Genomic DNA, 67,387 nt, shown 5'->3' on the forward strand with positions numbered 1-67,387 from the left:
ACCAACTTGGGAGGTAGGAGGAAATCAGCAAAGCATAGTGTCATAGGAACCACGAGAAAAGCCAATGGAAAAGGAGAAGTGGAATCTGGCTCTACAACTTACTTGGGGCCAAAATAAGTGCATTGGGAATAAGAATCTGTACCATTGGAAATGGAGGGTTTTAGCTGATTGTTCAGATATGATCCCTGCGTTGAAACTGTTCTTTCATCTGCTTGTTTCAAAGAAAATTACAAGCCCGAATTAACCCTCCAACATCTCCTGCAGGTTGGACAAGTTTAATGATTTCCCCTCTTGCTACCTAAGAAAGGAGGCCATAAAGGTGAAGCATCACCGCTGTGACCTCATGTGACTGGTCAGGACACCCTTCCCTGTGCATACAGCCAGCTTACTCAGCAGAGGCCCTGGCCCTACATTCACATAAGGTGACCAAGAAAGGCACGATCTGAGCAACTTGTCTCCTCCAATGGCCAGAGGGCCTGCCTCTGGCACCTTCTGTGACTACAATGTCCAGAAGACCCCTGCATCAGTTTCCCCACACAGAGCTCTGGAAACAATGGTCTTTCCTTCCCACAGTGCTCTGCTCTCATTTCTTTCCATGTTGCCCAAAAGCATTGGATTCTCTCCATAAAACCTCCCAGATTACTGTCTGCTCTTTGGACCTAATTTTAATCCATTGCCACGTGGCCTGATTCCATCAGGAAAAAAGCCTTCATCAGACAATCAGATGCCTCTATTCTTTTATTAAGCCCTTACTAACCTCCATGTTAGTGAAGATAGAGGTACTGTAGCCCCCATCTGTATTACCTGCAGGTGGGACATGAGAAGAGCAATGGAATTACCATTCGAGGGAGCAGGAGCAGGGGAGAAGGAGGCTTTTTTTTTTCTTTTATAGTTTTATTGTCCAGTTGGTTTCCATATAACAGCCAGTGCTCATCCCAACAAGTGGCCTCCTCCATGCCCATCACCTCACTTCCCCTTTCCCCCACCCCCATCAGCCCTCAGTTTCTTCTCAGTATTGAAGAGTCTCTCATGGTTTGCCTCCCGCCCTCTCCCCAACTATTTTCCCCTTCCCTCCCACGTTGTCCTCTGTTAAGTTTCTCCTGTTCCACTTATAAGTGAAAACATATGGTATCTGTCCTTCTCTGCCTGACTTATTTCACTTAGCATAACACCCTCAAGTTCCATCCACATTACTACAAATGGCCAGATTTCATTCCTTCTCGTTGCTGTGTAGTATTCCGTTGTATATATAAACCACATCTCCTTGATCTATTCATCAGTTGATGAATAGGCCGACTTTTTAATCAAGAGCACAGAGCTTTCGGAATCTTGAATTTGAGATGGCAGGGGTTTCCTAAGCACACTCGGGGGGCTGGGTGGGGAGGTCCCTCACCTCTTCCCCCTCCGAGGCTGGCATACCCGGACTGCCCTGTCCACCACATCTGGCTGGCCCTGTGGTCCCCTCGGGGTCATGCAATGGCCACAGGAGGGAGCTTCAGACCTGGGGCCTCATCCTTCCACCTCACCACCCCCAGAGGAGAATGGAGAGGTGGCTGGGCCACAGAGCCTCCTGGCTAGGCAGTGACACTCAGCTTCCCATCCCAAAGCAAGTCTGCAGCCCTGGCACAAGATTCCGTTCCCTCCAGTTACCTGCACAGGATGCAGCCTCGACTTGGTGCTTCCTATTCCTTCCACAGTTGTCACGGCAACATGATGCAAAGAGCAGATGGGGGCCAGGCAGGCATTGGCAGAAAAGTGGCTGGAGCCCAGATTAAGGTCATTCCATTGTCCACACAGGCCATCAGAGACTTCGAGACGCTTTATGTCATTACTCTTCACTCTGCGTTACATTCTGGCCTCTTCCACAGCTGTCCTCACCTCTCCACCCAGGACTCTGGGCCAGCAACAAGGGAAACTCCCCCCACCCCAGGGGGAGGGGCACGAGCCCCTGCCGAGGCTTGTGTAACAGGCGTCAGTGCGTCCTAAGCCTCTGAGCTGGAGCATGGGCCCCAGGGTCACCCGCAGTCACCTCTTAGTCCAACCCTGGAGGCTAGGTCAAGAGGAAGTTTCTGGCAGATTCCAGGCCCAGTACATGCTCCTCTCTCTGTAGGGCCCTTCCATAGCCTCTCCACTCACTTTTGCTCCCTGGCTTTTACCCACCTCCTTTTCTCCCATCCTCTGTGGAGTAAAGGGAGGGACAATTCCCAGGAAACATCAGACACCATCCCCTTAAACAGAGCTTCCTGATGTCCATTTTTCTTGTAACCACTCATTCATTTACTCAACATCAGCAAATGCCAGGCATTCTGCTGAGGGCTGAGGAAATGGAGGTGGGTAAGATTTTCTTTGATAGTCTGCAGTCCACCCAGGAAAACAGAAGCCAACATAAAGATGCAATCTAAACAGCTTACTGTAAGCATTTCAGGAGAGCTGAGGATAGGGAACTGTGGGACCAGCACAGCCAGTGGGTACCCTATACAACCTTAGCAGGTCAAGGAGGGTTCCTGGAGGAGATAATATTTTGCCCTGTCCTAAGGAACTAGCAAGAGTTAGCCAAGTACAGAAGTCCTAGAAAAAGGACACTCAAGACTTGGTAACAATTTATTCAAAGACCAGGAAATCAGTGGGCAGAGAGTGTTAGGAGTCCACAGTTGTCCCAAGGATGGAGTGCTGGGTGTCTGAAGGGAGAAAACTGAGGAGCACAGATGGGGCACACCTTCCTGTGTGGGCCTTTAGTGCTAAGCACAGAAATTGGATGTTATCCCACAGACAGTGGAGACCATCTGAAGGATTTCATGGGATAGAAAATGAGTTTGTGTCTTAGAAAGGTCTCATGGGCATGCACACACACACACACACACACACACTCACAACCTGACCCCTACATCACAGTCCTTGCATGGACACTCAAACCATCAGGCAAAGGATACATGATCTTGTTTTGGAAACGATCATACTTGGAAAGCATCACCGTGCAAGCCCCGCAGCCCCCTTCTCCACAGCCCAGCTTGGTCCCGCTCAGCCCCACTGGATGGTGGAGGGTTAAGGAACATGAACTCACAGAAGAGTCTTTGCTGGGCCGCTGGCAAGTGTCTGTGCAGAGCCATCCGTTGCCACACCCAGGCTCAGGCCCCTCAACCCAGGGAGGCAGCAGACCCACACAGCCTCCTCTTCCAGAAAAGGCTGCACTGTGCCTTGGAAGGCAGAGAATGGGACCATCCCCACTGCACAGAAGAGGAAAGGCATCAAGGTCCCATCAGACAGCACCCAAGTATTCCCTGGGACTGGAGTCCCACTGCTGTCCAATCCTGGAGATTCTTCTTCATATTGAGATCTTTTTGGCATGGTCTTCTAGGCTCCCAAGCCGTGGTCTCACTGGGCAAGTGAACCAGGCATGTGGGGCGGCCCTCACATCACCCCGGCTGGGTATGCAATGAAGCCAAAAGAGACATTGATTTGTTCTGGGACCTACTGAGTCCCAACTTTTCACCTTGAACCTTTTGGGTTGATTAAGTCCAGGAACCAAAAGTAGGGTTGGATGAGGGGCTTCTGAATATCCACCCATAAGCTATGTGTACATAAATTAAAATGAAGATTCTTCGAGGTTGGGGACCAATATTGGAGCCATTACTTACATGATAACTTTGAGTTTGCTTACATGCCTAAGTAATAGGCTATTCTAGAGAACAACTCTTAAAGGAGCCCCTTTGCCTGAGGCACAGTCTCTGCTACTGCTTTCCCTGCAGGCTCCAGACCTCTAAGCCATCCAGTTATCTACCAAAGATGGAGGTCATTATCACTGGTCATTTCCCACATTTGCAAGATAAAATTAATAACTAATGATGACATAGCATCTTACACTTGAAAAATGCTTAACATCCATGGAACCATTTAATCTTCGCAATAATTTAGTGAGCAAGTGGGGTAGGAGTTACCATTTCCCCACAGATAAAACAAAACAAAACTGAGGAGGTAATGTGAGCCCTGCAAGAAAGACAGTCACTCATGTTACCATGTGTAAGGGCCCAAACAAAATCATCTGACTCCAGATCTGGGGGCTCCCCCTTCACCATGCAGCTGCCTCTTTCAAAACACATCCGGGAAGAGCTCTTGATGTCCTAAGTTATTCTTCTCACTCATCAGAATATATGTCGTTAGCAGCAATTCAGACAATATAGAGTCATGGGGAAATAAATGGTAGCAGCCCAAAGTCCAGCAGAATCTTGTGACCTGGGATCTTTTTGCAAGCCAGTGTAGAAATTAAGACTGGGCTCTTTCTTTTTCCCCTCTTCTTATTCTTTCTTTTCAAGAACTCCCAGAAATTAACTCTCACCACAAACAGCAAAAAGCCACCTGGCCTTCATTTATGTGAAGACTTTCAGTTTGGGATTTCATTTGAGATTCAACCTTTAAATTAGCAATTGCTATGATCAGGAACCTCTCAGACTTTGGGGCCTTCAACACTGTATTAGAAAATGATTAGGAATGTCTGAGATTTTGGGGCTTTCAACACAGTATTAGAAAACTAAAACTGATGTCAACATCTCTGAGAATGTGCTTCTCATCTCAGACCTCCCAGGTAAAGAGACTGGAAATAGAGTTCTGTGTATTCTCCTGTTCCTACCGAGGGATTCCATCTCTGCTAAAGAGCCACCAAGTTCAGGGACCGTGAAACTCCAGACTGCACTCTCCAGATGGAAACTCCAGGACAAAGTACACCAGAGCCAGACACCATCTGATAACAGATGAGTGAACTAGAGGTAAGGCCATGGACTTCAGACTTGTTTCTGTGGGAACTGAAAAAAATCCTTTGTTGTCCTAAAATATGTCACCTGAATGAGCCACTGGACATCCCTGCCTCTGAGGGTGAGAGAGGTTTGTTGATGGAAGTCAGGATGAGCATCATCCCAACAACCAACCCTGAAGGGTTTCCATTATGGGTGGGAGGTTAAGAGCATGGCTCTGGGTTTTAGCCTGGGCTCTCCCAGCATTTGCCCAGAACACATGAACAACAGCAAGTCCCTCCCATGTGTTGGCCTCACTTCCTCCTCTGTCCAAAGTTGTGTCAAAAGAACTGCTATGGAGATCAGTGAGATCATGTACAAAAATCAGCTTGAACTCTATCTACATCTAGTAAGTGCTCATTAAATGCCAGCTCCGATTATATTTTCACTGTTGTTTCTGTTCTAGGGTCTCAGAATACCTTCCTACTTTGAAAGAACACAAGGTCTTAGATGTTACAGAACCCTGCCTGCGCTGAAGGAAGAGTAACATCCCAGGTGCCCCTCAGGACTCCCCTGTCCTTGCCTCCTTGTACCCACCATCTCCACAGTGGATGGTACCTCCACACAGTTCCCTAGCCCAGGAACCCTTTCCCAAAAAACACTCCTTCCTCTGACCTTCCTTCCACCTTCACAGAACTAGGAAGATTGCCCAGGAAGACTGCTGATCCCTTTGTGGATCAGCAGAGATCTGAGGAAGGCCCTCTCCTCAAGGGGAATGGCTGTGCAGCTTACCAGGGCTAATGAGAGCCACTCACAGCTATTCATTTTACACACCCTGGATTAAATCTTGGCACCACTTGAGATCTTGAGAAACATCAAGAAGAATCCTTTCATTTGACAGCTGATAATTTTACACCTGGAGAGTTCAGATGACTTCCCAGAGTCACACAGCTCCTGAGTCACACAGCTATAATGCAGGTGTCCAGAGCCTGGCTCTAGGGCTCTGTCCTCGACACTTCATGGCTTCCCACCATCACTGGAAAATGACATAAGGCCTAGAGAATGACTTCTCATACCCCCCTCCTCCTCCGAAGTCAGGATACATTTTCTTCTCAGGTAGGCCAAAAGGGTTGTTTCTGGATCTGCATTCTTCTCCACCACCTATAAGAATAAAACCAGAAGAAAAATATATCCTAGGTAGACTTAGCCATTATCTTGCCCAAGAGTCTGTGGAGCTAACAGGGATGTGCTAAATATATCATGAAAACCAAGGTCTTTTTCTTGATAATTCCATAAGAATGAACATATGAACCACAAGCCATCCTTTATACATGCCGATATTCTCCAATTCTAAAATTCTACCTTAGTGCTTCTCTCTGGACCTACCACAGAGGGCTCAGGTATTGCACCTGCCATTCTGAGGTGGCCAAGGCAGAGCCCCCCTTCAAATCAAACATGTCATCTCATTTCCAGCTGTTGGATCACACCTGTGAATGTGAGGGGCAGCTAAGAATGGCGGCATGTAGATCTCTGGCTATGCCCCCCAGCACATACATTCTCAGGCAGTAGAGAGTGTGTCTCTTCCCCTGTGCACACAGGGACTATTGTATGCATTGGGCTATCACAGCCAACACCATTAACACATGTCAGACGTGGAGAAGAACTCTCAACCCAAAGGTCCACAAATGATACACTCAATAAGATGAAAATGTTGCCTACAAAATGAGGTGCCAGTTTTTTCAATGCAAATAGTCAAAGGAAATCCATGACAACCTGTTTCACTACTCATATTCATCATACATTGTCAAGGGTAATAGGGTTGGGGTGACTGGGATGATTAAAGACAGAGAATTTATGACAAGAATTTCTTTAGAGAGAATGGTATTGTGAGTCTTACGTCTTCCTAAGGTTGAGGAGAGAAGGTATGTACCTCACACCTCAAACTCTGTGAGGGGGCTCCCATAACCCTACATGTGAAGCTAACAGACAGCCCTTGTAGAATGGGGGATAGAATGGTCTGTGTATCTAAAAGCTAGAGATAGGCTTACCAGGCGAGCTGAAGAAGAAAGGGCAGTATTGGCATTGGGGTGCACTCTCAGAGTTTGGGAGAGCAAAGGTTTGCTAGGTGTTGCCTGTGGACCTAGTGTAGCCCATGCAAAAGAGAGAATGTTGGTGTTCTATCTTGAATTGAGACTGTGAATGGAAACTTAGAAATGACCCTAGGACTTCGTTAGTGATTCGGAGCCACCCAAAAAGTCATAACACTGCCAGCATTTGCCTCTTGAAGAATGTTTCAAGGAAAGTTGAGAATCAGATTCGTTTTCTTTTATTACACCCCACGGATCCAGTTTGTTCAAAGTCCTAGTTACAAAGTGCACAGGAGGAACTATTTCTTTTCTCTCAGAGAAGTCATAAACACAAAAACAAAGATCCCTATCGCCTTTCTTGCAAGTGGCAGGAAGAGCCTCTTAGCTGACTACCTTCCCCTCAAATTGTAGCTTCCTCTTCCAGCTCGGCTTTCGTCACATCTGTCCCCTGCTCCGTGCTTTCCGTGACTTCCCACATGTTCAAGATAACATCCAAGGTCCTTACACTGTCTTCCGAGGCCTTTTTCCATTATGTCCCCAGTCTTAATTTTCAGCTTTTTCTTCTCCTCCTTTCCTGACAACCTAGTCTTTTACTCCAGTGAAACTTCCCTGGCAAAGATTTTGTATATCACCCCAGTCACGAGTGGTCCAACCTTCCTTGAATTCCTACACAGAATGACTGCACCACTGTCATAGCACGGCTGCAGCGCTGCTCCAGCAATTTCCACAGAACCCTCTCTCAACAGGATGCCAGTGGGCATTCCAAAGGACAAACACTTCGTGGGGATATGAGCTTAGAGAATGCTAGGTTCATAAATGGAAACCAACTTGACAATAAACTATTCAAAACATAAAAAATTTTAAAAAAAGAATAACATTCTTGTAAGAATACAGTATATAATACATGTAATTTACAAAATAAAAAAAAAGAAAATGCTAGGTTCAGCAAATTGCTCTGATATAATTTAAGCAGCAAAATGAATAATAGCTCTAATGGATTATAACTCATTAAATGAAATTAAAACTTGTGAGTCCAAAAAAAACCCTTATGAGTCCAAAGTGATAACTAATAAATAAACAGATCAGAGAGAAAGAAAGTTCTTTCTGACAGAAGAATGCCAACTGATGAATACAATTAGCCTAATATTGCAATCAGCACAATAACTGACCAAGTCAAGAATCATCAATGGGAGCTGAAACTACTGGGTGAAAGGTTGATCATCAAGATAGTTTCACAGACTTAAAGTATCTTCTCATGGATTATTGATTAACTATAAAAGGTAAAAAAGTAATCTTACAGTGGAGAAAACTGGCAGATACCACCATAACCAAGTGATCACAGTTCACATCCCAAATAATGGAAGAGGCTGATATCATGGGCCTCCCAACTGTAACGCACCGAGAAACACTTATCACTTCTCTGGAATTCCTGCCCAAAGTGCAGACTCTGAATCTAATCATAAGAAAGCAGGACATAAACTCAAAATGAGAGACATTTTAAGAAATAATGGTCTATTCTCTTCGTAAACATCGGTGTCACAAAAGACAAGGAAAGCTAACAAACCATTCCAGCTCGACGGAAGCTAAGAGACATGGAAACTGACTGCACCATATGACCCTGGGTCCCAGGCTTGGAGGAGAAGCTAAAAATGAGATTACTGGGGAAATTGGAATATGTTGCAGAGGGGTTACAGATTAAACAATAGTATTATATCAACACCACATTCCCTGATTTTTAGAGAGACTGGTTCTGAAAGAATATTCCTACTCTTGGTTTATGAGGTAAAAGGGCATTATATCAGAAATTTACCCTCAAATGTTTCAAGAAGAAAATTGTATGTACTTTATGTATTTATTCCTATTAATTATATAAATAAATATATACAATTAATTAGGTATGTATATACATCTATATATTGACATGTATATCCATAAATATATACATAAAATCTAATATATTTGTGTATCATATAAATATCTATACGTGTGTGTGTACGTGCAGAGAGAGAGAATTAGAGAGAGAATGATAAAGCAAAATGTGGCAAAATGTTAAGTTGGTGAATGTGAGTAGTCTATAATACCTCTTTGTATTCTTCTTACAACTTTTTTTGGCAAATTTAAAATAATTTCAAAATGCAAAGTTTAAAAACTAAATTTCTTCAGTAGAGGATTTCTCAGGGCTTTTAATACTTATGCACTCATTCTTTCCTCATTAATTGGGCACCTGCTAAGTGCCAACACTGTGCTAAGTGGTTTAAGAGGGTGGGGAGGAGGGGAAACCATGTGATGGACACTGAGGAGGGCACCTGTTAGGATGAGTACTGGGTGTTGTATGGAAGCAATGAATCATGAGAATTGACCCCCCAAACCAAGAGTACACTGTATATACTCGACTGTATGTTAGCTAATGTGACAATAAATTACATTTTAAAAATAATAATAAAATAAAATTCTGGACAAGCATTAAAAAATAAATATGTAAATATATCCTCTTATTTTTAGAAAAGAGTATCTGCAAAATGTATCTCATGGAGAGAGTTTTCTGTGAAATACATTTTGCAATACATTACTTTGCCTAATTATAATCCACCTCTTTAACTGGTTCTCAAACTCCTGAATGGCAAACACCTGGTCTTAGAGATCACATTTCTCCAGTGCATTCATACCCCACAGGCTTGGTCCATGGAGAGGCTTGTAAATGTGAGAGTGAGTTGAAGCCACCGAGGGGCTCTCTGTAGCTACCACCTGCTGCTTCTTGTGGGAATAGCTCATGGACACCTTTGGCTGCACCCCACATGCCAAATCTGCCAGATTCCTGCAGATGCCACAGTCTCCACTAAACACAGAGTCACTGCCTCTAGAATCCTGCCCACCAAAATGACCATTGCCACCATAAACACCAAAATCCTGGACAGTTCTTTCTTTCCCTCCAACTCTGACTCTAGAACAGAGGATATGAAAATTATAGTCATCATCAAGGCCCATCACCACCACAGAAAACACTTGAGGTATTTGATCGGTGGCATCTTACACTCTCTCCAGAACCTGAGTTGGTGAAGACAGAGTCCTGGGCGGTCTGAGTCAGGAAGAATAAGAGGCTTACATTTAAGAGTGAGTCACTAATTCCTGGGGCGCCTGGGTGGCTCAGTCGGTTAAGTGTCTGACTTTAGCTCAGGTCATGATCTTGCTGTTGATGGGTTTGAGCCCCACATCGGGCTCAGTGCTGACAACTCGGAGCCTGGAGCCTGCTTCAGAGTCTGTGTCTCCCTCCCTCTCTCTCTCTGTCCTCCCCCACTCATGCTCTATCTCTCTCTCTCCCTCTCTCTCAGGAATAAATAAACATTAAAAATTAAAAGAAAAAAAAAGAGTGAGTGAGTCACTAATTCCAGCAGCTTCTTTGGCAACTCCCCTGCAAGATATCCAGTAACAAAGGAAATAGATATAGAAAGATCTTGGAAATAGAAATGGGAACAAACTTACTCACAGCTGCCTTATCTGCCTAGGAATCCCTGCTTGGCCTTGTTTGTGAAGCACTGCTTTCACCTCATCACTGCTTATACTGCCTCTCCACCTTTCTATCAGTTTCTCAAGAGGCCACAGGTTTATAACTTATAAACATGAGAATGCATCACAGAAACTGACAATAGTAAAAGCTTCCAGAGACAGGAGGGTTTGATGTGATGATACCATCTAGAAATTTGAAATCGCTCTCCTAAAGTGAAACTAAAATCATGGGGAGAAAGCTTTGCCAAGCCAGATGGACCTTGAAATGCTCCTTTTCAGATCCAGTGGGTCATAGTATGCCATCCCTAAAAGAGAGCAGAATCTTGTCCTGTCACACACGAACTGATGGTGTAATAAATAATAGAATCTTAGGGTAAGACATGGCCTTGGAAATCACTGAATCCAGGTGCTCACTCATAAACTAGGATAAGAAAAATTCCACAGAAGATGCTTTGTGTAAAGTAACCCTTCTGAAAGCCAATTCAACAATTTCATGAAGCTCTCCAATGCAATTGTTGAATGCAACAAAGTCGTTGGAAATGTCAGATGCAAAAGTCTCACAAGCGTCGGCAGGGAAGTTTTGCCCTGCCTCATGGCTTGCGGCCAGATGCCAGTCCTGAAAAGAAATCTACGGGGGGAGACACACCAAACGCAGAAGAACATGGCTGACCTCATCCCCTGTGGCTCTCAGTGGCACCACTCAAACTGAATTCAGTGGTCTTCAGAGCTCCACAGCTCATGGAATTTCCTTGCTAATCACCAAACACATCCTGACATTTTAGCCATTACACACCCTGCGCAGTACATTTGAGTTCTTGAAAATGACCTCAAAGGTCACCCAATTTCTCAATTCAAAAGTGCCAATAGAGCACTTCTACCTTATTTGGAGGGAGGGGGCACCTTGGGCTTATTCATCGCTCATACCCTCCACGTGGCCATTTACAAGATACAACAATGGCTGTCCTTTTACTATCCCTCTCATTCCCAACCGGGTTTCTGGAGCAGACCAGAGCACCTCAGCAGTGCTGGGGGTGGGGGGGAAGGGATGGGACAATGCATGTACTTACACCTTCTCTACCCATACCTGCAGTGAGATTGGCAAAGATTCACATCCTTGCCAGGTTTGGAAGACTGGTAGCCACAGCATAAGTCCCCTCTGCTCCACCTACCCCTACCTCCCCCACGTCCCTGTGCATCAATGGAGATCATCCAAGGGGGCAATTTTTATCAAAGTAAGAGACTTGAAATATTTATTGCAATACAAGGGGGAAAGGGGGGAGAGAAACATGCCCTTTACGGGAAAAAACAAACTGTGGCTTGCCACAAGATGTCAGTAAATGTCCTCACACAAGTAATCTGTCACATTTACATACGTGAGATACCAGAATCAAAGGCTATGTACATCTTATATCCCAATATTAGCAAGGAAACAAGCTAATGTTCCTTCTCTCAGTAAAGAGAATGACGAAAGCCTCAGGATGTGTTGGAATAAACACAGCGATGGAGGCATGGTGGGTGAGGTCCAGTCCCACCCAGGACACTGTGCCCTTTTTCAGCTTTGTGCCAGCGTCTCTGCTGCCGCACACCTCTCTTATCACCTGCCTCCTGGGCACTGCTTTGACCCTAGAAAGTTTTGACTGTGTTCTATGTCTGACAAGGTTTTCATTCCCCAGCGTTACCCAAAATGCAGCAACACTTCAGAGGGAGAGAGAGAAAGAAAGGAGAGACAGTAAGAGAGAATATGAAAGAGAGAGAACAGCCCTCCTCTGAAGGACAAACTTCCCTTCCAGGGGACCAGAGAAGCCAGACCAAAGGCCGGCCAGCTCCACCTTACCTTTTTTCCGTTCACAAAGAAAACCAACTCATCCGCTGTCATTGTCACGGGATGTGGTTGGGGATCCCGAACTTCAGGTACTACACTCCCAAGAGGTACTGGAAGTTATCACTGCTCAGCAACTTGAAAAATANGAAAGTTTTGACTGTGTTCTATGTCTGACAAGGTTTTCATTCCCCAGCGTTACCCAAAATGCAGCAACACTTCAGAGGGAGAGAGAGAAAGAAAGGAGAGACAGTAAGAGAGAATATGAAAGAGAGAGAACAGCCCTCCTCTGAAGGACAAACTTCCCTTCCAGGGGACCAGAGAAGCCAGACCAAAGGCCGGCCAGCTCCACCTTACCTTTTTTCCGTTCACAAAGAAAACCAACTCATCCGCTGTCATTGTCACGGGATGTGGTTGGGGATCCCGAACTTCAGGTACTACACTCCCAAGAGGTACTGGAAGTTATCACTGCTCAGCAACTTGAAAAATAAACCTCCCAATAAAATGAAACTTGGCCAGCCAATGGGAAGAAATCAGCCTAGAGCTTCAGGGCACAAGATGTTCTTGGCAAAAGAACCGGTTTACATAATCAAGGAAAATAAAAACACTCCCACACGGAAATCACCCTCCCAACATCTGTGTCAAAGAGCACAGCGGAAGGCCCATGCAGGAACCAGCGAGGGGAGGGCCTTCCTGCCAGGTGACCTGCCATCATTATCACTGACCTCATGGAATCTGCTTCATCTCCCCACTGCTGAAGCAGAGAAGGAGGCAGGGCCCTGGGCAGAGCCACAGGNCGTTAAGCTCTCTGTGGTCAGCACCCACCTGTCCCTCCCAGCTCACACACACATGCCCACATGCACGAGTGTTCCCTCCTGTCTTCTTCAGTCCTGTAACAACCCACATGGCTACTCAGTCAGTCTCTCTGCAGTAGGTCGCTTCCCCTGCTCCCCTCGCAGGCTACACAGGGGAAGAAAGGAGTATTAGGTAGAAGCAGTCGGTGTAGCAACAGCTCAGTGAAACTGCAGACTGCTGGGACATTGTTAACACAATGCCCTCTTGCTCCACAGACTTTATTTAAGCAGGAGATGAAATCTCACTTGTAGGGTGACCAGGCATCTCCGTTAAGTCCCAACTATCCTGGTTTAAACACTGAAACCATAACAAATATCTCAGTCCAGGGCAAACTGGGATGATTGGTCACCATAAAACAATGGTTCTTAACCGGGGGATTAGCTAGAGGAGATATTCCCATGTTGTTATCATGACTGAGAGATGCTACTGGCATCTAATAGATAAGAAGCTGGGGATGCTACTCAACACCCTGCAACAGAGGACCACCCCCCCCCCCAACATACACACACACAACAAAGAATTATCTGGTCTTAAAATGTCAGTAGAGGCAAGAATGAGAAACCCCCCTCCAAAAGGAAGAAGGAAGGAGGTGGGGAGAGGTAGAGGGGCTGAGTGTGGGTGCTATTTCATAATAGGTCAGTACTTCCAAACCACACTCACATCTTTGTGGTGGAGAGGCTTTTTCCTGTATCCACTGATCCAACCAGTTTTGCAAGCCCTCTACTTCCATCTGGCTAGACTGGGGCCAAAGTCCCAGGAGACTCTCAAGGTGAAGGTGGAGTGCTGAGGAAGGAGCTCAGTGTTGAGGGTTAGGTAGTCAGGCTTAAATAATGGCTCTACCACTTCTGTGTGACCTTTGGCAAAAATCACTCTCTTGGTCTCAATCTCATCTATGAAATGGGGTCACCTGCCTACTTTGTAAGAATCCTGTCTGGTAAGAATTGAATGAGACATAGTTTAGGCAGTCGTCCTTCAGCCTCTTTCTCTTTTCTAGAGGTGAAATTCCTCTGTTAATGTGAGCATTAAAAAAACAAAAGTGAAATAAATGTTTAATAAGGGCCTTTGTTGCCATTCAGATTTTATTTCTGTAATAACTGTGGTAACTAGTTTATCTCAGTAATAATAAGATTTGGCAAAACTTTGACTTCTACGGTTACTCATTATCCAACGCAATAACAATGACCATTTCCTTCTCTGCAATTTTTCAACATGGCACAAATGAGAAGAAAACAGTCCAAAATAAACATTTTCCCCCAAGCTGAAGACCTCCTGTATTTGCTTTCGATGTTGGGATGAATTCTCAAATTTGGGCTGAATGAATGGGATTTCAGGGCTTGAAATAGGGCCACTATAGCTTATGTTACATGGGCTTGTCCTGTTTTCCCTGAGGAATGCCTTGGTTTATAATAGGTGCTATACTGGCACGTGGAGTCTCAAAGTCCACAGAGAAGCCAGATAAGCTCTGAGGCCTCCTGAACAGAAGCATCTTCCCTCAGGGAACAACACTTGCAGGAAATCACATGAGTGAAGGATGAAAACACTGCCCAGAAACATCTGTAATTCTGAAACAGTGAGCCCCTTGGGTCCAAGCACGCCCTGGAGGAAAAGCAATTCAGAAGAATTTTTGGAATATTCTCTGGAGGTCTGGTCAGCACCAGACAAGAGCTGTCGAGCCTCTATTGGTTTGAAGGGGTGCTGGGGCAGGCAGGGGGCCCACATATTGGCAGGAGTCTCCTGCCAGGCCTGAACCAGCCTGGGCTGCCAGGCTCTTGCTCTGTGGGGGCTCCTTCCCTTGCTTCACATCTGAATTTGCATTTTCATCTGCACCCCTAGGGTTTTCTGTTCTTTTTTTTTTCCACTTGCAACAAACTTCACTTGAAAAGAAAAAAAGAATTACTCTTCTTTCAAAATATCCCATTACTTGGGTTTTGGGGGTTGGGGATATTTTCTTTTTTTACTAGTTCGCTTTTTGTTTTTTTACTAAGACTGGTTTCCCTCCTAGATATGCCCATGCTGGAGGATACAAGATGTTATCCTCCCAGAGCATCGCGGTGCAGCAGCTGTCTTCCCTGTGTTTCCAGACATCTAGATTATTAGCCAGCCCTAATCACAGTTCTTGACACCGGAATAGCATACTATGATTTCATTTGATCTTTAGAACAGCGCTGCAAGATGGGCAGGGAAGTTATTATCTTCTCTTTCCAGACAAAGAAAATGAGGGTCAAAGAGGCTGACTTGCCAGTAATCCCACTGCATGCTTCCCTCTTACCCCCTCCCCAGCACAGAAAACAGCTCTCTGACGGTTCTTCACCAACCTTGGAGCATAAGCGCAGGATTGTCAGCATGACATTCAGGGCCCTTCTCGGCCCAGCTGGAACCCACCCTTCTGGTGGGTGAAGTGTCTTTCTTCCAAGCCTGGGTGGGGCTCCCCGGGATGGGGAGCAGAACTGCGTTTACTGCTGTATCGCTGGTGCCTTGCATAGTGCCAAGTGTGCAAGAAGGACCAAAACATGCTTCCTGGATTGAGCCCACAATGCAAGGAATGGGTTGAATTTTCAGAACTGTCTAAGCCCCTGACTTTTTTCTTGATCCACTAGATTTTTTTTTAGTATAGTCGGCACAGATTACATTGGTTTCAGGAGTATAACATAGTGATTAAATGGCTCTATATACTGTGCTGTGCTCAGCACACGTGTAGCCCCCATCTGTCTCCATACCACACCATTACAATATCATTGACTTCATTCCCTATGCTGTCCCTTTCACCCCCATCACTTAGTCATTCCATAACCAGAAGCGTGCACCTCCCACTCCCCTTCACCCATTTTGCCCTTCCCTCCGCTGCCCTCCCCTCTGGCAACCATCAGTTCTCTGTATTTATAGATCTGATTCTTTTTGTTTGTTTGTGTGTTCAGTTATTTTGTGTGTTTAGATTCCCCATATAAGTGAAATCATATGGTATTTGTCTTTCTGAATCTGACTTTTTTCATGTAGCATAGTACCCACTAGATCTCCCTGACTCTTATTGAATACAGAACTTTCTTCCATATCATTAGCAACATTCAATTCCTTCATCAACTCCTTTCCAACTAACCTTCTACTCTATTGTTGATATTAGGTAACCAGCTAGTATTCCTTAACAACAAATAATCCTTTATTACTTTGGAGGAAATCAACCCTTGATATTCTGTACTCATCTGAGAAGTAGATCCTTCTAGAATCAAAAATTTGGTATTATTGAAAAAGAAACAGTCAAAACTAAAACAAAGCATCTGAATTTCACCCTGGGTCAGTTACTGCAGGCACACAAAAGCTCAAGGAATAGAAAAAATCCAGAAGCAATTTAAATCCACTTTATCTGTCTGCATCTGTTATGTTTTTTGATAACGTCTTTTGTACTCAATAATCTCTGTTACCCCGGCGACATTTGTGGTGATGACAGTATGGGCTTGTCTGGACCGAATCTAAGGTCTCTCTTTCCAATCTCAGCTGCTCCAGCACAACTCAGGAAAGAGAGTCCTAACTTGTAACTCTTGTAAAGGATCAACTCACATTTGCTCTGTAGACAATATTGGCCCAATGAGTCGCCATTTAAGGAAAGTTATTTTCACAACTTGTTTGCACCTCCTATTTCTCTCACCTGACTTTTTTTCCTTATTATCATCCAAAATACTATATAATATACTTACTTTGCATGTTTATTGTCTGCACCCTATTCTCACTGCACTCAAGAGAATGTAAGTATGGCAGACATGTCTACCTTTTCACCAAATATTCATGCCCTCCTTCTCTAATGAAGTGTTTCTACTGGGAGGTCACTCACCATTTCCCATCTCCCTATATGTTAAGAAGCCCTATGACTGAGTTCTGATGAATATAATATGGGTGAATGATGTTCACAATATCCAGGCTCCTGTTCTCTCGTTCTCTCTATCCCACTGTCTGATCGCAAATGTAAACGCCCAGGGTGACTTTAGACACACTGAAAATGCTAGAGCTTCCAGTAAGCCCAAGTGATTAAAAAAATATAGTAATCTGGGGCCCCTGGGTGGCTGAGTCTGTTAGGCATCCAACTCTTGATTTTGGCTCATGTCATGATCTCATGGTTTGTGGGTTTCAGCCCTGAGTTGAGCTCTGCACTAATAGCATGAAGCCTGCTTGGATTCAGTCTCTCTCCCTCTCTCTCCCCCACCACGCTCTCTCTCTCTACCTCTCCCACCCATTTCCTGCTCATGCAAACATGCACACTCTCTCTCTCTCTCAAAATAAATAAATAAACTTAACAATAAGACAATAATCTGAGTACTCCCTTCCATAACCCTTGTAGTTTTGGGGAGGAATATTTTCCCCCCTACTATTCAAAGTGCTTCTAGACGGTCTAAGAATTAAGTTGACAAGAGACATAAAAACAGGAGAAAAAGAAAACAAAGCTTGATTACCTACACAAGGAGGTCTAATAACAAAATTGAGACCCAAAGAAATGACCAAGTAGCATTTATATTTTTTAGACAAAGAAACAAGTCTTTGAGGAATTGACAGGACAAAGAAAACTTATGGTCAAGAGCTTGCGTTGGTAAGGAATTCTGAACAGAATTTAGACTGAGGTAGTAAATAAGTAAAAGTATCAAGGTTTATACAATATTCGTGCCATGAATTTCCTATCTATGGTGACAAAGACGTCTTGGTACAGAGGATATCTTTCACAGGGATAATTTATTTCCTGCTTTCTGGAGACAAAGGCTGGGGTTGGGAGTACAGTCAGGATACTCTTCTTGTTCTGGTTGTTTCTTAAATAACTTTAATTCAAAATAATCAATATGCCAAAATGGTACATTTTGGGGCAGCTTGCCCTTGGCCCCCACATCATCTATATCACTTTATAGGAACAAAAATAGAGCTGTATTGTGCTTACACACTGAGATTTCTGGGATTGTTATAGCACCTAATAGTACACACACTGATACAATATGTTTCCCTGGGCAGAAATGTTTATCTGTTTTCTTCAGTGAAAAACACAACATGGACATAATAGGCACAATATTTATTCAAAAACTTACTTGTTGAATAATGAATGAAGAACGAATGAATGAAGAACAGCAAGGCCAGAATGTGGTTTTAATTAAAGGCAAGTAAGCAGGGCTTGAATGTCTGACTTGCTCCTCTTGCAACGCTGCCTGTGGAAATAATGTCACCAAGGATCATGGGCTCCTGAACAGAAGACAACTTTGGCCTCATCCCCAGGTCCTTGGCCTCAAGTGTCCCCTTCCTCACACTCTGTTTTAAAGATTGGCTTCAGTGCAGCTTTTTACACTGGGAAATAGTCACACATCCATTCATTTATCAGTGTTAATGAGATGCTGCCATATCCCAGACACTGTACTGAGCATTGATCAACTGTAGTGTCAGAGACGCTTGAAGAGCACCTAGCTGTACCTTACAGAAAAGCCAGGATCTCTGAGCCAGCACTGGTGACCCAGAACTTATCCTAAATATCAACACTCCCCAGTGCAGAGATGCAGAATTCAGTCTTGTCTACTGATATCCTCCAAGTATTGATCATATGAAAATTGGAGAGCTTCCTTCAGCCATCCCAGGACTGCCCCCCGACCCAGTTTTATTACAGTAGTCTCTCAGATGTGAAGTCAGGGTGCAGGCATCTACAGGGAGATCACCTGCTGTTCCCATTCTAAATTTGTCCTTGAACCAGAATGCTCCACTGGAACACAGTGTTGCTAATTCTGTTATTTGATTTTTCTTTTAAAAAGGAAGGAACTCCTCTTCTGGGGAAAATAAACGTCCATGAAACCACGTTAATGTCCTAAACAATGCAACCCAAAAATATAACAGAGTCCCCAAAGTAATCAGGGTCAGAGGCAAGCTAGCCAACTCAGACCTGTTCTCTAGAGGGCTTACCATTTTCGCAGTGCTCAGGGAGAGGATGTGGAAACTGGAGTCACCTCTGCATGGAGGCTTCTGTCCTCACATGTCCCTCACTGTAGTCTTGTCCCTGCCTGGGTGGTGCCATCCTCTGCCAATGGCACCTGTGTCACACTTTTGGAAGAGGTCTACCCTTTTCTCCAGTGCCATCAAAGCCAGCTGATGATTGCATCTGAGCGTTAATATTCGAGATTTTGGCCACCCATGAGTAATCCCCAAGTCTCAGGATGTGATATCTGCTGGTTTCCTGAAGCATGGATTTAAACCTCATGAGCTAGGCTGCCCCATCCGTATCACAGTGCACTGAGAAATTCTCACTGACAGCTTTCAGGGGCTGCTTATACTGTTAGCTTTGTTTTAATACATTCCGTGACAACTGGAGAAATTAAGACATCCACATCTCCTCACTGATTTAACAACGTGAAGCTCTTTTAGGAGAGTATATGGCTCTTGCTATAAATGCTGCAATGGGAGGCCTCCAGGCCTGAGGCTAGGCTATTGGCCAAAGCTAAGTCACTTCCACAGTAGACATTTTGAAGGGACAAAGATTTACGAGGTCACGAATACATACTGGGTCCTGGGATAGTCATTCTATATGTATCTCATTTACTTGGTACAACACCCCTATGATCAGATATAATTTCTTGTTTTATATATAAGGAGCTGTCTGGGCTCAGAGGGGTTAAGTAACTCACATGTCTGGTAAGGGGGAACCAGGATTTAAAGCCAGTCCCTCTGAGTCTAGAATCCTCTGACAGCAATAGAGAGCAGAGTCTAGGCTTTCCCAGCTCGACGCCTCTCCCAGAATGGTCCTTTTACCCATTATAGAAGTTAGAGGCAGGGGAGAAACTGCTTCCTTGACAAAGTTCTCACTTAACTGTTGAGGAAGAAGCAGNCTATGAGCAGAGTTTATGATCCTGTTCCCCCCATCCCACGAAAAATACCCCCCACACAAATATATACATATATATTTTTAAAAAACTTTAATGTTTTATTTATTTCTGAGAGAGAGAAAGACACAGCATGAGGAGGGGAGGGTCAGAGAGAGAAGGAGACGCAGAATCTGAAATAGGTTCCGGGCTCTGAGCTGGCTGTCAGCACAGAGCCCGACAAGGGGCTCAAACCCACGAACCGTGAGATCATGTCCTAAGCCGAAGTCGGACACTTAACCAACTGAGCTACCCAGGGGCCCCTAAAAAGTAAATATAAATGTAAAAGCATATATATATATATACACACACACACATATATATACATATATATGTATGTGTATATGTGTACATGACTTTGTTATGAATAGACAGAGGCCCCATTCAACTGATCTAGAGAATTTTGGCAACCAATGGGTTGAGATGAAGCCATAGAGAGTCCTGGTGTAGGAGACAAGAGGCTCAGGTGACAGCCAAGTACTGCTTCTCTCTCTGACATTTTTGGCAAGACTCCTTCCCATCTATAAAATTCCACAGGCCATTCCAGTTCTGACAGTGCTTGGGATAATGCTTAGATTTTTTTTAAATCTTTCTTTCCAAAAACAAAGACTCCCCAAGTGTGCAACAGCTCTTTTTATTTATGTTCTCTGAACCTTGCCCATCTCTGAGCAAGTTGTACCTTGCTACAAGGACACTGTCCTTTCTCATCTAGCATCGGTGTAACCAAGGAAAACAAAATGTTATCAGGTGATGGAAGTGCTCTAGTTTATTCCATACTTATCATTTTCACATGTAACCATTTGGAGCAGTATTTCTTAATGTGGAGTATCCTTGAGTAGCAAGCCTCTGATATGTTCCATACAGTTCTTTGGAATTACAAAATATGTTGTCAGCCTGAGACTTTTGTCCACGAAAGCATAGAGTGGACTCCCTTAAAAGATCCATTGGTGGATGGAGGTGACAAGAAGTTTCTCGCTGGCAAGGTCTGGGGCTCCTACAAACTCAGCCCAGTAACTCTGAAAGCCGGACTCACCACGGATGGAAAATGGCTCACCATGGCCCCACCTTGAGGACCCATGAGAGGTGATCTTTCTCTGTCCTCCCTGTGCTCATGTCTCTCCCCACTGGGTCAGAAGTTTTTGGGGCCTAAAGCAAGTAACCACTCATAGTCTATGTCACTCACCTTTTACAGCATGCCCCCACATACTCAGATTCCTGCCAAACTGGCTCCCAACTCACATTGAACACAGCCTGTCCCTGAAAAGGAGAGCCATACTCCTCTTATGTGCATCAAGACCCATCTGGGCCCAGCTCATCTTTCAGCCTCATTTCTGGCCACCTCTTCCCACAAAATCTATCTTTTGGCCAGTAGACTACTCTCTGATCCCTGAACTCACCACCAAATCCCAATGCCTTTGCCCAGGTCATTCCTTCAGCCTAGGACTTCCTTTCCCCAGTCCTTTCCCTACTGAAATCTTGAAAGCTCAGCTTAGATGCAACCATTAATGCCAGGCCAATGGCCTCAGACTCACAGCCATATCCAGGAATTCATAGTTCCCTCATCTGTTTCTATTATATTGTATCCCTACCTCTATTGTGGCATATAACACAGAGATCTATCTCACTTATTTTTGTAACCCCAGTGACACATGATAGCCAACTGTAAATATTTGCTCAGTGACCTCTACCCAGCTAAGGAAGGCAGAAGGAAAGGCACCCGTTCTTCTCACAGAGTCTGCCATCCAGGAGAGAAAGTCATCTTGATCTGATGCTTTTTTTAAAATAGTTTATTGTCAAGTTGGTTTCCATGTAACACCCAGTGCTCATCCCCACAAGTGCCCTCCTCCATGGCCACCACCCCCCTTCCCCTGTCCCCTATCTCCATCAGCCCACAGTTTGTTCTCAGCATTCAAGAGTCGCATCGTTTGCTTCCCTCTCTCTCCCCAACTATTTTTCCCCTTATTCTCCCCCATGGTCCTCCATTAAGTTACTCCTAATCCTCCTATACGTGCAAACATATGGTATCTGTCCTTCTCTGCCTGACTCATTTCACTCAGCATAACACCATCAAGTTCCATCCATGTTGCTACAAATGGCTAGATTTCATTCTTTCTCAATGCCATGTAGTATTCCAAGGTAAACATAATCCACATCTTTTTGATCCATTCGTCAGTTGATGGACACTTAAGCTCTTTCCATGTTTTGGCTATTGTGGAGAGTGCTGCTATGAACTTTGAGGTACATGTGCCCGTATGCATCAACACTCCTATATCCCTTGGATAAATTCATAGCAGTGTTATTGCTGGGTCCTAGGGGAGTTCTATTGTTAATTTTTTGAGGAACCTCTATGCTGTTTTCCAGAGGGGCTGCACCAGGTTACATTCCCACCAACAGTGTAGGAGGGTGCCCGTTTCTCCACATCCTTGCCAGCATCTAGAGTCTCCTAATTTGTTCATTTTAGCCACTCTGGCCGGCATGAGGTGGTATCTCAGTGTGGTTTTGATTTGTATTTCCCTGATGATGAGGGACTCTGAGCATCATTTCATGTGTCTGTTGGCCATCTGGAGGTCCTCTTTGGAGTAGTGTCTGTTCATGTCTTCTGCCCATGTCTTCACTGGATTACTTGTTTTTCGGGTGTGGAGTTTGGTGAGTTCCTTATAGATTTTGGATACTAGCCCTTTATCTGATATGTCATTTGCAATTATCTTTTCCCATTCTGTCAGTTGCCTATTAGTTTTATGGATTGTTTCCTTTGCTGTGCAGAAGCTTTTTATCTTAATGAGTTCCCAGTAGTTCATTTTTGCTCTTGATTCCCTTGCCTTTGGGGATGTGTTAAGTAAGAAATTGCTGCAGTGGAGGTCAAGGAGGTTGTTTCCTGCTTTCTCCTCTAGGGTTTTGATGTTTTCCTGTCTCCCATTCAGGTCCTTTATCCATTTTGAGTTTATTTTTGTGTATGGTGTGAGAAAATGATCTACTTTCATTCCTCTGCATGTGGCTGTCCAGTTCTCCCAGCACCATCTGTTAAAGAGTCTGTCTTTTTTCCATTGGATACTCTTTCCTTCTTTGGATTTGATGTTGTATCATCACTCTTCTCCTTTTTTCTTCCTTTCCACCATGACTGTTATCATGCTCTATGAATTGTACAGTATTTGGATTCTTTTATTATATATAGCACTTTGTGATATCCTCAGAAAACATAATATATGATATCATGATATCATAAGCCCCATTTTCAACTGAAGAAATTTCATTTTCAAATGAAGCCCCCCTTTATTTCACCTAAGAGTGAGTGAGCCACAGTTTGAACTTGAACCCGTTTTTAAATTCCAAAGTCAGCACTCCTTTTACTCTTCTGGATCCCCAAGATTACAACTTGAGAGCCCATGTTTTCCTCATGACCCAGAAGATCATGTAGACCCTGAGAACTGACCAGTGCAGAGATCTAGTTAACACTGGATTTGGACAAATAAGGAAAAGTTAGGGTAGAAACCCTCCACAAAATAGCAATCACCAACAATGAAAATCTAGGGATTGGGATTAAATAAAGCCCAATCGCTGAAATTCTGGTTTAAGTGAATTAAGACTTTCCAGAAAACTGCAACTCATATGAGAATCACTCATGGTTTGGAGCTTTGCCATCAGCAAGGATTGCTTGGTGATTTTTCATGAGGAATGTTTCAAAAGAGATTTTTTTCCCTTTTAGGGAGAAAGACTCCCTAAAGGAATGCTAAAGGGATGGCAGCAGTTCAGGAATGGGCGGGTAATTATAAGGGTGAGAAAGGGACAGATAGGAGAACTGGTCTAGCAGAGGATGAGGAAGGATTCCAGGAAGCAGCTTAAAGAAAGCCAACCCCAGGCAAAGGGAGGGTAAACTGGGCCTGTCTGCCCATCTCTGTTGCCTCATAATGTCTAGAGGCATGATGCCAACTTAACTGCACCAAGTCAGGTGGATTAGCTCTGGCAGGAAAAGGTAAGGCCATGGGCTTCTCTGTCCCCACGCTAAAGAAAGCGCTGAAAAACTAAGACAATCTCTTCTCACCTCTCTTATGGAAAGGAGTAGATAGATACTGTGCTGGCTGCTCAAGCAGAATCTCCCTTTCTCTCCAGAAGATTTCCTAGGTTCCCACTGTGCCCTCTCAGAGAGCAAACGCCCCCACGCTGAAGTCCCTCTCTGCTTGGACATGAGTGGAGAAGCTTTTCCTCACTTTTACACCGTGTAGGACGTGGCATGATGCTGTGCTGGCCTTTGTAGAATGAGATGAGGAATCAGATAATGTCTAGCTTCTGCCGGTAAAGGCCAGTTTTCCAGGGTATAAGAATAGGGTATAAGAAGCAGATATCGGGGCGCCTGGGTGGCTTAGTGGGTTAAGCGTCCGACTTTCGCTTAGGTCACGATCTCGCGGTTCGTGGGTTCGAGCCCCGCGTCGGGCTCTGTGCTGACTGCCAGCTCAGAGCCTGGAGCCTATTTCAGAGTCTGTGTCTCCCTCTCTCTCTAACCCTCCCCTGTTCACGCTGTCTCTCTCTCTCTCCTAGAAATAAATTTGAAAAAAAAAAAATAAAAGTAGATCTTAAAAAAACAACAGCTGGTAAATACAAATAAAATCTTAAAAAAAAAAAAAAAAAGAAGCAGATATCAACTCCAAGAAGCAGTAATTGGCATGACCTGAATTAAAGACTCTAACTTTGCACCCATCGTCACACATCTAGCACCTGCCTTCTCCTCAGTAAAGAGCTGAGAGCTCCCAAGTCATTCCTACCAAGCATCCATGGAAAGCAAGGGAAGTCTGAAGAGGATGACTGGAAGCTTTGTTGCTGAACAAAGTTTAAATATATGTAGGTCACCCAAATTCCCACTGGGACATTTCTGGAGGCCCAAGTTACTGCAAGCCCTGAAACCCTTGACAGAGCCACCACTTAGCGATTAGTCACCTCCAAGAGTTGCAGATCAACTTCAAGACAGACATGACAGCAGCAAGTTGGAGCAGCAGTGGCTCTGTCTGAGCTATAGTTGCCTCCAGCTTCCCCAGCATATCCCCTAATTACGGTGTGTTCTCCAACTTGAGAAGCCCACAGTTGGTTCTGGGAAGCATTCTGGGGAGAGGGACTCTGTAGCTGACCTCCTCCTCTGGCGCATCTCACTGTGTTCACGTAGACACTAGGTGATGCCTCAGGCATCTGAAGCATCCTTGAGAGGACTGTCTTGGGCCAGTGGCTCTAACTGGGAACTCTATGAATCCCTGGTTTCCCTCATCAGCCTATCACAGCTCATTCTATAATAACCAACAGGAGTCAGGAAAGGTTTTGCTATTTTGATTCTCAAAGCTTGTCCTCTGGCCTCTTCTGTTACACTCCTAAGAACTAAATTTTATCATATAACTCTTTCCAGGAGACTGAAAACTGTCTTTTAACACCATACCAGTAGGAAGAGTTTTCAAGGAAAATAATTCTAGGGATGAGATGTAGAGAAGGAAATATTAAGAGGATAGTGGCAGTATATGCAATGGCACTAACATACAGCAAGGGAGGGACAGAGACAGGGTCAGAGCAAGAGACAGAAAGAGAGAGGTTGAGAGAGAGAATAGAATTCAAATATTTGTGTTCAAACCCAGGCTCTCCACTCATACTCTCCATTCTTGAGCAAGAACCCTACACTCTCTGAACCAATGTCATCGTCTGTCTAATGGAGGTAATATTTTCCTTACCTGGTGGTTATAAGGAAATAATGTCAATTGCCAGGAATAGAGCAGGTATTCAGGAAATGTTTCTTAAAACAGAAGTTGAAGCTTGGCAGTATTCTATAAGGTATTTTAGCCACTTTCCCAAGAACCTCCTGGCCACATGCATCAATCAATAAACCAGTGATATCAGCTTGGTACTTCCTAGAAGAAAGGCCCTGAGTCCCCACTAAGACACACCAGTGACCACCAGCAGACAGGGAGAAAGCATGGACTCCTCCTGGGAACTTCTTTTGGGCCATATTGCCTCAGTAAGTACACAAAGTTCCTTCACTTCACTAGTGGAGAGCGAAACAGACATGGTATTAAGAGGTCTCTGACATCCAGGATTTCTTTGTAGGTCAGGTCCTATCCCAGAAAATGCAAAGGCAGCAGTAAGGATTTGGATGAGAGAGTCAAGGCACCTTTGTATCAGATGCAGAAGATCTTCCAGGCAATCTTATGTACTCTCTCTTTACCAAGTTCATAAATATCTAATCTTCTTTGTATTTGTTGCTGCTTGATTATTGCTTCACTGCATTTGGACCCAAAGACATGACTTCTGAAGTCTGGAGAGATATGATCAAGCTAAATTCTCCTAGAAGTGATATATATCACTTCTGCTCACATTTTGTTGGCCAAAGCAATCACGTTGGCCACATCTAACTTCAAGGAAGTGAATCTTTTAGACAGCTTAGTTTGGGTTAAACTGTGACCACAATTAACCGCCCAAATCTCAATGGTTTACAGTCAATTTATTTCTTGCTCATGTGACAGGCTTCCTGGGGGTCACCTGAGGCCTTGGGATTCAAGCTAAAGGAGTAGCCCCCCCATGAGACATTGCCATTCTGACAATAGATGGAGAAAAGAGTTTGTGGATTGGTGCAGTGGCTCTAATGCTTCTTCTCAGAAGTGGCACACCTCCTTTCCCATAAGTCCCATTGTCTATATCTGATGTCAGAAAAATATAATTCTTCAAATAGAGAGGCACCACAGGTCAGATGAGGAAAATTGATGAGTAAGCCAAAGGGTCAGGAGGTATAATAAACTTATCACATGGAGGAGCAGAAGACATCAGGAGCAATAACTGAGTCTAACACAGTAAGAAAATACAACCTTACCTGTAACTCAAGGTAGAGGAAAATGGAATATTAGTAATATCTACCATTAGTAGCATAGTAAATGTAAACACAGACATCTATAAACTAGCACTTTGTAGTTTATAGCACATCCTGGATTAGGGATTAGGGGATTAGGAATAGTTGTAGAAAAATACAATTGATTCCAGCCTTGAAAAATTATTATTTGTATTATATTAAACAACAAATTCGTTCAACAAATACTTATTGAGCATCTACTACAAGTCAGGGACTGTAATTACTGATATACAAGGGCAGACAAAACAGGTCTGGTCTCTACCTTCATGAATATTAAACATCTTTAGGGAAAACTGACATTAAACAAATACACACACAAATAAACCTGTATTTACAAATTGGCCTGTTACAATAGAAAATACCAGGCTGTCGAGCGACAGAAAAACAGACAGAGGCCATATTGAGGAAGTGATGTGGGAACTGCGTGTATTGACTCAGCGGGAGCCAGGCAAAAAGTGGCAGAAAGAATGTTCCAGGAAGAGTGAACAGGTTGTACAAATTCCCTGAAAGGGAAGAGGTTGGTTACTCCAGGTACTAAGGTGAAGAGGGAAACCAATATAGTGAATGAGTGGAAAAGCATTTCAAGGGGAGGCTGGTGAGGAAAGCTACATCATGTATGACCTTGAGACCATGTTAAGGGTTTTTAGGTTGTGTTGTAAGGGAAATACATCCTTGAGAGTTTTCAATGGGGGAGGGCACTTATAGGTGAGTGGGAGATATTATCTTATACTCCTTTAATTAATCATTCTGGCTGCTACATGGGGAGTAGATTGAAGGGAGCAAGAGGTAAAATAGGAAGACTGATTGGAGGTTAGGCAGGAGTCAGATAAGAGGTGAGGGTAGCTTGGGTTAGATCTGTGCACAGGGAATACAGACATGTCGGCAATAATTTCGAGACATGTTTTAGAGATAAAATCCATAGCAATTTGTGATGAATTAGAATGTGTGTTGAGGGGAAGGGGACAAAAGAAGATGGTATCAGGAAAGATGGGGCTGGTTCTGCCTTGGTGCAATGTTCTTCCAAATGTGGAAGAACAATGGAGCAGTGGAAATGGGGAAATCAATTGTTTACTCTGTGGCACATCAATGTAGGCATCTCTGTGAGCCACCAAAGTTAGAAATAGCAAGAGTCTGAGGACCAGAAGAAAGAGCTGGGCTACAGATAATCATTTAAGGGTCATAAGAGATAAAAATATGAATGCATGGAATGAGGATTTAAGAGATGAAGAAGAAGAGGGCCATGGACTCCTCCCTGAGGAACTCAACCGTTAGAATTCAGGCAGGGGAAGAAGTGGAGGTGTCAACAAAGGAGTCTGAGACCAGGGGTTAGGAGAAGATCAAGAGACTTTGGTGCCATGGAAGCCAAGACAAGAAGCATCGCATTCCAAGAAAGAAGGTAGTAGTTAACAAACTAGAACAACACAGAAAGTTCCAGAAAAAGGAGGACATAGAAATCATCACTGGCACGGCAGCATGAAGCACCCTAACAAGATTGGTTGCTGTGGTGGGGAGGGGGCAGAAGTAAAACTGAATACAATGAAGAAAAAATAATAAATAAGGATATGACCCGGAAGCTCTTAGAAGAGCAGCTAAGTAGGGAAGAGAGATCGGGCAATAGCTGGAGGAGATTAGCGGGATATACAGGTGTTTGAGTATTTATTGGATGGATCCGATAGAGAGCTAAGGGTTAAAGAGAGTGAGAGCAGAAGCCCTAACACTGGGACAGTTGGATAAGGCAAAAAGAGTGTGGGATCCAGTGCACCAATGGGGCCCTGACTTCGCAGAGGAGAGGAGGATACCACCTCCCAGACACAGGAGAGGAGGAAAAGTGGGTGGTAATGCCATGAGCAGTTTGGATTTGGTAGTGGGGAGAAATAGACAGACTTTCTTTATTATATGCTGTTTTGGGGTTTAAAAAAATTAATACAAGTTAAAGTGGTTAGCTAAGAGGAGGAACACAGTATGGAATGAATGTAGCTAGAATATTCCTTGAGGAAAACAAAATAAGCTTATATCAGCAGTGAGGTTGGAAATCTCGAGCTTAGAAGAAGGTTGGTCATCACAGAACTAGGGTCACGCCAGTCTACTCAGTTGTGGGATTTTTGCTCAGAAACACTCAACTGCATGCAAGCAGGCACAGAGCAAGCAGTGGCTTGCTTCATGCATGCAGGGTTGAGCTGCAACCGGTAAATGGAATAGAAAGAAAAGAGACAAAATAGTTGAGGTTATCTACAAGGGAGCAATAATAATGGGCCGTGGTTCTCATCCTGGTAGAGGAAGTAAAGAAATGAGAGTGGCAGATACAGAGAAAAATGGTGGGGCCCTCAAGGTGGAGAGCTCCACAAAGTCAAGAAAATGTAGTTTCAGTAGGATGTTTGAATTTGTGATTCAAGAATGAGTGCAATTTCTGGTGGTTACTGTGTAAGAGAATCTTCTTCCTTTTTGATTCACATACCATACACTGCACAGATCTTAGTTTCTAGATCAGTGAGTTTTGACAAATGAATACACTTATTCCCACACTGCCCCCATCATATCAATCATTCTAGAAAGTTCTTTAATGCCTCTTTCCAGTCAACCCCCACCCTCTCCCCTCCAAAGTGGCAACCACAGTTCTGATCTCTATCACAATACTTTTGTCTGTTTTAGAATTTTATACAATATGCACACTTCTGTATACATTTGTACGTGATTTCTTTCACTCAGCATGCTTTTGAGATTCATCCATGCTATTGTGTGCTCAAGCTGTTCATTCATTTTTACTGTTGAATGGTATTGCATTATAAGGATACACTACAATGCACCTATCCATTCTTGTACCTATTATATGTCTTTTTTCCAGTTCTGAGCTATCATGAATGAAACCACTCTGAATATTTATGTGCACATCTCAATTGTGGACCCTGTTGTTATTTTTCTTGGTTAAATAACCAGTGGCAAAAATTCTAGAGCGAATTCCCAAATAGGTATAAGTTTAACGTCATAAGAAACTGCTAGATAGTTTTTCAAGGTGGGTGTACCTTTTTACACCCCCCACTGGCAACATACAAGAGGTATAGGTATTCCACATCATGTCCAATATTTGCTGTGTCAGTTTCTTTCATTTTAACCACTGAAGTAGGTGTAAAGTGATGCCTTGTTGTGGGGTGTTTTTTTTTTTTTCTAGGAGAGAGAGACAGCATGAGCAGGGGAGGGTCAGAGAGAGAGGGAGACACAGACTCTGAAACAGGCTCCAGGCTCTGAGCTGGCAGTCAGCACAGAGCCCGACGCGGGGCTCGAACCCACGAACCGCGAGATCATGCCTAAGCGAAAGTCGGACGCTTAACCGACTAAGCCACCCAGGCGCCCCTGCCTTGTTGTGGTTTTAATTTCCACTCCATTGATAACTAATGATGCTGAGCATCTTTTCATATGCTAACTGGGTTTTTGTAATTCTTCTTTTGTTGAGTTTCTTTGAAATGGGGTTTTTGGAGGATCTGGGTGGCTCAGTTGGTTAAACTTCCAACTTGTGATTTCAGTTCAGGTCATGATCTCATGGTCCTGGGATCAAGCCCTGTGTTGGGCTCCATGCTGGGCATGGAGCCTGCTTAAGATTCTCTCTCTCTCTCTTTCTCTCTCTTCCTCTGTCCCTCCCCCTTCTCGCTCTCTCCCTCAAAAACAAAAACAAAAATAAAAATGAGTGTTTTGTTTTTGTGTTGTTGAGCTGTGGAAATTCCATATATATTCTGAGTTTAAGTATCTACTTGATGTATACATACATCTCAATTACATATTCCCAGTCTGTGGCTTGCCTGTTTCCTTTTTTTTAAACTTTTTAAAAATGTTTCTTCACTTTTGAGAGAGAGAAGGAGAGAACATGAGTGGGGGAGGGGCAGAGAGACCGGGAAACACAGAATCCGAAGCAGGCTCCAGGCACAGAGCATGATGCTGGGCTCAAACACACAAGCTGTGAGATCATGGCCTGAGGGGAAGTTAGACGCTTAACCAGCAGAGCCACCCAGGTGCCCATGGCCTATTCATTTTCTCTTTTTTTATTATTTTTTTAATGCTTTATTTATTTCTGAAAGAGAAAGAGAGAGAGAGACAGCGTGAGCAGGGTAGGGTCAGAGAGAGAGGGAGACACAGAATCGGAAGCAGGCTCCAGGCTCTGAGGTAGCTGTCAGCACAGAGCCTGATGTGGGGCTAGAACCCACAAACCGTGAGATCATGACCTGAGCCAAAGTCAGAGGCTTAACCGACTGAGACATCCAGGCGCCCCTGCCTATTCATTTTCTCAATGGTATCTTCAGATAAGAATTTTAAAAATTTGTTTCAGTATAATTAATTATTTATGGTTAATGAATTTTGTTCTAGTTAAAGAATTTTGCCCACCTCAAGGTAACAAAGCTATTCTATGTTTTCTTATAGAAGCTTTATAGTTACATTTTTTTGTGTTTTTGTATATGGTCTATATCAAATTAGCTTTTGTACATGCTAAGAGGAAGGGCTGCAGCTCATATTTCCCATACAGTAATCTGGTTGTCTTAGAACCTTTGGTAAATTTACTTTCATATTCCATTGAATTCTTTTGGCAACTGTTAAAAATCAACTGACTGTACATGTGTGGGCCTATTTCTGGACTCTCTATTCTATTCTATTTGTCTATTTGTCTGTTCTTAGGCCCCTGCCACAGTACCTTAATTACTCTAGTTTTATAATTCTTCTTTTTAAGTTTATTTCTTTATTTTTGAGAAAGAGACAGCATGAGCAGGGGAGGGGCAGAGAGGGAAAGGGAGAGAGAATCCACGCTGTCAGCACAGAGCCCTTTGTGGGGCTTGAACTCACAAAACTATGAGATCATGACCTGAGCCAAAACCAAGAATGGGATGCTTAACTGACTGAGCCACCCAGGCGCCCTTGTAGTTTTATAATTCTTAAGGAAGCAAAAATTGTTACTTTTCAAGACTGTTTCAACTATTTAAAGACCTTTTTATTTTTATGTAAGTGTTAAAGTCTGCTTATCAATTTTTTTAAAAAAATCTAAGGGATTTTGTTTAGGGTTATATTTCTACAGAACGATTTGGAGAGAATTAACATTTTAACAATGTGGAGGGTTCTCATCATGAACGTGGCATATCTCCCTATGTACTTAGATCTTTAATTTCTCCCCACAATGCTGTGTTATTGTCCGGGTACAGGACTCGAACACCTTTAGTTAAATTGATTCCTAAGTATTTTATATTTTTGATGTTACTATAAGTGGTAATGTTTCAAAATTTCATTTTCCAAGTTTCATGGCTAGTATATAGAAATACAAGCGATTTTTGTATAATGACCTTGTACCCTACAATGTTGGTAAATTCACTTGTTCTAATAGTTTTTCTTTGACTGAGGATAAAGTGTTTTAATTATTCATCTCCAATATTTATGTCTTTCATTAATCGTCTTTAATTTTTACCTTATGATGTTGACATTTATCTACAGAATAATGTAGAATAGATGTGGCAAGAGTAGACATCCCTGCATTGCCTCTGTTCTTAGGGAAAGAGGAGTTTTTTATCTGTCTTATTTCTCCCAGTAAACAGTATCATCCTCCGAAGTAGGAATCATGACTTATTCAGAGTTGTGTTCTCCACCATACCTGACAGGAAAGTTTCTGACATTTAAGAAGTATTTAGTAACATTCATTGATGTTGACATGAATAACAATCGGTAGAAGTGCCTTGGGACCTCTGTTTTGAAACTGGCCACACTTGGTGTTGATCTCTTAATGTTTATTTACTTACTTTGAGAGAAAGAAAAGAAGAGGGAGCACATGAGTAGGGGAGGGGCAGAGAGGGAGAGACAAAGAATTCCAAGCATGCTCCAAGCTGTCAGCACAGAGCCCAAAGTGGGGCTTGAACCCACCAACTGTGAGATCATGACCTGAGTCAAAATTAAGAGTCAGATACTCAACGGACTGAGCCACCCAGATGCCCCTGGTATTGATCTCTTAAAATGAAGCGGCAGCTCATAAACAGGCATCCACTGATAAAATATTAAAAGAAAAAAAGAGTTAATAGTTTCCTTCGCTGAGTTTTATGCAAATATCTTATTAGAATATCAAGGCAAGTCCTGCATAAAGTACACATTTTGAGCCAGGAGGCAAAGTAAGACACACACGCACACACGCACACTCATATGCACACGTGCACACGCTCACACACTGCACTGATGCGGGATCATTGAGCCCAATACTCAAGAAAAGATTGTTGAAGCATTTTACAGTGCAAAAATGTGTTTTTATCATAGCACGGAGGCAGGGTTCGTGCTGTATATTGATTTAGAGGAGTCTTTGATTATACAGGGTTTTCTATCCTGTGGATGTGAAGGTGACATTAGGGCGCCAGAAAATTGAGTCCATAGGTTTCTGGCATTCTGACTAGGATTGTGTATTCAAGGCTCCTGGGTGGCTCAGCTGGTTAAGCATCTGACTCTTGATTTCTGGTCAGGTCATGATGTCACTATCATGGGATAGAGCCCAATGCTCAGCACAGAACCTGCTTAAGATTCTTTCTCTCTCACTCCCTCTGCCCCTCCCCCATATGCAGGAGTGCGTGCTCCCTCTCTCGCTCTCTCTCTCTCCCTCTCAAAATAAAAAAAGATTGCTTTTTTTCTTGTAAATCATTAAGACAGTTACAAACTTTAGTGGAGTTTCACTTCCTACATGACTGGGATCTTGATCTTGATCTCTTGATCATTTGTTTTTCCTCTGCCTTTATTCTTAGGCAGTGAGGAGTGTCTGAGGAATGTTTTGCATATCCCTCCTTAAGAAAGGGGAGATTTACAAGGTGTGAACTCCTGCTTTGCCCTCAGCTTGCCTTTTGCCCTCCCATCAACATTACCCTGACTCTGACATTCTAAGCACACAAAGAACGGTTGAAAATAGCCTTAATGTTCAGGGTCACCATGGTGACTCCCATGTATGCCAAACTATAAAGCTGGCTAAAAAGAATCAAAACTGGAATGCTAGGATTTGTGCGACAATGGGTTCATCCATCTTCTACTCATCCACTGAGTACTGTTATCTGATTGTTATTAAAGCTTTATCGCCAGGTTCACCAACAACCATTGATTCAAAGCTTTTTCTAAAATACCATGTAGTAATTAGTGCTCGAAAATATTGAGGACTCAGGCCCAGCATCGTGCTAAGAGCCAAAATACCTTATGTCATATCATCCACCTACACTTGGTGGCTCCTAAGTGCTAGAGGCAAGACCCAAACAAGATCTAGGTCTCATCCTATGTGAACTATAGCTCTAAACGCCGTGCCATCGTGAGGGGACGTCCTGGCCACCCTTCTCCAGACTGCCTCGGGACCTGGGCTCTGAGTCATAACATCAGGGACCGCCCCTATGTGTCACCACTGTCACCCAAAATCTAGACTGGTAGCCAACACTAACGAGGCACTCAGTCCAGTTTTGCAAGTGAAACAACATACTTCACCAGTGAATCCTAACCACAACCTCATATTTGTCTGTTCGTTTCTCAGCAACTGAATTTTTTTTCATCAAAATATCTGCTCCGATGCTGATTTCACCCATTTCTCCTGGGAATTCCAGGTAACCTACCAGTGTTTGCTTCACGTTTTTGAAACTATGGTGAAGCATCCTTCTGGTAATTTTTAAATACTATGCAGAGACCACTTTACTCCTGAAGATGCTTTTTGTCTTCAGGTCTGTTTTATTTGAAATAAATATCTGGTCTCCGGCCTCCTTTTGTTTAAGATCTGTATGTTTTATCTTTTTCTATCCTTTTCACTTTTAGCCTTCCCATGTCTTTTAAGTTTTGGGGCGTGTCTTTTGTAAAAGTGCATGGCTGAATTTTGTGTTGCTGTTTTCCAAATTAGTCTAAGTCTGTTTTAGGTAGTATATTTAAGTCATTAACATCTTATTAATTATTTCAATATTTGGGCTTGTTCCTACCATTTTGCTTTGTGCTTTTTTTGTATGATTTTTTTCTTCTTCTTTTTTTAAATTTTGAGTTTCTGGCGTGTTTGCTTTCTTATTCATTTCTTTCTCTTGTGGTTTGGAACTTTTAGACTCCATTTCATTCTTCTAATGGTTGTCCTTAAATGTTGCCACTTATAGGTGTTTTTAAAACTTTGCTTTGTTTCACTTATAAATGTTCTATTCTCTTTCAAAATAGCTGAAAGCAGAAAGCTTCCACCTTTTCTGAGAAAAATCTGTCAAAAGCTCCACAATAAAGGTAACAGAAGAACAACAGAATTGTTAAGAAAAGTGTTTTGTAAGTATGAACTCCACTGTATGCAAATTGCAGATACTTATAAACAGGAAATATCTAGACTTCAAAACCTTCACAAAGTAAAGGCAGAAATGTTGACTTACCAAGAAAAAGGAAAATTACGCCTTTTATCCAAAAAAAAGGTGCTTTTTAAACCAGAAGAAACTTTTGCAATCTAATCCAAGCTCTTTAATTTAGAGCAGGGAAATATAACATCCAGAAGGTGGATACAATTTGCCCAAAATGTTGATTTGTGGACCTAAGATACACCGGGAGGTAATTTCTGTTTCTGCAACTTTCCTGGATGGAGATGCAGGAGAAAATCCAAGCATGAAAGAGTAAATATGAAAGCAAGATCTTTTCTTAGTCTCTCTATCCAAGTAGGACCAACAGACCATTTACATCAGTCGTGCTAACGGGAAGCCTCTGGAAAATTAAAAAAAGCCAGTCTAGGGAAAGTTACTACCACCTGGTTGATTTTGATTTGCAAGTCATAGTGATGTGGGAACAAAAGGCAAGCTGAGGGCAAAGCACAAGCTAACAGCCCACAAGTCCCCACCCAGGTGGTATGTGTGTGACATCTCTCACGCACTCCCACTGACCAAGAACAAAGGAAAGGGAAAAACAAATCTGTTAACTGGTTAACAGATCACAGTCAGGACCAGAGTCTCCATCAGTTTGCAACTGTCTTAAAGATTCCCAAGCAAAAGGCAATCTCCAGAAACCATTAGACTCAATTTCCTGGAGCCCTAACATCACCCTCCCCTTCATAGGCTAGAACATCTTTTTATTTGTTTGTTTGTTTGTTTTCAGAGAGAGAGCAAAGGTGAAAGTGGAGGCAGAGAGAGAGGGAGACAGAAGATATGAAGCAGGCTCTGTGTGACAGCAGACAGCCCAGCCTGACATGGGGCTCGAACTCACTTGAGCCAAAGTCAGATACCTTAATTGACTGAGCCACTCAGGCGCCCCAGGATAGAAAATCTTATATAATCAGTCACTTCTCACAACCCCAGTGCAGCCTTTTCTGCCCACGGGTCCTGTCCCAGGACTCTAATAAAACCACCTTTTTGCACCAAAGGCATCTCAAGAACTCTTTTTTGGCCATTGCCTCCGAATCCCAACACTTCAAACTGCTTCAACAGGCCTGCAATGTGGGTGGTAGCTGCTGCCAGGGTCACCTTGGTGGCCTCCATTATCAGCAGAATTCAAATGACTCATTTTCAAGAAGGGAGGTCAGAAGACTTATCTACACCCTGAGAGCTTTCTGTTTCTGGTCTCTTTATTGAACTATCAAAGCATAACATATTAAACTCTAATTGTTAATCACAAAGGTCATTAGATATGTCTATAAAGAACTGAGCTTCCTAAGTCTATGAAGAAAACCACCCATTCCTTTCTAGTACACATCTTCTATACACATGGGAGGAAGTTTTATATAGTGCTTTCCAAACTGATACTCTGCAGAATGACAGTTCTAACATGCATTTAACAGGTCTCTGGGACAAGGTGTTTCAGGATCAAATACACATGGGAAATGCTGGATTAACCAAAAGCCTAATAACTTTCAACGCAGACCTTATCAGAGACTCTTCCATGCCTAACGTACAGAGAGCTTTCTGGCTTTGAACAACAGAATCTTTTTCTCATGAGAGCTTTCATGGAGCACATGTTGAAAACCATGCTTTAAAGAGCTGCAAGGTTTTCTGCAAACAGCACAATATCTTTCTCACTCTAAGGATCTCCTTTAAGTAGGATCAGGCAGTAGGTTTGTCACTGAGCATTATGCCTTCAAGGTTCACCCATGTTGGAGCAGGTATAAGAATGTCCTTCCTTTGTAAGGGCCAAATAGTATTCCATTGTGTGCATATACTCCATTTCGTTTATCCATTCCTCAGTCAGTGGACACCAGAAATGCTTCCACCTTTTGGCGTCTGTGAATAGTGCTGCCATGACTCACGACGCTTTATTTGCTATAAATTTTACTCAGGTTCTATTAATGAATTTGAAAAAACGTAGTCCAAAACTTTCTTTCATCCACAAAATCCTTCCTGATGAATAAGGATTTGAGGCTCTGACTAAGGTTCTTAAAAGCTTTAGAAAAGCCAGCTGATGACATTTCTCACAGGCACTCAGTCCCAGTCTTTCAGGGGAGGCCTTTGGCAGCCACACAGAACGTTCCAGAGAGCACACGCAGCTGTCTGACTATCCCTACTCCCTTGCTCCACTTCGTCCTCTTCCACAACAAAAAGTGGTTCATTCTGCACAGCTTCAACCCTGGGTAGGAAGCCCCTCAGAAGCCCCATGTGGGCACCAGGTGGTGAGCTACGTGCTTCACCTTGAGGACTTGGGCTTTTTTTCTAGTTGGGAGCAGAAAGTCTTCCCTTCAGGGAAAGGGCCTTTCATCAAGTATTTACAACCCTGCAATTAGCTTCTTTAGTGGGATGGAATTTTATTGCTTTCCATCAAAGACCTTTAGATTGCTCTCCATTTTCTAAGACCTTAAGGAACAATGAGGTGCTTTTTAAAGTCAGAGAAACACAGAGAAACACGAACTGGCAACGCTTCCTGTTCTGAGGGAAGAAAGCACAAGGCTGCGTTGAGGAAATGAGAGGAAACCACGCTGGCCAGTCAGACAGTACAGGGACGGAAGGAAAGAGACTAAGAAATACCAGAGGGAAACAGAGATGCCCTTCCGGTTTCTGGAAAGGGAAAGTAGCACTTTCCAAGAGGACAAAGGGAATATTAAGAAGTTGAAGTATCTGTTCCAAGTGCAGGATAGAAGGGTCTAATCAATCGTCTTGTCCTTTCTTGTCCCTCCTTTTCTTTAAGCCAAACTTTGCAGCTCCGGGCCGCTCTGGTCCAGGGGGCCCAATGCTCTCCAGCCCATCTCCTTTGAGATTTAAGTAAATGCGGGTTGAACTTGGTCCCGCATAGAAGAGCACTCGGCACTCTTTTTCCACCACTGTGGCTGGGACTCAAAGAGGCTTTGTTTCTCCTGCTCGTCTCTCCATCTAGCTCCTTCTTCACAGAAGTCTTGTTCTCTGTGACATCTTCCCTCCTGCAGCTTTGGTCTCCACCTTGCAGCCACCCAAACCTGGAGCTCAGTCCCTTTCCCTCGCTTCTCCCAAGCACCACATACAGGCAGTTGTGAACAAGAAGGTTTCACTGAAGATCTGGGGACACTAGCAGGGAGCTGAGAGCCCCCACAAATTCCCCAAGATAGGACACAAGGCTTTTCACCTGCTTCCCCTTCTCAACTGCATGCGCCTTGCTAGGTCCTCTCCCCAACACACCTTCAATCTTTTCCCGAGATTGTTCCTTGTGTCTTGGTCGAAGGAGGGGATGGGGACTGTCCTCACCTTGTCCTTTCTTAGGTTGTCCTCGGACACTCAAAATTCTGGTTTCATTATATGTGCAGAATGGTTTAGTCTTCTTTGACTGATGCCAGCCAATCCAGGAACTCTCCAAGGGCTATTCTTTCAAGTCAAAAACTTGCACATCGAGTTATTTTGCTAAATATAGTCCTTTCAGTAAAATCCTGATATTATGATTATTAATATTAAGCATACATTTCCTGATAAGAACTGGCCTTTGCTTAGATATTGCACGCACTTCTAAAGATAGTGAAAGTTAGACAGAAATTAGGGCAAAGTCCTGGGTAGGTCTCCTGCCAGCAGATTGCCCAGGCGGATGCAATCCATGTTCACATTGCAATCTCCCCTTTGCCTGCTGTCATCTCCATGTCTTATCTCTGTGCCAACGTTTCCCAACCTGCTCTTGAAAGCCCATCAGGCATGGACTTTTTAAGAGCCACTGTTTGAGAGTCCTCACTCCTGTCCCTAAGGCAACATTACGATGCCAGAAGAAATCCTAATATTGACAACTTGCTAACACACAGAATTGGCTTCAGAAAGAAGGGATATGGTGCCAACAACCAAGACTGGGGATTCCAAAGAGAAATTCTATTCTTTTTGGCTGTAGGACTGAAACCCCACAAGGTAATTTCCAATAAGTTTTCTTATTCATTCATTTCAGCTCCCCTCCTTGTTCCTGGTTGTTCTTCACCTTTTTATGCTAAACTTTCTACCTGATTGGCAGGCAGCATGTATACAGCCAGAAAGAAAATAGCTTCTGCTCCAGGAGGATTTTGGCTCTAGTCGGTAGCACTGGCCTCTTGGTAGGCAGGTATGGCCAGGCCAGACCAACACTTAGAGCCTCAAGTCCTGAAAAGATGGCCCAGCTGTCCCTGCCCTCCCTTGTCCTTTGCAAAATGTAAGTTTGTGCATCCTTCTTGAATCCTTAAAGCTCTGATTTCTATGGATGCTAGAGATGCTGGGGAATGTTTGAAGAGGAGCAAGATATTTACATGGTCTCATGTAATTATTTACTATTACAAAGAAATTATATGTATTCACGGCAGAGTAAATACTCAGTATAGGAGTTCCTATCTTATCTGAAGCTCTCTTGTCTATGGTTTCAGTTACGGTCAACCACGTAGTCTTGAGGCAGATGATCCTTCTCCTGACATACTGTGAGAAGGTCAATAGTAACCTAGATTTATGTCACAGGGACGCCTGGGTACTCAGTCCGTTAAGCATCCGACTTCAGCTCAGTTCACGATCTCACAGTTAATGAGTTCGAGCCCCACATCAGGCTCTGTGCTGACAGCACAGAGTCTGGAGCCTACTTTGGATTCTGTGTCTCCCCCTCTCTCTGACCCTTCCCTGCTTGCACACTCTCTTTCTCTCTGTGTCAAGAATAAATAGACATAAAAAATATTTTTAAATTAAAAAAAAAAATCAGAGAGGCAAGATGGTGGAGAAGTAAGGAGCTCTGAACATTTCACTTGCTCCCATCTCTCAAATGGAGAAGGCCTGAAATCATAGGAACTCTTACAGAATCGCAGGAGTTTGGAAGGAAAAGGAGTCAGCGTCTGCTGAGAAAACAACCTGATAGGAGCGTGAGTACAAACTGGGGAAGATAAAAATGGGCCGGGACCCTGAGACACGGAGGGAGAGGAGAGAGCCCCCTTTGCGGGGAGCCGTGGTGAGTTGAGGGGAAAAGAAAGAGCGGCTGAAACTGCTCAAAGAACTGTCCCTGTCCCTGGAGAAGAGAAAAACCTCAGCCCGGGACAGAGAGTGTTCCAGTTTCCAACTGTGGAGCTGACTTTGAGCTGGACACCCAGGTCCCAGGCCGCACCAGGAGAAACTGCTCCTCTGCTCTCCAGCTCGATCCCGAGGGGAAGTGGTGCCGCTCTTCTGGCTTGAATTCTAGTGGGCAAGCGGCCAGTTTGAAATTGCTCAGAAAGACTCGGCCTATGGGTTTATATTTTGGGCGGTATCAATAAAGCATGTGAACTAAGATCTGGAAATGATGCGTGGCTTAAGTCATAGACATGGCCCACCTTGGCTATTCCCGCAGCACAGGGAGATCAGACCCAAAAGAGTCATTTGCAACGCTTGGTTCCAGAAGGGACTGAGGTGCTGCCATTTTTCTCAGCACACACCAAGGCGGGACCTCAGGGAGGCTAAGACACGTCTACACCAAACCACGCCTATCCCTGCTAGACTGGGTTTTTGTTTGTTTGTTTGTTTGTTTGTTTTTTTACCGGAGCCCCAGGCAAGACCAACATGGATGTACTGCCATGATTAATTCTAGATCAATTCTTACTGTTCATATATATTTTCCCTTGTCTCATTTGTATTCCTCCCCTCTGCTGGACTGGACACTCTGGTCATTGGTTTGCTTAAACAGTCACATTTAATCCTTTCTCTAGATGTATATTCTACACCACCACTGCTACCTTTCTCTCTCTCTCTGGAGTAATCAGACTACATAGTTTCTCTGATGAACATTATCTTCGTTTCTTTCTCTGTGCCTCTTACCATATTCTCCTCTTTCTCTCTGAATTAAGCCACTTAGTATCTATGTCTGGTCATTGTCCAATTTCGCTTCCTCCCTGCCCTGTCATTTCTCTTTGTATATGCTCTTCCATCAGCACTGCATGCACCCTTATTTGTAGCTGGGATTCTGGTTTTATGCTTTTAAACTGTCCTTTGTCTTTTGGGGTTTTTCCTTTTTCTTTTTTTCCTTTTTCTTTCTTTACATTTTACTTTTTATTATTTGTTTTTCCTCCTTCATCTTTTTATTCTTTGTTTTCCTTTTTTTTTCTTTCTCCTTTTTGGTTTCCTTGTTTGTTGGATTTGTCTGTGCGTTTGTGTGCCTTTGTTCCCTGTGTGTTTGTCTGTCTGTTTTCTTTTCCAGGGCTACCTCAAGAAACAAGCCAAAGTACACATGGTGGAGAGTCCCAAATACCACTACAAGTAGGAAAATAAAATAACCAAAGGCACAAGAGAGACCAAAGGACACCATTAAAAGAACACTTCCTGATCAGACAGGCCATGGACAGTCAAAGAGCCTCCTTTAATACAGCAGAACTCGCAGGTGTAGAGTGTGTAACAGACTTTTAAAACTTACAAGAGACAGAAAGCTAGCCAAAATGATGAAACGGAAGAACTCTCCTCTAAAAAAATACCAAGAAAAAACGACAGCTAAAGAATTGCTCAAAACAGATATAAGCAACATAGCTGAAAAATAATTTAGAACAATAGTCATAAAATTAATCACTGGGCTTGAAAAAGGCATGGAAGACATCAGAGAAACTATTGCTACAAAGACTATGGAGCTTAAAAATAGTTGTGATGAATTAAAAAATGCTATACATGAAGTGCATAATAAAATGGAGGCATCCAATGCACAGATTGAAGAGGCAGAGAGGAGAATAGGTGAATTAGAAGACACAATTATAAAAGAGGAGGAAGCCTAGAAAAAGAGAGATAAACTGATTCAGGAACATGAAAAGAGAGTTCAAGAGCTGAGTGATACAATAAACAGAACAATATCCGTATCATAGTTTTTCCAGAAGAGGAAGAAAGAGGGAAAGGCGCTGAAAGAGTCCTTGAACAAATTATAGCAGAGAACTTCCCCAATCTGGGGAAGGAAAGACATTGAAATCCAAGAGGCACAGAGAACTCTCTTCAGACATAACTTGAATCAATCTTCTGCACGACACATCATAGTAAAAATGGCAAAATACAAGGACAAAGAGAGAATTTTGAAAGCAGCTAGGGAGAAAGGGCCCTAACATACAAAGGGAAACCTATCAGAGTGGTGACATACCTATCCACTGAAACTTGGCAGGCCAGAAAGGAATGGCAGGAAATCTTCAATGTGATGCACAGAAAAAATATGTAGCCAAGAATCCTCTATCAAGCAAGCCTGTCATTCAGAATAGAAGGAGAGATAAAAGTCTTCCCAAATAAACAAAAATTGAAAAAAGTCATCACCACTAAACCAGCCCTACAAGAAATCCTGAAGGGGACTCTATGATGGAAATGTTGCAAGGAACACAAGGTACCAGAGACACGACCACAGCATAAATCCTACAAAGAACACAATGATTCTAAATCCATATTTTTCAATAACACTGAATGTAAATGGACTAAATGCTCCAATCAAAAGACATAGGGTAGCAGAATGGATTAAAAAAAACAAAATCTATCTTTTGCTGTCTACAAGAAACTCATTTTAGATCTGAGGACACCTTCAGATTGAAAATAAGGGTATGCAGAAATATCTATTATGTTACTGGAAGTCAAAAGAAAGCTGGAGTAGGTATACTTATACCAGACAAACTGGACTTTAAACTAAAGGCCATAACAAGGGATGAAGGGCATTATATAATAATTACAGGGTTTATCCATCAGGAAAGGTAACAATTATAAATGTCTACGCACTGAATAAGGAAGCACCTAAATACATAAAACAATTAATCACAAACAGAAACAACCTTATGGACAAGAATGTGCTAATAGCAGGGGACTTTAATACTCCACTTACAGCAATAGATAGATCAACTAGACAGAAAATCACTAAAGAAACAATGGACTTAAGTGACACATTGGACCCCATGGATTTGACAGATATATTTAGAACTCTACACCCTGAGGCTATGGAATTCACTTTCTTCTCAAGTGCGCATGGCACATTCTCCAAGATAGATCACATACTGGGACATAAAGCAGCCCTCAATAAATATAAAAGAATTGAAATCATACCATGCACACTTTCAGATCACAATGCTATGAAACTTGAAATCAACCACAGGAAGAAGTCTGGAAAACTTCCAAAAACATGGAAGTTTAAGAACACCCTACTAAAGAACAAATGGGCCAATCAGGCAATTAGAGAAGAAAATTTTAAAATACATAGAAACAAATGAAAATGAAAATACAACAATTCAAACTCTATGGGATGCAGGAAAGGCAGTCCTAAGAGGCAAGTACATTGCACTCCAGACCTATTTCAAGAAATTAGAAAAAGAGCAAATACAAAATCTAACCGTGCACCTAAAGGAATTAGAAGGAGAGCAGCAAGAGCACCTCAAACCCAGTAGGAGAAGAGAAATAATAAAAATCAGGGCAGAAATAAACAATATAGAATCCAGAAAAACAGTTGAGCAAATCAATGAAACCAAGAATTGGTTTTTTGAAAAAATAAACAAAATTGATAAACCTCTAGCCAGTCTTCTCAAAAAGAGAAGAGAGAGCACCCAAATACACAAAATCATGAATGGAAATGGATTTATTACAACCAATTCCTGAGAAATGCAAGCAATTATTAGAGAATACTATAAAAAATTATATGCCAACAAACTGGACAACCTAGAAGAAATGGGCAAATTCCTAAACAGGTACACTATGAAAATTCACACAGGAAGAGATAGAAAATCTGAACAGACCCATAACTAGTGAAGCAACTGAATCAGTTATCAAAAATCTCCTAACAAATAAATCTTAGGCCAGATGGCTTCCCTGGGGAATTCTACCAGACATTTAAATCAGAGTTAATACCCATTCTTCTCAAGTTATTACAAAAATGGAAATGGAAGGAAAACTTCTGGACTCATTCTACGAAGCCAGCATCATTTCGATTTCCAAGACAGAGACCCAGGAAAAAAAAGAGAACTACAGGCAAATATCCTTAATGAATACAGATGCAAAAATCCTCAACAAATTACTTGCAAATTAAATCCAACAGCACATAAAAAGAATTATCCACCATGTGAAGTGGGATTCATATCTGGGTTATAGGGCTAGATCAATATTCACAAAGCAATCAATGTGATACATAACATCAACAAAAGAAAAGATAAAAACCATATGATCCTGTGGATAGATGCAGAAAAAGCATTTGACAAAATACAGCATCCCTTCTTAATAAAGACTCTAGAGAAAGTTGGGATAAAAGGAACCTACTTAAACATCATCAAAGCCATCTATGAGAAGCCTTCAGCTAACATCATCCTCAATGGGGAAAACCTGAGAGCTTTCCCCCTGAGATCAGGAACACGACAGGGATGTCCACTCTCACCACTGTTGTTTAACATAGTGCTGGGAGTCCTAGCATCAGCCATCAGACAACAAAAGGAAATCAAAGGCATCAGAATTGGCAAAGAAGAAATCAGACTTTCACTTTTCGCAGATGTCATGATACTCTACATAGAAAACCTGACAGACTCCACCAGAAGCCTACTAGAACTGATTCATGAATTCAGCAAAGGGTACAAAATCAACATACAGAAATCGGTTGCATTTTTATACACCAACAATGAAGCAACAGAAAGAGAAATCAAGAAACTGAACCGATTCACAATGCACAAAAAAACCCCATAAAATACCTAGGAATAAACCTAACCAAGGATACAAGAGATCTGTATGATGAAAACTATAGAAAACTTATGAAGGAAATTGAAGAAGGCACAAAGAAATGGAAGAACATTCCATGCTCATGGATCAGAAGAATAAATATTGTTAAAATATATTAGTACCCAAAGCAATCTACACATTCAATGCAACTTCAATCAAAATTACACCAGCTTTCTTCTCCAAGCTAGAACAAATTATTCCTAAAATTTGTATGGAACCACAAAAGACCCCGAATAGCCAAAGTAATATTGAGGAAGAAAACCAAAACAGGAGGCATCACAATCCCACACTTTAGCCTCTACTACAAAGCTATAATCATCAAGACAGTATGGTATTGGCACAAAAATAGACATATAGACCAATGGAATAGAATTGAGAACTCAGAATCGGACCCAAAAGTATACGGGCAACTAATTTCTGACAAAGCAGGAAAGAGTATCCAATGGAAAAAAGACAGACTCTTTAACAGATGGTGCTGGGAGAACTGGATAGCATCTTGCCGAGGAATGAAACTAGCTCATTTTCTCACACCATACACAAAAATAAACTCAAAATGGATAAAGGACCGAATGTGAGACAGGAAACCATCAAAACCCTAGAGGAGAAAGCAGGAAACAACCTCCTTGACCTCAAAGGCAGCAATTTCTTACTTGACACATCCCCAAAGGCAAGGGAATCAAGAGCAAAATGAACTACTGGGAACTCATTAAGATAAAAAGCTTCTGCACGGCAAAGGAAACAATCCATAAAACTAATAGGCAACTGACAGAATGGGAAAAGATAGTTGCAAATGACATATCAGATAAAGGGCTAGTATCCAAAATCTATAAGGAACTCACCAAACTCCACACCCGAAAAACAAACAATCCAGTGAAGANTACCACCTCACGCCGGTCAGAGTGGCTAAAATGAACAAATCAGAAGACTCTAGATGCTGGCAAGGATGTGGAGAAATGGGCACCCTCCTACACTCTTGTTAGGAATGTAAACTGCTGCAGCCCCTCTGGAAATCAGTGTGGAGGTTCCTCAAAAAATTAACAATAGAACTCCCCTATGACCCAGCAATAGCACTGCTAGGAATTTACCCAAGGGATACAGGAGTGCTGATGCATAGGAACACATGTACCCCAATGTTCATAGAAGCACTTTCAACAATAGCCAAAAATGGAAAGAGCCTAAGTGTCCATCAACGGACGAATGGATCAAGAAGATGTAGTTTATCTATACAATGGAATACTACATGGCAATGAGAAAGAATGAAATCTGGCCATGTGTAGCAACACGGATAGAACTTGACGGTGTTATGCTGAGCGAAATAAGTCAGGCAGAGGACAGATAGCCATATGTTTGCACATATAGGTGGATTAGGAGGAACTTAGTGGAGGACCATGGGGGAGGAGAATGGGAAAAATAGTTGGGGAGAGGGAGGAATGCAAACCATGAGAGACTCCTGAATGCCGAGAACAGAGGGCTGATGGGGGTGGGGGCGAGGGGAAGGAAGGTGATGGGCATGGAGGAGGGCACTTGTTGGGATGAGCACTGGGTGTTATATGGAAACCAACTTGACAGTAAACTATTTAAGAAAAAAAATAAAAAACAAAAAACAAAAAAATAAAATAAACAAAAAATAAAATACATTTATATCACAATGCTTACATCATCCTCTCATCACATAGGCATTTTATCATCTCACATCATTACAAGAAGAACACATACAGTACAATAAGATGTTTTGAGAGAGAGAGAGGAAGTACATTCACCTAACTTTTTTCAAGTATATTATTGTAATTGTTCTATTTTTGTTTTATTATTATTACTCTACAAAAATAACATTATAATCTCTTACTTGCCTAATTTGTAAATTAAGCTTTATCATAGGTATATATGTATAGGAAACACCCTAGCACAAATGGGGTCAGTAATTATTTACTAATTACAAATTAAAAATAAACAACTTTACAACAGAGAAACCTAATGGACACCACTGTAACCTCATGACCAAATCAAACATCAGTGATAATGGACAAACCAGCATCTCGTGTTTCCTGATGTGATGCACCAAGAAGGACACAGAATCATTTTGGTGGTGTTCTTGTCAGAAATGCCTCATCTGACTCTAACCATAAGGACACATCAGACAAACTCAAACTGAGAGACGCCCTTCAAAACAGCTGATCGTTACCCTTCAATAATGTCAAGATCATAAAAGACAAAGAAAGGTTATAGGAATCTAAGGAGGCATGACAACTACATGCAACCTGTGATCCTAGACTGGATCCTGGGTTGGGGGGAAATAACCATAATTGACATGATCGGGGACAACTGGCACAAATGAACATAGACTGTGGATTGAACCAATGTTACATTTCCTGATTTGAATCATTGTACTGTAATCATGTAAGAGAAGAGAAGGTCCTTGTTCTTAGGAAATTCACACGAAAATATCTAAGAGTAGAAGCACGTGATATGAACAACATACTCTTGAGTGGTTCAGAAAAATAAGAACCTATGTGGGGAGAGGAGAAAGCAAAGAAAACAAATGTTAAAAGGAAAAGCTTATGGCAGTTGGGATTCGTTCTGTTTGGTTTCAGTTTTGGTTTTGATGTGCCTATTTTGTGTGTTCCCTGAGCACATGTTTAATCAGCCTGTTCCAGTAATCCATCCAGGCATTGGCCAACAGAGCCAGATGGGCCTTCTGCCCCTTCCATCCCAGAACATGGGGTAGCTTTGTCAGTGCCAGGATTAGGGTAAGGCAAATGGAGTCCTCGGCTTGGGCATGTTTAATAGGGCGGGAAAAAAAAAAAACCCTCAGCAATCAACATAAAGACTATTGTAGTGCAGTATCTTTTTAAATCAAAATTAGGGGCACCTGGATGGCTCAGTAGATTAAGCATCCAACTTCAGCTCAGGTCATGATCTCATGGTTCATTTCATGACCTCACATATTGTGGGTTCAAACCCGACATCCGGCAGTCTGCTGTTGCCACAGAGCCAGCTTAGGATCTCCTTCTCTCTGCCCCTCTCCTACTCACACCTCTGTCTCTCTCTCTCTCTCTCAAAAATAAATAAACGTTTAAAAAATTAAATCAAAATTAATGCCAAATGATAAACAAAATATGAAAATTTTAAATAAAGACAGGATCCAATAGTGTCATGCTGAGGCATAGTTTTGATGGGTAGTTTTTTCCAGAAGTAGTTTTTGGAGAGATTATTGATGACTTTCCTTCCATCAAAGACAAGAAAGTAAAACGATAATAAAGTCTTTCAGGGGATATAAATAAAATATTTAAACGTAAAATAATGTGTTTTAATGTACTTGCTTATCAAATATTCAATGTTCCTTCAACTTCTTAATGTTCTAGAAATAACACTTAAAGATGGGTAAAAACATGTGTATAGGGGTACACAGTTTTCTTTTGGCCCCTGGCACTACTATGGTTCTGTGCGGTGCTAGCTTTGGTTAATAGGAAGAATACAAATCAGCTTTGGCCACCAGAATTCTGGGGGTGGCAGAGATGGAGAGAAACAGCTCAGAAGATGTCAGAAGACTTGGATATGCTTTTCCACACAGCCCTGAGTGGAACCAGAGGAGGAGAGGAAGACAGAGAAAAAAACACAGAGTAACTGAATGGATAGGTAAGATATCAGCAGAGGTCAAGCATGTGCTTCTCAGGAGGCCACTGGTCCATGAGGAGAAGTGAGAACAAGAGCTGGCAAGGTGAGGTTTCACACTGATGGGACAATCACTTTCCCATGGTAGGACAGCAAGTAGAACAGGCCCACATCACCTAGTCTGAGTCTCCTTTCCTGCCTGATGTAGGTGGTGTGTTACCTTTCAAGCAAATCATTTTCCTCTTGAATGCCTGACTCTGTAGGTGGAAAATGATCAGGATGGTTTAGTCTCAGTAGCTCTTTTTCCCTACCCTTTCTCTGTCACTTTCCCTTCTTACAAATCCCCACCTCTCCCAGCTGCCTTCTCTCCTTTCATTGTAACTTTTGTCTGGCATCCATATCTATATCCTTCATTCTATCTATAGGGAAAATGACTATAGAGGGGGATCCTGTGTATGCTGCCATTGTGTGGCCTTAATAAAAATGCTGGTAAGTTGGATGCTTACATTTAATTCTTTAATCAAGACTTTCCATACTCTAAGTCTGGAAAAGCATCTGCATAGAAATGGCAAGTGGAGACTGATGCGGAAATATAAAACCCTAGGCTTGAAATTAAAAAACAAAACAAAAAAAAGACTCTTATTTGCAAAACCTTCTCTGCAGAAAGGCAGATGGTTGAGTGTTTATTAGCTTAAGGCATTGACTACCACACACTGAACACATCAGTGTTTCTTTCCTTTATAAATATAATCCAAAATCCTCTGAGAATTTCCTTGATGTCATCAAGGGAAGAGGCCCTGGAAGGGGAGATCGGATCTCATGATACTCAGCACGATGGTGGGATTAGATTTTGCTTTCATAAAATTAGATACTTTCTAAACATGCTATTTGAAATGGGGGCTGATAGCATACATGCAAAAGAGGACATATATCCCCAGTAAATATTAAAGATCTATAAGTGTTCACAGCATTTGTCCAAGGGAGTAATATATTGTAACTCTATAAATGAGTCAAAGTCGAAAGTCAACATCCAGTAATGATAAACGTTCTTAACAAATTAGGCATAAATCAAACATATCTCAACATAATAAAGGCCATATATGATAAGCCCATATTTAACATCATACTCCATGGTTAAAGGTTGAAAACTTTTTCTCTAAGATCAGGAAGGTACCCACTCTCATCACTCCTATTCAACACAGTACTAAATGTATAGCTGGAGTATTTGTGAATGAAAAAGTAATAAAAAGAAGTAAATTGTCTCTATTTGTAGATGACATGATTTATTTTTTACATAGAAAATCCTAAAGACATCAAAAAGCTGTTAGATCTAATCAATGAATTCAGTAAAGTTGCAGAATACAAAATTAATGTATAAAAATAAGTAAAAACATAATTTCTGAAAAAGAAATCAGCTTCATTTATAAAAGCATCAAAAATAATAAAATACTCGGGAATAAATTTAAGAAGATGAAAGATTTATACTCTGAAAATTATAAGACATTGATTAAAGAAATCAAAGAAGGTACAAATAAATGGAAAGATGCTCCATGTTCATGGATTAAAAGGACCAACATTGTTAGGGATACCTGAGTGGCTCAGTTGGTTAAGCATCTGACTCTTAGTTTTGCTTCAGGTCATGATCTCATGGTTCATGGGTTTGAGCCCCGCTTCTGGCTCTGGGCTCACAGAGTAGAGCCTACTTGGGATTCTCTGATCCCTCTCCCTGCCCCTCCCCTGCTTTCTCTATCTATCTCTATCTCTCTCAAAAATAAATTTTAAAAAATTTTAAACTTAAAAAAAGAACCAATATTGTTAAAATGCCAATATTACCAAAGCCATCTCTAGATTCAATGTAATCCCTATCAAGATTCCAACGGCATTTCTACAGAAGTATAAAAAGACACTCCTGGGGCACCTGGGTGGCTTAGTTGGTTAAGCGTCCGACTTTCGCNCAGGTTAAAAATCCTAATTTCTTGATGAAATGAAAAATTCAGGAGGTATCACATTTCCTGATTTCAAGCTATTCTACAAAGCTATAGTTAGCAAAACAGTATAGTACTGGCATAAAAATAGACAAATAGGTCAATGGAAGAGAATTGAGAGCCCAGAAAGAAACCCAAGCCTATGTAGTCAACTAATATTCAACAAAGGAGCCAAGAATACTCAATGGAGAAAAAGTTTCTTCAAGGAATAGTTCTGGGATAATTATATTATATAATTACATAATATTCATGTGTAAAAGAATGAAACTAGACTCTTCTCTTATATTACTCACAATAGTTAAGTCAAAATGGATTGAAGACTTAAATATAAGACCTGAAGCCATGAGAAACTCCTAGAAGAAAACATAGGAATAAAGCTCCTTGACAGGGATCTTGATAAGGATTTTTTGGATATGACAATGAAAGCACAAACAACAAAATCAAAAAGAAACAAGAGAGACTTATTGAACTAAAAACTTCTGCACAGCAAAAGAAACCACTGACAACATGAAAAGATAACCTATGGAATGGGAAAATATATTTGCAAATCATACATGTGATGAGGAGTTTAAACCCAAAATATGTAAAGAACTCTTCAACTCAGTAAGAAAAATAATAATAATAATCCAATTTTAAAATGGGCAAACAAAAGACAACTAAAGGCCAACAGGTACATGAAAAGATGCTCAACATCACTAGTCATCAGGGAAGTGCAAATTAAAACCACAATGAAATATCACCTCATGCCTGTTTGAATGGCCATCATCAAAAAGACAAGAGGTAACAAGGACTGGTGTAGATGTGGAGAAAGGGGAATCCTTGTGCACTTTTGCTGGGATTATAAATTGGCACAGCCATCATGGAAAACAGTTTAGAGGATGTTCAAAAAATTAAAAAGTAGAGCTACCATATGACCCAACAATTCTACATCTGGAAATACATCCAAAGATGTGAAAACAGTAACTTCATTAACTTGAAAAGATATCTGAACACCCCCCACCATGTTCATAGCAACATTATTTGCAATAGCAAAGACATAGAAACAATGTAAGTGTCCACTGATGGATGAATGAAGAAGTTGTGAGATAGATGATAAATAGAGAGATGATGATGATGATAGATAGATGATAGATAGATAGATAGATAGATAGATAGATAGATAGAATATTATTCAGAAATAAAAAATGAGGAAATCCTTTCATTTGTCACAATGTGGATGAGGTAAGTGAAACAAGTCTGATAGAGAAAGACAGGTACAGTATGATCTCTCATGTGTGGAATAAAAAGACAAAAGCAAAAACAAAAAAACAAACTTATGGGAAAAGAGATCAGACTTCTGTAGACCTGTGGTTTCCAGAGGTGGAGGGTGAGGGGAGGAGGAATTGGGGGAAGGTTGTTAAAAGGTACACACTTCCAGTCATAAGACGAACAAGCACTCGGGATGTGATGTACTGACATGATGACTACAGCTGACACTGCCATGCGATATATAGGAAAAGTTGTTAAGAGAATAAATCCTGAGAGTTCTCATCACAAGGAAAAACCTGTTTTCCTTTTTTTCCTTTCTCTTCTTTTTATTGTATCTATATGAGAAGATGGATGTTAGCTGAACCCACTGTGGTAATCATTTCACGATACAGCATTCACCTCTTATCTGCAGTTTTCACTCTTATCTTCCAAAGAGCACCTCACGGCTCAGCTCCATCAGCCCCTGTCTGTGAAACTTTTCCTGTGCCTTGCCTCTGCCTCTGTGTCACTGAGCTTAGTACACACCTACATCATTATATATGTAGTTCTATACCGCAGTTGTCTGTGTGTCTAATTCTTCCACTGAGCTATCCTCTTGGACAAGAGAGACTATGACTTATTTATGTCCTCAGCACATGGCAGAGTAAATACTCAGGACAAAGTCTCCCCTTACCTGCACCTTTGCTGTCTGTGGTTTCAGTTACTCATGGTCTAGAGGCAGATGATCCTCCTCCTGACATACCATGAGAAGGTCAGTAGTAACCTAAATTGGTGTCACAATACCTGCATCATTCATCTCCTTTCATCTCATCACATAGGCTTTTTATCATCTCACATCATCACAAGAAGAAGAGCGAGTACAGTACAATAAGCTGTTTAGATAGAGAAAGGGACCACATTCACCTAATTTTTCTTAGAGTATTACTATAATTGTTCTATTTGTTATTATTTTATTGTTATTACTCTACAATAATACTACGGTAATCTCTTACCTGTCTAATTTGTAAATTAAGCTCTATCATAGGCATATATGTATAGAAAACAACATAGCACATATGGGGTTCAGTACTATCCCCAATTTCAGGCATCCACTGGAAGTCTTGAACACATCCTCCATGGTTTGAGGAGCCACTATTCATGTAAATCAAACCATCATGCCATATACCTTAAATTTCTACAATGATGTATGTCAATTATTTTTCAATAAAAACTAGAAAGAAAAAAGAGTCAAAGTATTTTTCCAGGAGAATAAAATGGTGGAGATCTATATAAGAGTGAAAGTGGCTGTCCAGGGGAAAAAGACATTAAGGACTCAGTGTTAGCTGAAATTTTATCTTCAAAACCAACTGGGACTGGCCTGGGCAAATTGAAATGTAAGATCCTGCTACACACATACCACAGTGAAATGCGTCAGTTACTCTGACTCATTTACGACAAACCCATAGGATTGCCAGATTTGAAGTAGGCCAAGAGGAAGAAAATCCTCTGCAATTAGTCCAATTAGTGAAAGCTGCCCAGCCACTTGGGCATTATAACCCAGATCTCATGATGCTCACAGGCTCTGTAGCAGATAAGGATACTATATGGACTCTCTGGGAAGCCCCAGGAGCAATACAGACCCCTCAGGTTTGGGAGCAAGGCCATGTCCTCCTCTTTGATTGTCTCCTACCCTCTGAGAAACAGCTTCTGACTTATCATTGAGCCCTGACTGAGACTGAATGCCTGACCATGGAGCCCAAGGGACACTTTAATCACCATTGCTCCTTATGAGCTGGGTATTATCTGAATCCCAGTTTATAGCACTGGACATGCACAGCAGCATGCCAAATTGAATAGAAAATGTTCTGAAACATAAATAAGTTTTATGAGCAGGTGGCTCAGTCTCCCATGGCACCCACTCCAGCTATATTGCTGCTGCAATTGGAATCACATCCATTAAGTTTGCAAAAATGCACAGTCATTCTCCAAAACCCTGCTGCCTTCCAGCCAGGTCAACAGACAAGTGAGGATGTAGAAGGAATCACTGTCCCTGCGTCTTTCAAGTCTTTGGGGATAGTGCTAACTACTGCAGTTCACCCAGGCATTGGTACGGAGAGGAAGTCCCAGTGGCTTCTGCTTGGATCTTCCTACGTTAATAGCCCTCAGGCTATAAGTCAGGGAGCCAACGTGGTGGTGTTGCCAGTTCCAGTTGGTCTATTCCAATCATGCATTCAGGAACTTGGGAAACAACCCATGGGAAATCCAGACTTAGTAGGCCTGCTGTAAGATGGATTTAGACCCATACTCCATTTATCACCCAGCTTCCATAAGCCCCAACTCTCATAGACCATGGGTGCATTTCAGGTCTCCAGGAATTAACATGAATTTTGATTTGCTGACTACAATTCCTAAAGACATTGTTATTTCTCTTTCCTCAATTCACCATCATCTTGATACATGGATGCAGGTCCTTGTGGAGGAGTGTTTACACTATGTGACTGTGGTAGTGTCACAGCTCCTTCTTCAGAAAGACTCAGTCTCTCCTTCATTCAAGAGGCTCCAAGTCAATGAATTGGCTTGAGAGGGTTCAGGTGAGAGGACACAGTGCTACTGGGACTACACAAGCTCAAGGCCTACTGTCCAGATATCAGATGTGTCTCACTATCTTTACCACTTCAGTTGGATGCCCATTTACCAGTCCCCAAAACACTGATCAAATAGCCACAATGAGTCACCACATTCAGATTGCTGTTCTATTCCTACTGACCATTTCAGGAGCTGGGCCCATGTTGTCTCAAGCACTTAAGCACTGCTGCTTGGTCTCAGCCACTCAGAGGTGCGTTGTAATGGTGGCCTCTATTACCTTCACCCCCAGCTAGCAAGAGACAGACTGCGCAGAGTGCATTACATTTGGTGTTTCACTCATCAGTGCATTTTTTTCAGTGTGTTGGGTCCTCTTAGGGACATAGTGGAATGGGAGAGAATCACACCCAAAAAAATGTATCCCAACCCTTGTCTCCATAAGTCTTTGGATTCCTTCTTTTCCACTACAACCATGGCACCTCAGCTTCATTGAATTGGGCCACTGCTGAGTTCAACTTCAGTCAACTAAACAAGCGAACTGAAAGTAACCATGCCAGCTGCTCAAGATCCCATAGAGCTTTCAAAATCTCTGGCTGTTGCACCTATATCAGTGAATGCAGTTTGATGTGCCATTATCATTCTGAAAGTAATGTGCCATTATCAGCCTTGGTAGCAAATACTGTATTGGTCAGGATTTACTCAGAAAAGCGGAGGTCACCTTAGGTACTTTCAGCACAAAGGGATTTAATACAGGAGATACTATTTAAAAGTATTAAAAGGACTAGATTCTTGGAGTGGTGAGAGGGAAGAGAGGGACTGTTACCCAGAGATCAGGCACTGCAAGAAGTCACTACCATCTGTATTAGTCGGTCTAGGCTGCCACAACGAAGTCAGACAATGGACTGTCACCATCAAGGAAGTGTTCATGGCAGCTGGGACTGGGTCATGATAGCTATGGACGTGGTTAGAAGAGAGATTTATTTGCTAAATTGGATGCAGGTTGTAAGAGAAAGCTGTGGATGGCTCCAAGATGGTCTTGTGGTGATTCTTAATACAAAGGCCAGAGTGACCCTAGATCCATGAACATCTCCTCTCTTCTCTCCATGCTCACTCCCATAGTGATCTCACCCAATTTCATGGACTTAAACTCTATACATTTCTGGGGTGCCCGGGTGGCTCAGTTGGTTGAGCATCAACTCGTGACTTCAGCTCAGGTCATGACCACAGGGTTGTGGGATCAAGCCTCACATCAAGCTCTTTACCAAGTGTGGAGCCTGCTTAAGACTCTCTCTGCCTTTCTCTGCACCTCCCCTGCTTGTGCTCTGTCTCTCTAAAATAAATGAAAAAAAATTTAAATGCTATATATTTCTATGTAGACCACCAGCCCTAATATCTTACTCCTAAATAGTATCTTCAGACTTGTACAACCATCTTTCTAAAATTATCCCTTAAATGACTAACAGATATATAAAAGTTATTATATACCACACTGGAGTTAATTCTCTTTTTAGCTTTTCAAAAATGCTTCTGATATTTGTACTGATGTTTTCCCATCATAGTTTCACTCAATTTCTCAGACCAAATAAACACCTTGACATTGTCCTTGACTTTGCATCTTTGCCTCACACCTTATATCCAACCCATTAGCCAGATATAAGCTCTATTTTTAAAAAAGATGATATAAATCCAACCACTCCTCACTCTCTCCACCCTAACACTCTGGTTCTTGCCACCACCCTACCTTACTTGGACCCCCGCCCTACCCACTGGCTGGTTGGCTTAGTTCTATATCTAAGCCCTTATTGTCTGTTGTCCACAAAGCAGGCAGTCTTTCTCTTAACACATAAGCCAGATCATGTCTGGCACCTGTCCACTTCCTGCTTCTCATGGATAAAACTTACTGCCTTCTCTGTCACTCACTAAATCACCAGGCTAAATCCACCACCAGGCTAAATCAAGGAACCATGAAACACTCCAAATGATCAAGACATAAGCCTAGGCCTTTAGGAACTTTGCCAGACCTCTCTGGAACTTGTATTTGATTCTCTGCCTTTTAAAATGAGAACATCTCAGTCTGTCATCCTCAGCCCAAATTCCTCAAGCCCTACACATCGCTTGCACAAATTTCCCAACAAATCCCTGCAGTGATTGGGTCATAATCCTTCAAACGTGTTTATTCTCACTTTTTCTTATTCTCCAGGTAGTGATGGAAAGAACATGGGTTTGGGAGTTAGCCCACCAGTCTCTCTAAGTCTCAAATCATGTGACACAATACCTACTTATCAGGGGTTTGTGACATTAAATGGGATAAAATATACAAAATGCCTGGTTATAGTCAGTTCTCAATAAATGTTTCCTTTCCCTCTCCCTTACCCCAATATGTAGTTACTTTCCCTTTCTGCTTTTTCTGCTTCTCTTATCCCAGTTTCTTCTTGCATAAAGAGTCAACTTTGTCCTTACTCAGCCAAAGAAGATCCTTCCAAAATAAAATGGAAACTGAAGCAAATGGCCAAATTGTTTTGACGCTCTCAAACCCTATTTTTAATAATGTGCCGGAAGACTTTGAGGTTAAAGCAGTGAGTTGTACCATATGGGAGTAACTTAATTATTTGGCTTCAATTGACTTGAAGAGACCGGGTTTTACTCCTCTCCGTGTCCAGAATGAATTACTGTAAGACTGACCAGTTTCTTCTATTGCCAGAAGTAATAAAATCTCAGAAACATGGTGGCTCAGAGAGGGGAATTCAATGTGGAATTGAATTCATTCGATAGGATACTTAAATTTCATGGCTTGCAGAGAAGCCCTATTGTGTTGAAATATGAATGTATTTGGCTCACACCATGTTTTTATTTATATAATATAGCTTAGTATAGTGAAAAAGAAAAGAATATTATACACAGACCTTTTAAAACAACCTAGTTTTAAAATGTGTCCCCCTATTTTATGAAATAAAAGTGGGAAGCAGTACATAAACTTTGTAAGGAAATGAAAATCCCTGAAAAAATTAGATTCCTAGGGATCTTTATATGTGGAAAAATATGGTTGTAAATCCAACCAGCAAACTGCTGGCAGACAAGGTAATTTGTGGCCTAGCTTTAGCAGAGCAGAACCCTGATTACACCTGCAAAATGTTATCAAGGAACTGAAACGGATTGAACAAACCATCTATCATTTCAGAGCAGTTTTCCTTGTTTATAATCGTCCCTATATGTTATTCATCTCTGATTTCATAATATAGTACATTTTTGTGTAGAGTTTTCAAAAACATCGTTTTCTGTTTCATTTATAAAGAAGCATGTTTTCAGGCTCACGTGTATGCTCTTGGGACCCTGGTGACGTGGAGCTAAGGTGACCAAACCCTGTTTTTGCAAAGCCTGGTTCCATCCCTTACCTGGAGGCAACTCAGGAAGAAGCTGAGTCTGCATGAAAGGTGGGTGATTGCCCGGCTTCCCCAGGGGCCTTGACTCCACCCGACTGGAATAATTCTGTGGTGTAGAAAAGTGACACCTATCTCCTAACAGAACTGATGACCTGGAGAGATTTAAGCAGAAAGAATCCATCCAACTGAAATAAATGTGTCTGGCCAAGAGAGCAAGAATCACTGAGCAAACTTAAGTGACTTTGATCATTGAGCTCAGGTCAGTCTTTCCATAGTCCTTGGACCAAAGAGGCTCTAAGTTCCCTTCATAAACGCTGTATACCCAAAAGCAAATCAGGCAGCTTATTTCCCATGTTTATGATAAAAACAGCAAGGGCAAAAAGGAGCTATCACTGATACTAAAAGGAACCGGTCTTCATTCATAGGAAATTTGATGTCACTTTCCTTTATTTAGAGGTTGGGGTAGAGCAAGGTAAAGCCTGCATTTCCTATACTATTGCACTAGTGTCTATATTTTTGGACAGGCAATGAATAATTCTGCAACATTTTTTTTAATAAAGAAGCACCAGGATGTTTGTAGACAAATCTATAACACACTTTACTACAAGGTCTGTGCAGGTAATAAAAAAATAAAATAAAATGTAAAAGCAAAACATTCTAGGGGCCTTCTTAGAGGTCAGTAGGCAGCAGTGAGGACCATTGTAAACTTCACAGCCAAATAGATAGTACATGCTTAGAATAAGTGGAGTAGCTTCCACTCAGCTCCCACTTTGTGTTGTTACATAAAAATTCAGGTTTCAAAAGTAGATGATCTGGGTTTTTAAAAAAATTCTTTCATTTATTGTAGACACAACTTAGTTTAAACAAGTAAAATATTCCTGGGGCTCCATAGTTTGCAAACTCCAATTAAGTCAATCATTCTGACATTGCTAAGACCTCTGATGTTGGGGAGCAGGTGAGGTCCAAGAAGAGTCACTGATAAGGTGACCACAGGAAGACAATGTATGAAAAGGGGAACATGAGTTCAGCTTGGAGCCACCAATTTGGGCAAAGGGCAATCAGGGGCACAAGGGCATTCACCTGAGGAGTGAATCCATACCTACGAGGCAAACTGAAGGGAAGAGTGGAGACTGAGAATTAGCAGATCAAGAAGTAGGAGGAAAACCAAAAGGGAGAAATCACAACCACCTAGAGAAAAGAGGAGGCTACAGAGGGAGGGGTCAGGTGGACTGGAGTGCTACACCAAAGCAAATCTTTTACTTGGTATCTTAGTCCATTTGGGCTGCTGTAACAAAACTACCATAGTCTGGTGGTTTTAAACAACAGAAATGTATTTCTTACAGTTATGAAGACTGGGAAGTCCTAAGATTAAGGTCAGTCAATTCAGTTCCTGGTAAGGACCCTCTTCCTGGTTATGTCTTCATGTGCTAGAGGGAGAGGGAGAGAGGAAGTAAGTTCTCTCAGGTCTCTTCTTATCCCATCATAAGGGCTCCACCTTCATGACCTGATCACCTCACAAAAGACCCACCTCTTAAAATCATCACAGTGGACATTAAGTCTTCAACACATGAATTGGGAGGGATGGGACACAAACATGCAGCCCATAATACTTGGTAAGGACAAGAAAGTGTCCGCTGAATTTGGCCATTAGTAGGTCCTCAGTGGTGACCTTAGTGAGCATGGTGGACAGACTGATAGATCAACCCCACTGACCCAACCCTGTATGGTCCCTCTCACATCATGCCAGGGGTGGTTTGTGTGACAGATAGCATGTGATGGAAGAGATGGTATGTCACTTCTAAGCTTGGGTTATAAAGGACTGGGGCACCTTCTTAAGTGTGTGTCTCTCATGGGGCACCTGGGTGGCTCAGTCAGTTAAGCGGCCAACTTCAGCTCAGGTCATGATCTCAGGTTCATGGGTTCAAGCCCCGCGTCAGGCTCTGTGCTGACAGCTAGCTCAGAGCCTGGAGCCTGCCTCAGATTCTTTATCTCCCTCTCTTTCTGACCCTCCCCTGCTCACACTATCTCTCTCTCTCAGAAATAAATAAAAAACATTTAAAAAAATTTTAAGTGCATGTCTCTCTGGTCTCTTGGTCTTTGAGAAGCAAACTTCCATGTTGTGAGAACCCCCATGGAGAAGGCTCACATGGTGAGAACTAAAGCCTCTGAACAATAGCCAGTAAGAACCAAGGGTTGCCAACAACCATGGGAAGGAATGTGGATGTCTCCTCCAGTCTCAGTTGACCCCTGATTGATTGTAGCTCTTCTGGAAGCTTTTGCAAGCTTGAGAAATCCTGAGCCAGCACCACCCAGGTAAGCCACTTTCAAAATCCTGGTTCCTGTAAGAAAGCAAATATTTGTTGTTATAAACTGGTACATATTGAAGTTATTTGTTACACAGCAATAGATAATTAACACTATGAGAGCCATTTCAGTGGAGGGATAGAATCCAAGACGCAGTAGGCTAAATAGTGATTTGGACAAGAGGAAATAGAAAGGGCATGTAGATGAACTCTGTCAAGAACTTGATTATAAAGAATGGATGGTGATTGATAAAAATAGCAAGGATTTAGCATCAAGAAAGAGTTTGATGGTTTTTATACTTTAATGAGGGGGGCTTGATCATGTTTTTAGTTGGGGAAGGAAAACCCGATAGAGAAGAGACTTGAAGATAAAGATCATGGGGGATGCTGAATAATCAGTGTCTTGGTGGAGGCCGAGGAAAGGGGACACATTATCCCGGTGACAGGAGGACAGTGAGGGCACAGATCATGGAAGCTGTGAGAGGGAAGAAGTGACATCCTAATGGCGCTGCCATGTTTGACTCTACATCTTGCTGGTTGTAAAATAAAGTCTATAAATATGACATCTCCAAGTTGCCTAGTGTTTCCAGGTTCCAAGAACTTAAAGTGCTCCCAAGTCTCCACCCAAGGAGAAAAAGTAGAGGCCCTAATATCAAACTTTAAGAAAGGAATAAATTCACAATATGAACAGTTTTAGCTCTGTTCTAGGCATGTTGTTTCATACAATCAAAGCTATAGGTGTCTAAGTGTAGGAAACCCACTATTTTGGGGTTGATTGGATACTGAAGATAGAAGGATTCCTCTCCAGACCATAATGAAGTCATTCCATGAAAGGAATGGGTGCATGAGTCTAATCCCATCCTCAGATTTTGTGATAATTCTCTCCCAGCCTGAGTTTTCCCTCTTTCATGCTTTTATTCACTGTTTTCCTCCATCTGATATGTTCTTCACCCCGTCCTGTGCACAGGCTTTGTGTGATCACTCCTAACCAGTTCAAAGTCTTCCTTCTTTGTTTCCTAATGCTGGCTCCTGTCTGACATATCTTTTTCTGATTCCTGTAGCATTTTCTTTGAACATTGTATTTTTGTGTGTTGTGACTTGTATTAGTTATTTATATACATATAATATTGCCCCAGTTACTCTAGTACACTTCTGATTCAGAGATTATGCCACATTCACCTTAATATCTGTAAGTACAGCACCTAGCACATAAATAATAATCTGGTTACATGGAAAACTGTACGTAAAATAATTCTAACATAATCCTTGACACATAGGAGGTTCTCTTTTATGGTTTGCCTTCCCTTTCGACTGGACGGAAGGGTTAATGTCCATGTGGGTAAATGGTTGTGTGGACTAACCAACAAAGGAAGGGACTCTGGTATTTTTATCTGTCCTCAGAGCACCCCAATAAACAGAATGCTGTATACCTTAGGAATATCTTACCTCATTTTAACTTATGTGTGAGGAATACATAAGACAATCACATTGAAGATCCTTTTCAATTCCGATAGCTACCTGTTATTCATTGGGAACTGGTTTAAGGTCATCCTGATAATAAATACCCAATATCTCTGCAGTTCCAGCTCTTGGTTTCAGAGGCCCCTGTGGCTATGTGTTTTCCACGTCAAACTTGCCAAAATGAGGAAAAGCTCCCCCTACTGACTACTGCAGAAGAACTAAGAATCCATTAGAGTTCAGAAAAGGCTTTCTTACTCCTCACAGAATTAGTGTTCATAGCTTCTCAGTGAGATCAGTTGGGCAAGTGTTAGTGTCAATATACAGTAAAGTTTCAATTACATTTCATTCTGCTGAAATGTACATATTGAGTGTTAGAAGCTATTTGCTTTTCTTGGGGACACAGTCAGGTGTGCTTGTGGTTTTATTCTCATTTGAGCAGATATTTCTCTTTCCTTGACTTTGAAGGAAGGACAAAAGCAGAAGGTACCCAGAAGGTCCGAGGTATAAAGGAAGAGAAGGAAAATCTGCACTAATGTACATAAGCCTGCAGTTTATAGAATGTCAGCTGTGCCAGTCATTTGACAGTTGTCACTCTGACCCTTAAGACAAATATTATGATCCTAATTTCACAGACATGAAAACGAAAATCTGACGACATTGCTCAAGTTTACACAGCTAAAAAACAGGCAAGTTAGGATTTCATCCCTCTCCAAAGCTTTAGCGTCTACCACTACACCCGGCTGTATTTCCAGCTCATGGAGGGAATAGAACCAGCCCTATACTTTTGTTCAATCACAACAGCTTCAACAAGTCGTTGAAACAGTCTTTTTATAAATTTTTAAAAATGTTTTTTATTTATTTCTGAGAGAGAGAGAGAGACAGCGTGAGCAGGGGAGGGTCAGAGAGAGAGGGAGTCACAGACTGAAACAGGCTCCAGGCTCTGAGCGGGCAGTCAGCACAGAGCCCGACGCGGGGCTCGAACCCACGAACCGCGAGATCATGACCTAAGCGAAAGTCGGACGCTTAACCGACTAAGCCACCCAGGCGCCCCGAAACTTCGTCTTTTTAAAAACGGTCTCAAGAAAAAAAAAAAACTATCTCACACACTGTATTTTTCTCATTTACTTGTTATGGTGATCTATTTTTAATATAGAGAAAGCTATGGGGAATAATAACACAAGATAGATCTAGGTGCCCACTGGCAGAAAACAAATCCTGGCAATTTGCCATTTAGCTCCCAATCTTTTGTTTAAAACAAATTAATCATATAGTTGAAGTCTCTAATATAACTTTTCTTAATCTCATTTCCCTTCTTCCATTCCCAGAGACAACAGTTATTCTGAGATGGGTTTGTTATCACGCCTGTGTTTTTATACTTTTACCGCATATGTATATCATAAATAATTATTTTTTGTGGAATTTTTAAAACATTCACTGATTGGTACCGCACTTTATATGATATTCTACAACCTGTATTTTTTTTTAACATACTCTGAATGTATTGAAGATTTCTCCTTGCTTATGTATGTAGCATTAATTTATTCATCTTACCTCTGTATGAAAGAGAATTTTATTGCATGGAGACTAGCTACTGATTATCTTGTTGATAAACACGGAGGTTATTTCTAAATTTGTGAGGACAAACAAGGTGACCACAGACGTTCGTGTACATGTCCTCTTGAGTACAGAGATGTATGAGAGTTTTTCTAGACCAGCACTGTCCAGTAGAGATGTGGTTACACTGACATCCAGAGGGAGGCAGGCGAGGCATAAGAGGCACCAAAAAACTCAGTAATCAAGGTAAAAAATATTTTATTGCAGCATTTAAAAGACATATTAATGGGGGAAAACTCCATGAAGAATAAAAGATCAAGGATCAGTAACAGTTGCTTGCTCAGGCATCTTAAAGCCTGAGACAAAAGCAAAAATAAATAATATTGGGGTGCCTGAGTAGGTTAGTCTGTTGAGCATCCAACTCTTGATGTTGACTCAGGAGGTGATCCCAGGGTTGTGGGATGGAGCCTCAAGTCAGGCTCTGTGCTGAGCATGGGACCTGCTTAAGATTCTCTCTCTCTCTCTCTCTCAAAAAAAAGTAACATTGATCTTGTCCTCTTTTCAGAAACTCCTAATATATTAGCATATTAAAAGCTTTGACGAATAGTGTAGAAAAGAACCCTATTCAACTTTGTTTAATCCTGCAATCCTGTATAAATGTAACCACACAACTTTTTTGCAAGCAACACTATATATAACAGTAGAGTATTTTTCAAGACAAACTTAACATAGTCTTTTTTTTTTTTAACCTTTTTTTTTTGACTGATAAAGAAACCAAGGCATTGGAAATTCAGAAAGATCTTTTTAGTTAACTAGGAGTAAATCAATAAAAAATGTTGTAAATGTATGAGTTCTCTTCTTCATTAAGAAGTCTAGTAGAATGAACAGTTTTTAATCTTTCATTAATTATTTTTTGCAGACTTTAGGTCATTATTATTATTAATTCGTTGAGGACTATGAATATGATTACATAAATTGTAAGGCATTGAATTAAATCTGTGCTGATGCAAAGTAAAATAATACCCTTCATTTCTGCTTACTGCATGAGGAAATGAAGACCCAAGAACCTGATCTTGCTGAAAATAAGAGTTAGAAAATCTGGGGGCACTTGGGTGGCTCAGTCAGTTGAGTGACTGACTCTTGATTTAGGCTCAGGTCATTGAACCAGGGTCAGGAGTTCAAGCCTCACATCTGGCTCTGTGCTGAGCATGAAGCCTGCTCAAGTCTCTCTCTCTCTCTCTCTCTCTCTCTCTCTGTGTATGTGTGTGTGTGTGTGTGTCTCCCTTTGCTCCTCCACCCGTCTCTCTCTAAAATAAAAAAAATGAGTTAGAAAATTAGAAAATCTAGACAAAATATAAAGCAACTATCTGACACTCTGAAGACAAAACAAAAACAGGCAGTATTTGGAGCAAAGTTGAAATCTGCACAAGAAACATAAGGAACATGGTAAGTTTCCATTTTTTGCAGCTTTCCTCTGAAGGCAGTAACTTGAAGATGGATCAATAGAAAGTATGTGATCTTAACAGGAAGAAAAACAGAGACTCACAGATATATGAAACAATTTCAAAGGGTCTAATGTGTGTAAATATAGTTAAAGAAAGAAGAGAGAAAGAGAAAAGGACAGAAAACAAGGATCTCAAGAAATAATGACCAGAAACTTCCAATTGCTTAAAGGGGTTAGTTTAAAGATTCCATAGTTTCATGAACCCCAAACAGAATAAATTTGAAGAAAATCCTACTTAGGTCATCATGCTCAAACAGTCAAAAGCCAAAGATAAAGGGAAAATCATGGGATCATTATTTCTGTGAAAATGGCACATTACATTTAACAACTGTTTATTTTAAAGTCTAGTTTGTCTGATATAAGTATGGCTACACTGGCTTTCTTTTGACATCAAGTAGCATGATAGATGTTTCTCCATCTCCTCACTGTCAATCTGCAGGTGTCCTTAGGTCTAAAATGAGTCTCTTGTAGGCAGCATATAGATGGATCTTTTTTCTTAATTCATTCTGTTACGTTATGTCTTTTGATTGGAGCATTTAGTCCATTTACATCCAGAGTGCTTATTGAAAGAATGAATTTAGTGCCATTGGATTACCTGTAGAGTTGGTGTTTCTGGTGATGTTCTCTGGTCCTTTGTAGTCGTTGTTGCTTTGGTCTTTTTTTTTCCCCTCCACTTAGAGTCCCCCTTAAAATTTTTTGTAAGGTTGTTTTACTGGTCACGAAATCCTGTAGTTTTTGTTTGTCTGGGAAAGTCTTTATCTCTCCCTCTGTTCTGGATGACAGCCTTGCTGGATAAAAGATCCTTAGCTGCATATTTTTCTTATTCAGCACATTAAATATTTCCTGCCACTCCCTGCCGGCCTGCCAAGTTTCAGTGAATGCATCTGCTACTAACCTTATGTGTCTACTCTTGTAGGTGAAGGACCTTTTGTCCCAAGCTGCTTTCAGAATTCTCTTTATCTTCGTATGTTGCCAGTTTCACTATAAACAGTCATAGTGTTGACGTGTTTTTACTGATTCTGAAGGGGAGTCCTCTGTGCCTCTTGAATTTGGAAGCCTGTTTCCTTCCCCAGATTAAAGAAGTTCTCAGCTATAATTTGTTCAAATAAACCTTTTGCTCTTTTTTCTCACTGCTCTTCTTATGGGACTCCTATGATATGGATATTGTTTCATTTCATTGAATCACTTAGTTCTCTAAGTCTCCCCTCATGCTCTAGTAATCTCCTTTCCCTCTTTTTTTTTCAGATTCATTATTTTCCATAATTGTATCTTCTGTTTCTTCTGTTCTCTCCTCTGCTTCTTCGTCCTGTCACTGTATCCAGTGTCACTTCCATCTCAGTTATAAGATTTTTAAATTCATCCTGACCAGTTCTTAGGTCGTTGATCACTGCAGCAATGGTTTCTCTGGTGTCTTCTATGCTTTTTTCAAGCCCAGCTAGTAGTCTTACAATTGTTGCTCTAAATTCTTGTTCAGATATATTGTTTATATCTGTTTTGAACAAGTCTCAGGCTGTGATTTCTTCTTGAAATTTCTTGTGGGTAGAATTCCTCCATTTTGTCATTTTGGCTAAGTTTCTGTCTTTCACGTGTTTTAAAAGCTTGTAATGTTTCTTGTCAACAACTGTTTGAATGATTACAATTTCTCATCAGACACCAAGGAAGCCCTGACAGGGAAAAAAATCCATTAACTAAGAAATTTGTATCCCCCCTCTAAATATATTCCATGAATGAAAGTGAAAGATATTTTCAAATAGTGGAAAACAAAGTGTATTCATTGCCACCACACCTACATTTCAAATACTGTTATGGTGAGTTCTTTAGGCTGAAGGGAAATAGTACCACAGGGAAATTCAGAAAAGAGTAAGTACAGGGATTTATATACAAGACTATTGTTTGTTTTTTGTTTTTGTTTTTGAGATTTTATATTTATTTTGTGTTATTATTTTAAATGGCAAATATTCTAGGAAGTTATGATGTTCTATTATATATCCATGGCTTTGCACACATTGTCCTTTCTGCCTGAAATACTCTTGCCAAATCTATCCAGCTAGAAAATTTCTGTACAACCTTTCAAGTTTATCCCAAAATGTATGAGGTCATTAATAATGCCTACTGTAATGCAGTAAGTCAGCTTAAGTGTCCTTCTTCATATACTCACAGTGCACATGAAATATGATGCCCAATGAAGCAATTAAATTATTAATTCACAGTTTTTTCTTTGTTTATCCTTTCCCAACTAGACTGTATGCCTTTAGAGGAAAGAGGATGGTTCATAGGAAGTACTATATTCCTACTCAGTGAATGAATGAACATAGCAAACACCTCAGCCTAACATTTAAGGAAAACAAAAAGTGTTCATTTATCTTTTCTCCTCCATTCATTTTAAAAAAGAAAAAACAGGGGCACCTGGATGGCTCAGTCGGTTAAGTGTCCGACTTTGGCTCAGGTCATGATCTCACAGTTCATGGGTTCGAGCCCCACATTGGGCTCTGTGCTGACAGCCAGATCAGAGCCTGGAACCTGCTTCAGATTCTGTGTCTCCCTCTCTCTCTGACCCTCCCCTGCTCATGCTGTCTCTCTCTCTCAGATATAAATAAAATATTAAACATTTTTTTTAAAAAAGAAAAAACTAGAAAGAGGGGGCAAGATGGCGGAGAAGTAAGGAGCTCCGTACTTGCACTCGCGCCCATACATCACACGGAAAAGATNTGCACCCAGCAGGTAAGCCCCTGCCCATGCTTGCCAGCCCGACCCAGAGACAGAAGCAGCGATTCTGACTCCACCCCCAGAGCGAGGCGGGAGGCCTGGAATTGCCCGAGGGGGTTACCGGGGAAGTTGTGTCTAAGGCAGTTTCAGCGGGGCGCGCGGACTGGGATTTGGAGACTGGGACTGGCCTGAGTTGAAGAGTACAACCAACTTTGGCTGCGCCCCCGGTATGGGGAGTTTACACGCCCTAAAAAGCAAAATGCAACGCTTGCTTCAAGAAGGGACTGGAGCGCCGTCACTCCCCTCCCCACAACCGC

At 41.8% G+C, this 67,387-nt stretch overlaps 1 protein-coding gene and 1 long non-coding RNA gene across 3 annotated transcripts; both read right to left on the reverse strand.

The window, feature by feature from the left end:
- Positions 1–1,509: 1,509 nt before the first annotated feature.
- LOC144234306 (xanthine dehydrogenase/oxidase-like) lies at positions 1,510–12,272 on the reverse strand. The gene is made up of 4 exons (XM_077767579.1): positions 12,150–12,272; positions 5,828–5,885; positions 2,931–3,027; positions 1,510–1,759 (listed from the first exon to the last, which is right to left on the reverse strand). The coding sequence occupies exons 1-4, from the start codon at positions 12,189–12,191 to the stop codon at positions 1,510–1,512; spliced, it is 447 nt and encodes a 148-aa protein (XP_077623705.1). The 5' UTR covers positions 12,192–12,272.
- A 9,507-nt stretch (positions 12,273–21,779) lies between these two features.
- On the reverse strand, positions 21,780–59,878 carry LOC144234307 (uncharacterized). Of its 2 annotated transcripts, XR_013335920.1 has the most exons (4): positions 59,747–59,878; positions 58,884–58,969; positions 57,555–57,694; positions 21,780–22,986 (listed from the first exon to the last, which is right to left on the reverse strand). It is a non-coding gene; the product is annotated as an uncharacterized LOC144234307 (long non-coding RNA). The 2 variants fall into 2 exon arrangements; XR_013335919.1 differs by having other exon boundaries at positions 58,884–59,878.
- Positions 59,879–67,387: the final 7,509 nt, after the last annotated feature.

The sequence above is a fragment of the Crocuta crocuta genome, unplaced genomic scaffold (assembly GCF_008692635.1).
Source record: "Crocuta crocuta isolate KB4526 unplaced genomic scaffold, BGI_CrCroc_1.0 scaffold1023, whole genome shotgun sequence".
In the NCBI taxonomy this organism is placed as follows: Eukaryota; Metazoa; Chordata; class Mammalia; order Carnivora; family Hyaenidae; genus Crocuta; species Crocuta crocuta.

Coding starts and splice junctions, on each gene's coding strand:
- LOC144234306 (XM_077767579.1), bottom strand. CDS start 12,191: ATGACAGCGGATGAGTTGGTTTTCTTTGTGAACGGAAAAAAG. Junction 3,028..5,827: donor GGCCTACCTGAGAAGAAAAT/GTATCCTGACTT, acceptor TCCACCATCCAG/TGGGGCTGAGCGGGACCAAG. Junction 1,760..2,930: donor CGTTTCCAAAACAAGATCAT/GTATCCTTTGCC, acceptor TCTGGGCTCCAG/CCACTTTTCTGCCAATGCCT.